This window comes from Megascapheus bottae, unplaced genomic scaffold (genome assembly GCF_031878675.1).
Source record: "Megascapheus bottae isolate mThoBot1 unplaced genomic scaffold, mThoBot2.hap1 HAP1_SCAFFOLD_79, whole genome shotgun sequence".
NCBI lineage: Eukaryota > Metazoa > Chordata > Mammalia > Rodentia > Geomyidae > Megascapheus > Megascapheus bottae.
The window spans coordinates 536879-599344 of NW_028327439.1; the positions used below are offsets into that span (position 1 = coordinate 536879).

General features: G+C 44.0%; 3 pseudogenes across 1 annotated transcript; 1 reads left to right on the forward strand and 2 right to left on the reverse strand.

Moving 5' to 3' along the window:
* LOC150039849 (stromal interaction molecule 2 pseudogene) overlaps window positions 1–967 on the forward strand; it is a 2054-nt pseudogene extending 1087 nt beyond the window's left edge.
* Window positions 968–12929: 11962 nt separating this feature from the next.
* Window positions 12930–36520, reverse strand: LOC150039850 (uncharacterized; annotated as a pseudogene). Its single transcript, XR_016534204.1, has 8 exons — window positions 36244–36520; window positions 33281–33354; window positions 32807–32921; window positions 29495–29688; window positions 27435–27663; window positions 14838–14964; window positions 14583–14640; window positions 12930–14293 (listed from the first exon to the last, which is right to left on the reverse strand). The product of XR_016534204.1 is annotated as an uncharacterized LOC150039850 (transcript).
* LOC150039851 (mitochondrial carrier homolog 2 pseudogene) lies at window positions 27778–28894 on the reverse strand (annotated as a pseudogene).
* Window positions 36521–62466: the final 25946 nt, after the last annotated feature.

A 62466-nucleotide genomic window follows, 5' to 3' on the forward strand; every position in this document is an offset into this window, starting at 1 on the left:
TTGTTTACGAGAACGACTTTTTTGCTGGCAACAGATTGAGAAGATCTGTGGCTTTCAGATAGCCCATAACTCGGGACTCCCCAGCCTGACCTCTTCCCTTTATTCAGATCACAGCTGGGTAGTGCTGCCCCGAGTTTCCATTCCACCCTACCCAATTGCTGGAGGGGTTGATGACTTAGATGAAGACACACCCCCAATCCTGTCTCCATTTCCTGGGACTGTGGCTAAACCTGCTGGATCTTTAGCCCGAAGCAGCAGCTTGTGTCGCTCTCGCCCTAGCATTGTGCCCTCTTCATCACAGTCCCAGCGAGCCCAGCTTCCTCCACATGCTCCTCATCCAGCCCATCCTCGTCATCCTCACCGGCCTCAGCATCCCCAGCACTCATTGCCTTCCCCGGATCCAGACATCCTCTCAGTGTCAAGTTGCCCTGCACTCTATCGGAATGAAGAAGAGGAGGAGGCCATTTATTTCACTGCCGAAAAGCAATGGGAAGTGCCAGACACAGCTTCAGAATGTGACTCCTTGAACTCTTCCATTGGAAGGAAGCAGTCTCCTCCCCCCAGCCTCGAGATATACCAACCAGTGTCTCCTCGGAAGATATCCAGAGATGAGCTCTCCCTAGAGGATTCTTCCAGAGGAGATTCACCCGTGACGGCAGATCTCTCCCTGGGCTCTCCTGATTGTGTAGGTCTGACAGAAACAAAGAGTATGATCTTCAGTCCTGCAAGCAAAGTGTACAACGGCATCTTGGAGAAGTCCTGTAGCATGAACCAGCTCTCTAGTGGCATCCCGGTGCCTAAACCTCATCACACATCATGTTCCTCCACTGGCAACGAAAGCAAACCAGTTCAGGAAGCCCCAAGTGTTAGCAGGATAAGCAGCATCCCCCATGACCTTTGTCATAATGGAGAGAAAAGCAAAAAGCCATCAAAAATCAAAAGCCTTTTTAAGAAGAAGTCTAAGTGACCTACCTAGCTGTTTTGTTGGGATTCCATTTCAGTAGCACCTGTACACGTTTTTTTCCATCCATCTTCTACTCCATATTTTTGTTTTAATTTTAGGACTGCAATTAACTCCATTGGGGCTTTCGAAACTGGATGCCATAGTGGAATGTCCTGCAAGGCAACTGCCTACTGTCTGCTTATTTAAGTGACTACATAGCCAATTCATCAAGCCAATTACTGAAAAATCATTAAGAGATGAGACAGTTTAGAGTCATTTCCTGCCTATTTATTTCTGCATTTTTGATGGTGATGTATATACAATATTTTGTTGAAAGCCACTATGGACTTACAAGCTTTAAAGGACTAGTAAGGCAGCATGGGCTTGCAAAAATTTCTTGTTTACCAGAGCATCTTCTTATCTTTCCACAGAGCTATTTACATGATGGACTATATAACTGAAAAGAAGTAAAACTAATTGCACTACTGTTTTCCAGACTGGAAAAAAAAATCTCTGCAAGTTAAACTGTATAGTTTGTAAAATGACTGTGGATAGGGGACTGTTTTCACTTTCAGATCAAAATGGGTTTTTAAGTAGAAAATAAGGTTTGTAATTGACTTGATTTCTGGAAACGAAAACCCATGCTTTTATTATGGGACGCTTCTTCAAAATGCATTTAATATAAAGGTTCGAGTCCTGCTGTAAAGATCATGTTTTGTTTTCCCCAGGGCTTTCACTGGGATTTACTGCATTTCAGACTGTATGATAAAAATATAAATAATTTAAGGAGAGAAACCTCTTGATTCCTTATGTGAATGGAAGAGCTAAAGCTTGATTGAAGGACTTAAAACATTCACAAGCTGAAACTGAGGTGGGGAGTGTGGGGATTCAGACCCTTGTTTACAGACTTTGAATAACTGCAAAGGACTTATGGTTTGTGAAAAATTTGTACTGTGGAAAAGATAATAAATTGGAGACAATATTGAAAAAAAAAGAAGCAAGGTACACTGGGGAGAGAGGGGGAGCGGGGACTCACGCCTATAATTCTAGCTACTCAGGAGGCTGAGATCTGAGGATCAAGGTCCAAAGCCAGTGCGGGCACAAAAGGACCTAAGACTCTTGTTTCCAATTAACTTCTAGAAAACGTGAAGTGGGCCTTAGCTCAAGGGTAGGGAGGTAGCCTTGAACTGAAGAGCTCAGGGCCAGTGCCCAGGCCGAGCTCAAAACCCATGACCCCCCCCCACACACACACACAAAAAGAAGCAATGTACCCACTACCTGATGAATGTCACTGTAAGCCCTCTGTACATCACTCCAACAATAAAAAAAATAATAAATGTTATAACAGAGGTGTCCTCAGGGTCCTGTGGGAACACAGTGCAAATGAGGGCATGGGTCACCACCACCCTGAAAATAATCATCAGTGAATAACACATTAGATGGTTACACACACACACACACAGACACACACACACACACACACACACACACACACACACACAATCAGACTTCCAGATGGAGGCCAGTGGTTCACATATGTACTGTTAGCTACTCAAGATGCTGAGATCTGAGGACCTCGGCTCAAATCCAGCCAGGGCAAGAAAGGCCATGAGACTTGTATCTCCACCAAACTACTAAGAAAATCTGGAAGTCGAGCTGTGGTTCAAGTGGTTGAGAGCCTTGAGCAAAACAACAAGCTCAAGGACAGAGCCTTGGCCCTGAGCTCAAGCCTCAGGACCAACACACAAAAACAAAAGTGTACTTTAGGAGAGGAGCGCTACAGTTCAGGGGCTCATTTACAGGAAGCAGCTCATCTTGTCTTCTCTCTTCCCGATGACATCCAGTGGTTGGCAGGATCTAGTTCACCCATCCTATGCTGTTCCCTCAGTGAGGAAGCCCCTAGACCTTAGCAGACTGGCCAGAGGCCCTGGCACTGGGGCTGTGCTGTCCCTGCCCCCTTCCTCTGGGCTTGCCCCCACGCTCTCGGGCATGCCCACTCTGCACAGGGAACAGTGGGAGACAAGGCCTTGGGTTCCTAGACTGGTAACCTCCATGCTGGCAGCTAAATGGATGCTCTTGGTAGCTTTAGGAGGACACTTCTCTCATTGCAAGGTAGGATCAGGCTGATTCCAGTTCCTCCGGGGCTGTTCATGGCTTCCGTGATTGTTTTCTTGCTTTCCTTCCCTCCTCTTCTTTCTTTCTTTTTCTTCTTTTTCTTTTCTTCTTCTTCTTCTTCTTCTTCTTCTTCTTCTTCTTCTTCTTCTTCTTCTTCTTCTTCTTCTCCCTCTCTCTCTCTCTCTCTCTCTCTCTCTCTCTCTCTCTCTCTCTCTCTCTCTCTCTCTGTCTCCCTCTCTCTCTCTCTTCATCCCTCCCACCCTCCCTCCCTCTCTTTCTGGCTGGCTTGCTTTCTTCCTCTTGCTTTCTTTCTCCCTCCCTCCCTTCTTTCCTTCCTTCCTTTCCTTCTATCTTTCTCCACTTTTTCTCTTCCTCCCCCCCTCCTTGTTCTCTTCTGTTTCTCTTCTCTCTCCCCCCTCCATGGCTCAAAGCCACGAAAGTTCATGACACTCTTATTTCCAGTTAACCACCAAAATGGCCAGAAATGAAGCTGTCAGTTACCTCATAGAAAGCTAGTCTTGAGAAAAAAAAGCTTATGGACAGCATCCATTCTCTTGAGTTCAAGGTCTGTGGCTGACCAAGAAAAATAAGGAAGAATGAGTTTTTTTATACCAAGAGCACAGTTACGCTGATGACTACCTTATTGGCACAAATGATGTGAAACATGCATTAGGTCCAAGAGACAGAAAATGACCAGACTCTGTGTTCTGATTTTAATGATTACAGCCCAATCTAGAACACCAAGATGAAAAAAATTAATCCAGTTTTTATTTCTAAATGTTGGTCTTTTGCTTAGATGAGCTGGTTAAGACTAGATTTGAGCCAGGCACTGGCGGCTTACTCCTGTATTTGCAGCTCCTCAGAAGGCTGAGATCTGAGGATCACAGTGTGAGGCATGCCTGGGTAGAAATGTAACCAGCAGGAAAACAAAAGTAATGCTGTGGCTAAAATTTTAAGAGTGCCAGCCTTGAGCATAGAGAGGCTCAGGATCAGTGCCCAGTCCCTGAAATCAAGCCCCAGAACTTCCTTTGCTGAAATCATCTATTTGCCTAGTGGAGCTCCACGGTGGCTTTCATCTTTTACCTTTAGTGAGGTGGAAAAGTTTGTTCATTCACTTGGACACACAAGATTGGAGCAGGAGAAAGCAATAGTCTCCTTACCTGTAGAGAATATAGTCTTTCTATTCCACAGCTTTTTGAAAGAGGAATAATAGCCTATTCCAGTGTATAGGAAGAGAATGGAGAAAGGGAACAATGAGAGACAGGTGAGAAAGACATTTGATACTGCTCTAGGAAGAAAGAGAGTAAAGAAGGAGCTGCTTGAAAGCAAAGAAGAGAGGAAAGGCCATGTCCTTTGATGTGGTTCATTATACTAACCTTAAAGTTTTCCACCACCTCTTACTGGAGAGACTTGAAGCCCTTCAGCCATACCTGTTTGGCCTCAGGTGAATGAATTACAAAGCATCTTCAATACCAAGCGGAACAAATTTAACTGTTTTTAAAATCAAATTCTTATGTGAATGTTAAAAGTTCCCTTGCGTTTTAGGAATTGGAGAATGATACAGGTTTGCAGCAAGGAGTGAGAACTAGTCATAAAAGAAGACCTCCCAGAATTAAGATTTTTTTAAAAATTAGGATAAAAACCACAGCATACGATGTGCCAGCATATCTGTTTTTGTACAGCTGGGTAGTGTTAGGTGCATTGCCTATGCTGTGAGGCAACTTTGGGTCATTTTGTTTAATCTGAACCTCCATGCTCAGAAGCCACCCTGTCTTCCTCCTTTTCTGTAAGCTTGCAACTCACTATTCAACTTTCTCATCCTGTGAGTTTGGTGAGCTCTGTGCTTCACATAATTGGACCATGAAGGTTTGTATTATTTTCTTCCCTTTTTTCCCTCATCTTGTTCATTGTACTCTTTAGTACCATTTTTACAGTCTCATATGATTTGCATTTTTTGATTGCAACTCGAGTGTCAAGTCCTTAAACTCACAGCCAAAACTACTTCCGTGAACTTGTGTGTTTGCACACATGTGTGTGCCCATGCACTAGTAGTATGTCATTGTGCTTCTTCCCTTGGGCTGCTGGCTGATGCTTTAACCCTTGAACTGTATTGGGCGGGTGAATTGGAAATGGCCTTTCAAAGCCACTCCTACTGTGAGTGCCTTCCAATTACTATCATCTGGCCTCAACCCTCCCAGTAAATACTATCTAGTTGAGCCAGCGGCTCATCAATCCAATCCTGGCCATGCTGAGGGCACACAAGGGGTTCATGTGATGAGGCAGCATTGCCAAAAGCTAGACTCATTCCTATGCAGCTTCATCTAGCACAGGTTTCTGAAATCAAACCTCAGTATTGAAGAAAGGCCTGGCAGGGACAGAAGAGGTGGAGGTATAGCTGAAATAGTAGATCGTGTGCCTAGCATGCAGACAATCATGGTTTCAATACTCAGCATTGTAGATGGAAAATATGATTTTCTTCTACACTGTACAGACTTTTCTTTGGAGGGGGGGTGGTCGTGGGGCTTGAATTCTGGGCCTGGGCATTGTCCCTAAGCTCTTCAGCTCAATGCTAGGGCTCTACCACTTGAGCCATAGTGCCACTTCTGGTTTTCTGTCTGTTAATTGGAATAAGAGTCTTACAGACTTTTTGTGCCCAGGCTGGCTTTGAACCACAATGTTCAGATCTCAGCCTCCTAGTAGCTAGGATTACATGTGTGAGACACCAGCACTTACTAGCTGCAGACTGAATTCTTGTGTATGTGTTTAATTTCTTCATAGTGAAGACACAAGCACCCAAAGGACGATGACTTTTGATCTTGTCTGGAACCAAACACCTGGTGAGTCCATATGCTGCTCATTTTAGTGTGGAACAATTGAGAGTATTGTAACCATACAGTATACAGGACAGGCTATGGGTATCAGTACATCCTTGTCTTCAGTTTTGAAAGTAAATATGCAACAACAGATCAGGTCAAAAGATAATTGCTCCTGTTCTCTTTGGAAGTCAAGTCCTAGGAACTACAAGACTAAATGAAGATGGTCACAGGATTTATATGCAATAAACACTTATTGGAGGGAATGGAAACAGATTTTATGTACAACGTAGCTTAATGGAGTCTGAATCCGTTCTTTGCACCACACAACTCAAGTTACTTTGAAAGACCCACCATCACACTGGATGGGAGTACTGCAGATCCTTTTATCAATCAGAGAGGCAGGGGCTGGGAATGTGGCTTAGTGGTAGAATGCTTGCCTGTCATGCATGAAAGCCCTAGGTTGGAGTCCTCAGCACCAAATAAACAGAAGCAGAGGTGACACTTTGCCTCAAGTGGTAGAGGGCTAGCCTTGAGCAAAAGAAGCTCAGGGACAGTGCACGGGCCCTGCGTTCAAGCCCCAGGTCTGGGGGAAAAAAAATCAGAGGCAGCCAAGAGTCGCACCAGCAAGAAGGGAGCAGAGGAGTCCTGGAAGCAGAAATACATGTGGTATGTCAGCTTGAGTTCCTACATAGCTAATGAAATGGAAAATAAGGAAAGCAGCAAAAGCACAGTAAACATTATATAGGTTCATAAGGAAAGAACTCTTGGTTGATCATGCATAAAAAACTTTGTTTTGCAGAGGTCATCATTTAATTTAGTAAGAGGCCTCATTTCATGGAAAAAGCAGGAAATATTCCCATGCATGTACAGTATATTAAGTTGTTAGTGAATTATAGCTAATTTGGATGAAAAAGTAAGTGTATGAATTCACATGGTATTTTTCTATGAATCATTTAATCCTTCCGTGTTCTCAAGAGAACCAGAACACAGTGATGATGGGAGAGGTTTGCTTAAAAAGGTCAGATATCCAAATATAGATAGGGATGTATATAAAAGATGTACAGAGACAAGGCAACAAGTTTATGGGAACTATTTTGAATGTCACAGCAGTGCAGCTTTTGTCTGTGCCATTCTGTCCTTTTGCAAGTTCAGTAAATGACCAAGACACTAGTGTGGAGATGGAGTTCTTGCTGTTCTAGTTACCAGTGAAGAGAAATCTTAGAAAACACTGATAGGATCCCTTGTGTATGAGACCCTATTCCAATGGGTTCACATTTTCTAGGACTGCAGTTACAAAGGATCAGAGAAAGTAGCTTCTGTACTACCAACTTACATCACGACACTGGGGAACACAGGTTTCATATTGAAGTGCCTGCTACCATTTGGTTTTTGCTCGGGGTGGTAGAAAAGAATCTATCCATGAAGTCCCCTTTTTCCTATTTTCTGGGTGTTGACAATTGCCAGTGGGCTTACTCTCAGGATTTCTGCCTTATTTTGCACATGATATTCTTTCCTTCCTTTTTTTGGGGGGTGGGTGAGGTGGGGTAGGGGTGGACCTAGGCCTTAAATTCAGGGCTGGGGCACGGTCCTGGGACACGTTTTGCTCAAGGGTAGCACTCTACCACTTAAGCCACAGCTCCACTTCTGGCCTTTCCTATGTATGTGGTAGTAACGAATAGAACCCAGGGCTTCATCCCTGCTAGGTGAGCATTCTACCACTAGGCTATGCTCCTGGCCAAGACTTTTTGTTTTTGGTTGGTCATGGGGCCTGAACTCTGAGCCGTCTGTCTTTTGGTGGTGGTAGTCATAGGGCTTGAACTCTGGGCCTGGGCGCTGTCCTGAGCTCTTCAGCTCAAGGTTAGTGCTCTCCAACATTGAGCCACAGTGCCACTTCTGGTTTTCTGGTGGTTAATTAGAAGAAAAAAGTCTCATGGACTTTCATACCTTGGCTGGCTTTGAACCTCAATCCTTAGATCTCAGCCTTCTGAGTAGCTACGGTTACAGTCATGAGCCACTAAGGCCCAGCTACTTGATTGCCTTTCTATACACTTAATGATAACTTTTTTTTTTGGTCAGTCACATCGATTGCAGGGCTTGAACTCTGGGGCCTAGGCGCTCCTCAGTAGCTAGGATTAAAGGTGTGAGCCACCACATCTAGCATGGAAACTTTTTTTTATCACCTAAATCCAAGGTTTCTGACTGAATTAATTGTGTATAGACATCATTTACTGAGGGTAAAGTGTTAAAATCTTGGCATCAGGCATGATTATAACTGCTAAATGAGCAGTGATGGTTTTCTAATGAAATTACATCCTCAGTCAAAATTTAGGGAGTTGAGACAGGAGTTTGCTCTAGTGGTAGAGTGCTTGCCTAGCATGCACAAGGGACCTGGGTTTGATTCCTTGGTACCACATACATAGAAAAAGCTGGGAATGGTGCTATGGCTCAAGTGATAGAGCTCTGGCCTTGAGAAAGCCCAAGGACAATGCTCAGGCTCTGATTTCAGGTCCCAGGACTGTGTATGTGTGTGTGCATCCTCCCGGTAATATTATCATCCAGTTGAGCCAGTGGGTCACCAGTCCACTCCTGGCCATGATGAGGGCACAATAGAGATTCACATGATGAAGCAGCATTGCCAAAAGCTTTTTCAGGCTTCCTCTAGCACAAGCTTCTAAAGTTAAACCTCAGTACTGCAGAGAGGCCTGGCACAGATAGCAGAGGTAGAGGTGTGGCTCAAATAGCAGATCTGTGTGCCTAGCATGCACGTGCCATGGTTTCAATACTCAGCCCTGTAGATAGAATGATGTTTCTACACTACTCATACTAAATTTCTGTGTATTGTTTAATTTCTTCACAGGTACCATCTAAATGAGTGATGTTGTTCACTTATGTGCTGATGTAAAGATCTGCAGTCCATGTACTTGTCATCTGAGTGTTAAATAATTTAGAGTAGTGTAACAATAAAGAATACACTTGACAGGCTGCCGGTATCAGTATGTCCTTGTTTTCAGTTCTGAAACTAAATAGGCAACAAGATACAGGTCAAAAGATAATTGTTCCTTGTTGGGAGCAGAGTGCAGGGTCAGGCTGACCCATGAATCTGCATCACTGAGTCAGATAACCACCCAAAGAAATGAGCTGTCATGTATGAACACCATGCCTAACTTTGAGCTATACCGTCGGTATTGTGAATCACTCTCTGCTGAGACCTAGAGTGAGAGTAAACATGGGGACCTCCTCCACGCTGCCCACCTTTGTGTTGATAGGCCCCTGCAACCTATATTAGCTGAATGTACTTCCTCATTAAACGAGTTCCTGCCTTGACGGGTCTCCCTGACGTGTCTGATTGTCTTCCGGTGAGGGAGGGCTGGGTGCGGGCAGTCAGTCGGCCCACTCCTTTCTCGGCTCGTCCTAGTCAGGACGTGTTCTCCCTATCCCTCCTGCGGGTCAGGAGGGACCGAGGACTAAAAACCCTGACAATTCCTCTTCTCTTTGGAAGTTAAGTAGTAGAAATACAAGGTTAAATGATGGTCAAGTCGCTGCAGCCAGGTGCACATGCAGCCTGAAGTGCTTTCTAGGAAAACAATCTATGCAGGATGTGGACTATGTCAAATTCCATGCCTTTGCCTCTCAGTTTTTGCTTTCAGAAGAGCCTGCTTATAAGAAGTCCTCTCTTCACACATCTGTTTTCCATGACTGTTTAAGCCAGGAATTAAATCAGTTTTAGAATGACAGATGAGTTTCATTTTCAAACTTGGAAGAGAACCAGTGAAGGCTGGAACGTGTTTTGGAAAGAAATGGATATGTCTTTCCCAATCCAATGTAAGCTTCTTTGTTCAGCACCCCAAATCAAATTGTTCAAATGCAAAGAGATATTTTACAAAGATATTTGATGACAAGAAACAGTGCTTTGGGAGGAGGACATAGCTGTGTGGTAAAGATGGCTACTATATAGAGTCTGGTTACATCTCCCACTCAGACCAAAAACTTGATCTCTGAAAACCCAAAAACAAACAAAAAGGAAGTGCCCTATGGAATTAGGTGCATACTAATTTCAATACTAGCATTTCTCCCTCCCTTTCCCATGTCTCATTATTCTAATCAGCAGTGTGCTTGTATGATCCATCGTGCCACCACTGGAATTTTGCTGCTTAACTAAGGGTAAGAGTATTAGAGTTTTCTGACTGAGATGGCTTCAAACTGAATCCCCACATCCCAGCCTCCTGAATACTAGGTTTACAGGTGTGAGCTACTGGCACATAGCAAATCTCATTAATCTGAAATACGTTCACATCCAAAACAGGGAGATAGACCAATCAGTAGATCACTGGATAGATAGATGGATGGGCACACAGACAGATTTTCCAACAACCCTCCATTGAAACACTCAGCCAAGTTCTCATCTATGTGTATGGGGTGGGGAGGGGAAATGATCAATGGAGTTTGAACTCAGGGCCTCAAGTTTTCTTCTACCAGTTCAACTGATAAGTCATACAGGAAGCTCCTTTTCCACATGGATATTTTGAGGTATTTTGATTTTTGCCTCTAGTGTGGCTCCACAGTGATCCTATTTTCCACTTCCTCTGTTAGCTGTGCCTGTGCTAACCAAGAATTACAATAGTCTCAACCTCAGCTTCCCATATAGCTTCTAGAAGTCTGAGGAAATACATTTCTGCTGTTTGGATTTCCTTATGGTAGCATTTAATGGCAGAGTTGGAAAACTAATATCCCAGGGATGTGGAAGGATGGCATGAAGAAAGGCTTGGCCAGGGTAAGAGGACTACAGTCCAGGTGAGGGAGAACGAGAGTGGGGCAAGAAGGGAGAAGGCCTCAAGGCATCATGCAGGGAAGGTCAGGAAGTAGACAACAAGCAAGTGTCATGCCCCTTGTCACTGTGAGAGTTCTAACATCTGACCACCTTTCCATCTCAGGGGAATCCCAAGATGAGTGAGAGTGAGATTGAGAGGAGCTGATGCTCCCTCTTCTGTGATTATTTCCAAGTAGTTGTGCAAAGAAGTTTTTATTCAACCAAATCAGTTAATGAGTACACTGCACCTTGATAAATGTCTCCTTTCCCATCTCTCCCAACGCTACTTACCTCATTTTACCAGGTTCCAGTTTCATACAAGTCCTTTGAATAGTATGGCTATATTAATCAAATGCATATGCACTTTACTTACTCATTAAATACTTGAGCTTAATTCACTCAAAATACACTTATGATTTTAATTTTGTGTTCACTTATCTTCATTCTGATCCTATTCTAGATGTTTGGGATGAGATGTCCCTGTCACTGGAGGAGAAACCAGGCACGTGGGCATTAAATGTTACATCAGAGATGTCCACAGGGTCCTGTGGGAACACAGTGCAAACGAGGGCGTGGGTCACGACCACCCAGATAATGATCATCCATGACCAGGAACAATTTTCAGTGATTACATACATCCATGTGTGTGCACATACACAACAGACCCTAAAAATGGGCAATGGTGGCCCATGCCTCTAATCAGAGCTACTCGGGAGACTAATCTAAGGACAGTGGTTCAAATCCAGCCAGGGCAGGAAAGGCCATGAGACTAATATCTAGCAAACTATTTAGAAAATGCTGCAAGTAGTGCTGTGGCTCACGTGGTAAAGTGAGAGCATTGAACAAAACAACAAACTCAAGGACAGAGCCCTGGCTCTGAGTTCAAGCCCGAAGACCACCAAAGAAAAAGATAAAACTGGAGTTTGGCAGATTGAGTTCTGCAGCTTTGGGAGTAATTTATAGGAAGCAGCTCAACTTGTCTCCTCTCTTCCCAATGGCATCCAGTGATTGGCAGGATCTAGCTCACCTGTCCTATGCCCGGTCCTCAGTGAGGACGCCCCTATACCCTAGCAGACTAGCTGGAGGCCCTGGCATTGGGGCTGTGCTGTCCCCACTCCCTTCCTCTGGGCTCCGCCCCCACGCTCTCAGGCACACCCACTCTGCATAGGGGACAGTGGGAGAGGAGGCCTGGGTTCCTAGACTGGAAACCGCCTTGCTCTGCTCTCTGGGTAGTGGATGTACTTGGGAACTTCAGGAGGATGCAGCAACTTTCTGCCATGCTGCTCCCTTCAGCACCTGGCAGGATCAGGCCGAGTCCAGTTCCTCAGGGCCCCTCAAGGCCCACAGCCTTCCGTGTAGCACAGGAGGCACAGAACCCAGCATGGGTCCCCTTGGGCCTGCCACCGGGGTGGGTACTGCTCTACCACTCAAGCCTTAGCTCATCTTATGGCACTTGCTTTTTTTCTATGTTTCTTTTGTCTGTTCTTCTTCCTCCTTTTTTCCTCTCTCTCCTCCCTCTTCATTTTGGTCAATTAGAGTCTCAATGAAAGTTCTTTCCAGGGCAGGCTTCCAACCACCATCCTCAGATCTTGAGTCCTCCTGAATAACTAGGATTACAGATATGAGGCACCAGCTCCCAGCCTGTTTTGATGCAAACAGTGCTGTTCCTATTACAGTTTTGGGTATAGTATATCCAAACAAAGTAAACCTGGGTGCTAGAGGCTCACTCATGGAATTCCAGCTACTCAGGAGATTGAGATCAGATTAAGTATCAAAGCAGGGAGGGGCTAGGGGCGCACAGGAAAGTCTGTGAGTCATCACCATTTAATCAGCAAAAAAGCCAGAACTGGAGATGTGGCTCAAGTGGTAGAACTATAGTCTTGAGTTCAAAAGCTAAAGGACAATGCCCAGTCCTGAGTTCAAGCCTCAGTACTACTGGTGCCACACATATCTGTGTGTGTGTGCACAGAAAAGTTACATGTTCAGTATTACAAAATGCATGCAATATTTTTATGCTGTTGTCTCATATCAGCCCGGGACAGTGAGATCTACAGTGAGTGAAAAGATTGAGGCATGCCTCCTCACCCACCCATCCTTCACTCAGCTACTGGTATCTTCCAGGCAGGCTGCTGGTATCTGCCCACTTCCTTCTGGAAATCTCAGGGATCCCATCCCCAGCTGGGGACCTTGGGAGATGCCTGTATCTAAATAAACAGCTACTTACACTCTCCCACAGCTCAGGGTACAGAGGATCACGGGGCTCTGTTCCTAGATTGGTTTATTATTGCAGAAAAAGAGCAGTCTATGCCAAGAACTCTCTTCATCCCAGGATACCAAATAGCAATGATAACTGTAAGGATACAGAGGAAACAGCTTCTCCTCTTGAAGGAAAATCACTAGCCCTAAGCTACCCAGGGTTACACTCATAGTGAGATCCTGTTTCAAAAGAGCAAAAACAGCCAGGAGCCAGGGGCTCATCCTATAACTCTAGGTAATCAGAGCTATAATAAGAACAAATATTTTCCCATACTGCTTAATCTGTAAGGTTTCTCTTTAGGGTATTCTTTCATGTCTGTGAAGATGGTAGGGAAGAACAAATGCTTTCCCACATTGCTTACATTTATAGGGTTTCTCTCCAGTGTGAATTCTTTCATGTCTTCGAAGGGAACAGGGAAACACAAATGTTTTCCCACACTGCTTACATCCATAGGGTTTCTCTCCAGTGTGAATTCTTTCATGTCTTTGAAGGAAATGGAGAAGAATGAATGATTTCCCACATTGCTTACATGTGTAGGGTTTGTGGCCAGTGTGACTTCTTTCATGTCTTCCAAGGGAACTGCAAAAAATGTATGTTTTCCCACATTGCTTACACCCATAGGGTTTCTCTCCAGTGTGACTCCTTTCATGTTCTTTAAGGTAACTAGAGAAAGGGAAGGTTTTCCCACATTGCATACATTCATAGGGGTTTTCTCCAGTGTGACTTTTTTCATGTCTTCAAAGGGCACCAGAAAAAGTGAATGTTTTAGCACATTGCTTACATCTATAGGGTTTCTTGACAGTGTCAATTCTTTCATGTGCTTTAAGAGAACTGGAAAAAGAGTTTTTCCCACATTGCTCATATGCCAAGGGTTTCTCACCAGGGTGGATTCTTTCATGCCCTTGAAGAATACCAGAATGAGGGCAAGATCTTCTACAATGCATACTTTCACAGCAGTGTTTAACTTCAGTGTCAATTTTTTCTTGTCTGTGAAAAAAACTGCTAAAGGAGTTTTCACATTGTTTAGCTGCAAATGGATTTTCCTCATTGTGCATTCCACAGCTGATTTTCCCCTGATGGAATTTCCTGTAAGCTCTCCCATCTTCTTTATGAGTGTTGTGGCTGTCCACATATACTGATATGTCCTGATACTGAAAAGATTTTTGTCCTGTGTGAGCTCTGAAAGGCATACCCATGGGTGAAGGAGCAAGGATGGTTTCTCCAAACATATAGTTTTTGAAAGATGCAAGTCTGGGTAGAGTTTTCTTATTCATGGTATGTTCTACATTCTGTTGGAAGGCTTCATTAAACTGACTCTCTTCTTCAGATCCATAGAGCCTCTCTAAAATATAGTTCTGAAAAACAAAAGGCAGACAAACTAAGAACTTTTTTTAAAGCACTAAACCATTAAAAAGTATCACCTGTGCCTGCATGGTCTTCTCCAAATGGTCTCCATAGTGTCATATTTTAGACTTCTGAATTTACAAATTTTGGAACTCCACTTGTATACATGTTAAAAGAAAAATGTCCTAAGATTAAGTCAATTTCTATCCTTATGTTTTTGCATTATCTGTTTAGTTTAAAAATTTCCTGCCACCCTACAATATTTGAAAGAACAGTATTGTTTCTGCTTAGTGCAATTACCTTTTTTCTTCCCTGGAGTTTTGGTTAACTTCACTATTTTCTTGTCCCTGCTTCTTTTCTAAAATACAAACACAGAAACCATTGATTCCTTCAACATTACAGAAACAATATTAAGACTACATTACTTTTCATGGCGTAATGAGATCATGGTATATTTACAGTCATATATTCATCTACATGTTCCATTTTTCATTCTAAATCATGCAGCATTACCAAGGGCAGGAACAGCTCACAGTTAAGTAAGGGAATATTTACCTATGGAGGCCAGGTTCTTAAATGTTTCCCCCATCACATCTTGGTAGAGCTTCCTTTGAGAAAGACTTAGTAAAGCCCATTCTTCCAAGGTAAAATTGATGGCCACATTCTCAAAGTTCACAGTCTCCTAAAATATTCCACAAATAATTCCAAAAGCAAGAGTTAAAAGCCACAGAACTGGAAATGAGATTCAACTTATTAACAACAACAACAAAAGAAACACATATATTGTGTTGCCTAGTCAACAATTTAATATTCACCAGCCATCTTTTTTTTTTTTGGCCAGTTCTGGCTGGAAATGAGCATTTCCCATCTCCTGGGGCCAGTAACTCATGCCTATAATACTTGCTTCCCCTCTGTATCGGTGAGATCTGAAAGAAGTGAAACCTGCAGGGAAAGCACCTGAGCCCCTTAGTCCTGGTCATAATAGTTCCAATAGTAATAGTCTCACTGTAATGAAAAGCCCAAGAATAAATGTGCTCACTACTGAATTCTCCCAGTCCTTTAAAGAAGAATCAAGAATGTTCCATAAAATGAAAAAGGAAAGAACTTTGCCACACATTCTGTGAAGCCAGTATTAGTCTGATAGCCAAACTGAACAAAGATACCACAAAAACAGAACAGAACTATTTATATATATAAAGAATGTCTACGTAATTCATCTTTTGGCAAGTGTGGATACAGAAAAAGATTAGAAAGACACACCAGAGTGAGCATGGACTAGTATTCACCTACACAATAAATCCACACTTGTTTATATTATGTAAATTTAGCCTGAAATAAACAACTAATTTATTTGAAGAAATCTATTTCATCCTATACTCTCAAGTCCTGAATAAGAAATTTTCCATCTTCCACTCACATCATAATAGAACCTACTGAAATGTAGATGCAAAAGAGCATTTCAGTTGAGTTCCAGTGGCTCATGCCTATAATCCTACCTGCTCAAGAGGCTGAGGTGTGAGATCTGAAACCAGTCTAGACAAGATACAAAAGTCCATTAAGGCTTATATCTCAATCATCAAAAAAAAGTTGAAGCTATGGCTGAGTGGTAGAACACTAGTCTAGAGCAAAAAAGGTAAGAGACAGTGCCCAGGTCTTGAGTTTAAGCCTCGGGACTAATATACACACATATACACTGACAAAAACAAAATACTAAAAAGACAAAGAAAAGGGGCTGGGAGAAGCTGCCTCAGTGGCTCATGGTTTGATGGAAACCAACACAGCAATGCTTCAAGGCCTTAGAGACCACTAGCACTGGGCTGGTACAACACAGGACAGGTCATTCTATGGGACACTGAGGAAAACTTTAGCAGCCAGGAAATGGAACTCTGGTTCCTCTACACCGCCTTCTATTCCACTCTTACCATCATGAAAGATTTTTCCAGAGGCCTAAAATCAACCAGTCATGAAACACTCCCTACAACCTGGGAAGGCTGTGACTTGTGTCCTACTTATCTGTTATCACTTGTGACAACTAATATGTTGTGGTTTGGGAACATGATTTAATTATCCAGCAGCTGACAATTCAGTTGTAACAGCATTCAGGCTTATCCCAATCCATCTCACTATATAGTCCCTATCCACTAAAGGGGCCAATCTATAACATGTTTTCCCTACCAGATAGCCAGTCCTGTGGGTCTTGAACTCAGCCTAGTGTTATCCCTTTTAAGCTGTTTTTGTTTTGTCATTGTAGGGCTTGGACTCTGGGCCTGAGCCCTGTTCCTGAGCTCTTCAGCATAAGGCTACCACCCTACCCCTTGAGCCATAGCACCACTTCCACTTTTCTAGTGGTTAATTGGCGATAAGAGTCTCATGGTCTTTAGTGCCAGGGCTGGCTTTCAACTGTGATCCTCAGATCTCAGCCTCCTGAGTAGCTAGGATTACGGGTGTGAGCCACCTCGGCCGGCTCCTTAAGTTGTTTTGTGCAGGCCTGGCATTCTACTACTTGAGTCATGACTCCACTTCTGCCTTTTTGATGATTAATTGGAGATATGGACTTTCATGCCAAAGAGAGCTTCAAACTGAGCTTCCTGAGTATTGAGAGTTTAAGAGGGGTGAGTCAGGGGTGCCAGGCTGCCAGTCCCCAGCCTGCCAATGCTACAGAGAGGCAGCACTCTGGCAGAGTTCATGTTCCCATGCATTCAGACAATATTTGAAAACAGCTTATGAAAAGAATCAAAGACACTCCAATTGGTTATCAGATTTCAAGATATTTTAGGATCTCTGTACCAGGAATAACTTTGTATATTCTGAACTTCTTTGGGGGCTTTGAACTCAGGGCCTAGATGCTGTCCTTTAGGTTTTTTATGGCTTTTGTTACACCACTTGTGTTTGTTCTTTGAAGGCAATAACCTGTAATATAGGAGTTTGTCATGACTTTTGATAACTATTATCTGTTGTTTACAACACCAATGAGTTGGTTATCCAACCCCAACTAGATGTCCAGTTCAGTTTTCATACCGCTCAGGCTTCGCACAATCTACAAAAATTTTGGAATCAGTCCAAATCTCAAGATCAAGTTTCAGAGCCAGTGTGGGCCACTGTTACATTTTTTTTTCTTTTCTTTTCTTCCTTTTTTTGGTCAGTTCTGGGGCTTGAATTCAGGGCCTGAACACTGTCATTGGGCTTTCTCAAGGCTAGAGCTCTACCACTTGAGCCACAGCACCACTTCCAGCTTTTTCTATGTATGTGGTACCAAGGGATTGAATCCAGGTCTTCATGCATGCTAAGCAAACACTCTACCACTAGGCCAAACTCCCATCCCCAACTGTAAGACTCTTATTTCCCAATAAAGTAGTAAAAAAAAGTTGGATATACAGGTGTAGCTCAAGTGGTAGAGTGCTGCCCTTTAATGAAAAACTAAGAGACAATGCCTAAATCCAAGTCCTGGCCTCGGTATCCAAAATACACAAAGGATTTCTAGAGTAAGAACCAATTTTGCTGTCTCTTCTCATCCCTTCTCTACAATTCTATTCTATTTTTGTCTTCTTTAAAAAGCAAAGCTCTTTTCTCCCTATCCATGTAAATGTTATGTTTCTGGGTTTCCTTCTATCAATAAACCCAGAAACCGGAAAACATCTGACCCATCATGGTCAGATGTTAATCAGCCTTTCACTTAAGAATCAACATCTGGCCAGGCCCTGGAAGCTCACACTTGTAATCATAGCTACTCACAAGGCTGACATATGAGAATCACGGTTCAAAGCCAGCCCAGGCACTAAAGTCTGTAAAACTCTTATCTCCAGTTAACCACTAGCTGTGGCTCAAGAGGTAGGGTGGTAGCCTTGAGCTGAAGAGCTCAGGGACAATGTCCAGGCCCAGAGTCCAAGCCCCATGGCTGACAAAAGAAGAAGGAGGAGGAGGAGGAAGAGAGGGAGGAGGAAGAGGAGGGAGATAGGGAGGGACAGGGAGAGGGGGAGGGGAGGAGGAAGAATAATTAACATCTGGTCACTGCTCTCGCAGTTGTGACCACTTGCAGTAGTGGCTGTCTTACTTCCACTCTGGCCCAGACCTGTCCTATCTGGTCCTTGGGGTATAGCTGCTGTCCCAGCCGTGCTCCAATGCTGCTCCTCTTCTGGCAGCTTCCCAGCCCCTCTGGAGCTCTTCAACAGGGCTGGAACTAGAGATATTTCCTCCTCTGCCACCTGCTTGTCCTAATAATGCCCAAGATGGCATCAAACTCCTGGGCACAAGAGATTCTTCTACATCGGAGTCCCAAGTGGCTGGGATGACAGACTCTTGTAAACAATTTTATATGCAGTGTCTTCAGCCTATTTAAATAAATATCAAGCAGTATGATAGCTGGCTTTTATGATCTTTTCAAAATTCTGAATCATGTCTGATAATAGAAAATTGGGAGACCAGCCTCCAGCACCACCACACCTCCTGAGGAGCAGTTATATTTGGCACTAGAGGCAAAAATCCTTCATCAGTGAATCCAAAATCCTTTATCAGTGAATCAATTTGAAACATCTGCCCCACCTCCCATTCTTTGTAAAAACCAGGAATAACTATGTTCACATTTCTCCAGCACTGAAAAAGAAAGTAAAAACCTGGGCTCGATGGCTCACACTTTAAATCCTAGCTACTCAGGAAGCTGAGATTTGAGGATCTTGGTTCAAAGCCAGCCTGGGCACTAAAGTCCATGAGACTCTTATCTCCACTTAACCACCAAAACCCCGGAAATGGTGCTGTAACTAAATGGGTAGGGGGTAGCCTTTAGCTGAAGAGCTCAGGGGCAGCAGTCATGCCCAGAGTTCAAGTCCCATGACCAAAACAAACAAAAAAAGGTAAAAAGATTTCTCCTTCATCTGATTTTGAGCACAACATTCACGTTGGCTTTGATGATGGTAATGAAGAATTTACTGGCAGGCCACAACAGTGGGCTTGGCCGATTCAGACCTCAAAATATCACAAAACTAGAGTAGTAGAAGTATCTGTAGGCTGTGCTGAATGTCTTCTAGTTCTAAAACTCTTAACACTGTGAAGCAGAAACATATATGTTTGATTCCTCCTGAGAAAAATGACTTCCTTTCCAGTACACTAAGCACTGAATTCCAAAGGATCAGAAACATCAGCAACAACAGAGAAGATGGGGATGAAGAAGCTATACCTCCTGTCATTGCAACATTAACTTACACGCAGTCAGTATTTGACCCTATTCCTGCACTAGGTGGTGATGTTAATGCTGACAGTAGTGTCAAGTTTTCAGACAAAAATAGACCAGGCTAGGAACCTGGCTGTAGTAGAGTGCTTGCCTAGCATGCACAAAGACCCGAGTTCAATTCCTCAGTACCACATACATAGAAAAAGCCAGAAATGATACCATGGCTCAAGTGGCAGAGTGCTAGGCCTTGCGGAAAAAACCCAAGGACAGTGCTCAGGCCCTGAGGGCAAGGCCCAGGACTGGCAAAAAAGGAAAAAAAAGTCCATTGTTTTTATATCTTGGAGTTCATTTCAGTACATATATTATTTTATATAAATATGAAAAGGTATTCAGGCATTGCACCTTTGTGATTCTTTCAAGAGAATTCTCTTCTGGTCTCCCTGTATGTGAGTAGCTAGAATTCCTTTATCATTTGTCATATCCCAGTGCATTTTAGATCTAACTTCAGCATAGTAAAGAGAATATGAGCCCTCTGAGTTGTTTTCATTTTTTATACCTATTCACAACTCAATCAACTTTTAGGACCAATGTGTTAGCCAGCAATTTGAAATCCTCAAGGATTTTTTTTTTAAGAGAACACCTCCATTAGCCAGAAGCAAACGTACTGCAGAAGAAGCCAGGTTGACAGGCAATTCCTGGCTCACCTCTCTGATCATGGTGAGAGATACTCGGTCACCACAAAGTCAGCCAGGCTGTCCTATCACAAACAAGATCCCTGTGATTTCAAGATCAAAGTAATATGAGTTATTGAGGGCTTTCTATCTGCCCGGCATTGTTCTAAGCACTTTTTATACTAATTAACACATTCAGTCCTCATAGCACCACGGGGTTATCCAGGGGTACTATTAATCCCTGATGTACAGTTTGGGAGCCTATCTTCCAGAAAGAAGCTATTAAGTTTGAAGAGTCTGAGACTCTTATCTCCAATTAATCTCTAGAAAACTTGAAGTGGGGCTGTGGCTCAAGGGGCAAGGCAGTAGACTTGAGCTGAAGAGCTCAGGGACAGGCCTGGAGTTCAAGCCCCATGACCTACAAAAAAAGAAAAGGAAAAAAGAAGCTCTTCAAGCTGGGCACATAGCCTTGGCTATGATTATCCTAGCTATTAGGCATAAACACTCACGAATGCAGGAACCCAAGCACGTGTGTGCCTGAGAACGCATCCATGTGCATGTGCATGCACATGCTCTCGCTCGTGTGCACACGCACACACACTTTTAATTTAAAGAGTGAGTTTTCAACTCAACACATCAACTCAGCATGTTATTTTGAAAGCATTTTGCCCGCTCCCCCCACCTTTTTTGTTTTTGTTTTTGCTTTTTGGTGCAGGTCCTGGGATTTGAACTCAGTCCTGAGCAACATCCCTGGGTTTTTCTGCTCAGGTCTGGCATTCTACCACTTAAGCCAAGGCTCTACTTCTTACTTTTAGGTAGTCAATTGGAAATAAGAATCTCATGGACTTTTCTTCCAAACAGGCTTGGAATTGTGATCCTTAAATCTCACACTCCAGTAGCATGGATTACAGATGTGAGCCACCAGTGTTGGAATACTACTGAAAATTTTAATACTTTGACTTTGTCAACTCCATCTCTTCTACTCTAAAATTCATTATATTTACAATAGTTAGAGTTTTCCTGTAGACACACACTTTGATATTGGTTTTAATGCATTGTATCTCTTAATTGAAATATTTAAATAGTGTTAAAAGTAATACAGAACTGTGATTTTTTTACTTTTAAACAGTTCACCTCTTGTTGAAAGAACAATTAAATATGACTCAAGGTTCAAAGAAGGAAAATCAACATCTACCCAGCTTCCCTTGGCCCTGAAAAGTCTCTCAGGAAAACCAGGAGAAAGGACAGATGACTGGGGACACCACATTCCCCCTGCTCCTTCTTACAAATAATAAATTCCTCCACCCCACACAGCCTGTGGTGACTTCCCCTCCTCTGGAGCAGACAGGATGGCCAGGACAGGGTGGCAGGACTCCTAGGACTCAGGTGCCCGCTGCCAGCCCCGCCCCGCCCCAGCCCTTCTCACAGGCCTTGGAGGGCTGAGGAGCCCTTCCCTACCTGGAGGAGCTCTTCACTACCCGGCCCCCTAGGGCCTACCAGACCCAGCTGAGGCCCTGCCTTCCGGATCCGCCCCCCACCCAGCCCAGGATCCTGACCGCGGACCGGCCCTCTGCACTCACCACTTCCGCTCCCCGCGCACCCCGCTGTCCTCGCGGAGATCCACAGGCACTGCACCCCACACCCCCGCGGGCGGCTCTGAAACCAGCCCGGGCGTGACATCTGTGGGAGTCTAACCCGGAGAAACGTCAGCAGCGGGGCCGAGGCCCGGGGTGGAGGGCGCTGGCGTCCAGGGAAGAGCCCGAGAGGCCGCGCTCGGGACCGCAGCTCAGCTTCCCCAACTGGGATGGCGGGAGTCATTACTGAGCGGCGACTCCGCCGCGGGGACTGAATTAAAGTTCAGGAGGAGACAGCCCCACTCACGCCAGCAGCGTGCGCCTCTTGCCATGGACGCTTCTCATTGGACGATTCATGAAGACGCTCCTACAATTAGCCAATCAGAAGCAACCTGTGGTGATTGGCTCACCGTGGCCCATCCCACCCCCAGGCCTGAGTCACCCTACTGGGTTCATTTACCTGACTGAGTGGAGTTGAAGGAAGGAATCCAGTAAAAACCATCTCCTGTTAGCTCAAGCTTTAGTCCCTGAGCCAGTTATTTGTACAGCAGACTTTGCTCTATGTATCCATTTGTAGTTTGTCTGTGTGTCTGTCTGTCTGTCTGTCTGTACCCTAAAGGCTTGACCTCAGTCGGCCTGGGTGCTGTTTCTAAGCTTTTTTTTAACTCAAGGTTAGCTCTCTACCACTTCAGCTTTTTTTATGTTTATTTGAGTTTGTAAAAGGCACAGGGCGTTGGAGAACCCTCAACAGAGGAGAGTAAGTGTTCACCGAGTTATTGGTGGGGACTCCCACCAGAGAGCCCCAAGGATGCCATAGTTGACACCAAGTTTACTCCCTCAAGAACTGGGAGAAAAATGGCCCATTTCTGTTGGCCTGGATGAGGGTTTAGGGCTTGGGTGTTTACAGTTTTGAACTAAGTGTGGGAGTACAGCGTGTACTGTGGAATTGGAAAGACCAGTTTACAGGGGGAGGAAAAGCCTGGGTCCATACATCTGGTCAAGGAGGAGCTGCACCCAAAGCAGCATCATTGGGACTGGCCAGGGACTTGACAATGCAGAGGTTGGTTTGGCACACATTGGGATTGGACAGGACATCTGAGGAATTAAAAGTTGTATAGCATGGCACAGAGGGATATAAGGGGAGATTTAAGGGCACGGTGTGATGGGTGGAAGTAGGTTTTATTTTTAGTAGAAATGTTAACTAGGAACCAAACCACAGGGGATTGTTGTAGGGGAGCCCAAAGAAAATAATCTGTTTTAATTAAAAGATTGGAGAATGGGCCAGGAGCATAGCCTAGTGGTAGAGTTCTTGCCTAGCATGCATGAAGCCCTGGGTTCAATTCCTCAGTACCACCTACATAGAAAAAGCCAGATGTAGTGCTGTGGCTCAAGTGGCAGAGTGCGAGTGTTGAGCAAAAAATGTCCAAGGACAGTGCCCAGGCCCTGAGTTCAAGTCCAAAGACTGGCAAAAAGGTTTTCATAAAACAATTTAGGAGAGGAGTATAAAGAAAAAGAAACACTAAAACCATAGAAACCGCCATCATCCAGAAAAATTAACCACTAACTTAGTCTTATAACCAGATAGTTTGCTGATGCTTTTGAATTTTAATATGTTCAGATGATTCCTTTCTGGATATAAATACACATGTGTGCAGATACTATCTCCTAGTACTGGCATTGGGGCTTAAACTCAAGGACTTGCTCTCCTGTTTTGGCTTTTTCCTAACTGAAATACTAGGCGAAATAGGCACCCAAGCTATGATTCTGTGTCTGAGGAAGTTGTATCTGCACATACATGTTTGGATTACTGGTCAGTGGCCTCTGCATCCTAAAAAAGACATACTGGCCATACAGGGCTTATCGGAGCCCCATGTATATATGACCTTTCATTTCACACACAGGCTTCTCTCATTTAATATTCCATTGCTCTAGAAAGAGGAAATTCATCTTGTCAGAATGTGATCTTCACAACTCCCCACAGCTCATTTTGTTTATATCATTATTCTACAGATTCCTTCTATGGTTCTTTTAATTTAGTTATTTTGTATTATTGTCATTATAAAGGTGATGTACAGAGGGGTTAGTTATATTCAAGTAAAAACTACATTCCTTTGTGGACAATGTCATTTCTTCCCTTGCTGTCTCTCAAGCACAATTCTTTTTTTTCCATATATTTTTATTGTAATTAATAGTAGGGTTACATTATATTCATAAGATAGAAGGTGCATTACTTCACAAATATTGATACCCTTTCTCATGTCCTGTGTCCCATTTCCCTCCCCCCTCCCCTCTCACAACTTAATTTCCCCCTTTCCCTCTCCTATTTCAAATAACCAATTAAGCATATATAAAATATATCAGATAATAAGGTGAAGTATTATAACAATATGAGATAACCAAGGGACAGTAAAACAGATGAGAGATAACATAGTACATCAAGGACAACAACCACTCATTATATGACTTTTGTTTCTACATCCTGGAGGTCCTTTCATTTAGCGTCATACTATATGGCTTTTTTTTCTGTGTTGATCTTTGGCTCAGTGGCAAGACATATGAAAAAGATTTTCTTTGAGCTAGGCACCAGGGACTCATGCCTGGAATCCTAGCTACTCAGGAAGCTGAGATCTGAGGATCAGATTGAAGCCAGTACTGGCAGCAAAGAATCAGAAGTGGAGCTATGATTCAAGTGGTAGAACGGTAGCCTTGATTGTAAAAAGGGAAAGGATAACATTTAGGCCCTATGTTTAAGCTTACTGTGTTAGAAAACAAGAGAAGGCAAGTTTGCATTTCAATGTAATCTGCTGTTTCACCTTTCTTAAGTAAGCAGATTAAAAAACATAGAAAAGTGTTATTAGTGAAGAGACTAATTCTCAGCAGTGCTATTAATTGGAACAAAAGAAAAGATCATGAGAAAGAACATGTATAGGAATTTAGGGTTATGTGCTTTCTTCAGCAATAGATATTTGAATATCATAAGTAAAGAACTGTGATTAGCTGAAGATACCTGAGGCTAGTTTTATAGACTCTGGGTCAGAAAGGTCAAGTATTTATTTTTTCTTTAATTGTTACACAGCATTTCACAGAAAAATTCTGAAGCAATGAATAGTGATGAATATAAAGATAAAAACTAGTCATAGAAACTGTCACCATACAAAAAGTTTCAAAATTATCTCCTAGACTTCCATAACAAGTTAGATTGCTGATGTCTTTGAATATTAATATGTTCAGATAATTCCTCCCTGAATACAAGTACCTATGTGCAGATATGATTATACAATCTATCATCTATAAGTCTGTCTTTTCTGTCATTTATGTACTTCCTGGTATTGGAATTGGGGCTTGAACTCATGACTTGTCCTCCTGTTTTGCTTTTATTCCCAATAAATTCCTGGTTGAACTATGCACCCTAGCTATCACTCTGTGTGTCAGGAAGTTGTGACTGGACATAGGTGTTTGGATTCCTGGTCAATGGCTCTACATCCTAAAAAGCCATACTGGCCATACAAGTCGTGTATCAGCCCCTGTATTCATGATCTTTCATGTCATATACATGTTTCTCACATTTTCCTGTCCCATTCCTGCTAAGAGAGGAAGTTCAAGCATTTTGTCAGAATGTGATCCCCACATCTCCCACTGGCTCATTGCTCATCCCATTATTCTGCAGACTCCTTGCTTAGTTCTTTTGAAGAAGTGTGCTGCTCAGTCCTCTGAGGCTGAAGAGCTAAGGATACAAACTCCAGTGAAGGCACGAGGGCAAGGTAAGTAGTCCAATTTACTTCTAAAAAGTCATTTAACGGAAATTTTCTCAACAGATTTACTGTTATGATAAATGGTCAATCAAAATGATAGCTAATAAAGGTAAGCTTAGAAGTAGATCCACAGAATAATTAAAGTAGTACACTGCATTTGCCTTTTTCATTACAGGTCAAAAGTGACCTTGTGAATTGATAATTTTTTAAGTCATCAAGCTCTCTGAATAGGATCAGTGAAGCAAGCCACAGAATGGGGCTTCGTAATGAGTTTCACTATCCACTCCTGCTCCTGGCCTACTGTTTACTTTTTTTTTTGCCAGTGCTGGGCTTGAGCTCAGGGCCTAAGCACTGTCCTTGGATTTTCTCAAGGCTAGAACTCTACCACTTGAGTCTCAGCACCATTTCTGGCTTTGATCTATGTATGTGTTACTGAGGAATCGAACCAGGGTCTTCGCGCAAGGTAGGCAAGCACTCTACCACTATGCCAAACTCCTGCCCCCCCTACTGTTTCTTTTGATCCTGTTGCTTCAATTGCACCCAATAAATTAGCCACCAAAATGGTTCCATGCACTTATCTTGGGTACGCTTCTGTATATATTCAAGTGATGAAGATCTGGGTCACTGAAGTAATTCCTGCTAGGCCCGGGAGCATGGCCTAGTGGTAGCCTCTTGCCTTGCTTGCATGAGGTCTTGGGTTCGATTCCTCAGGACCCCATACACAAAAAATGCTGGAAATGGTGCTGTGGCTCAAGTGGTATTGCTCTAGCTTTGAGAAAGCCAAAGGTCAGTGTTCAGGCCCTGAATTCAAGTCCCAGGACTGGCAAAAAAAAATTTGCTCTTGGTTACTTTGAATACTTGAGGATTTGCACTTTTGCTTCTTTAAGGATCAAATTTTCTTTTGCTCTAAATACCATGATTTATCTGATTTTAGTAGGTGAGACTGATAAAAGATAATGGTTTTCTCGGCAGGACATGACTCAGTCTAATGCAGCAGAAGGGCAAGACATGTGTGAGAGAACATAACCTTTGGTATATTCATTATTTACATTCTATCTTCTCCTATAAGGGGTCTTTGTATTTTCAATAATATAGCCAAAGGAATTTATATCCCAGGTTACTCTAAACAATCAGTGGGACAAAGCATTAAGTGCTCTATAATTCATTTCATAAGTACTAAGCATGGTCAGTGATGTGTCTAGACAGCAGTGTTCATTTTCAAACCAATTCAGATGCAGCTTCCACAGAAAGTTAAAATGCCAATTTCCATATCCTTATGGAGGCAAGTTACACAAAACATATCTTTTCTCACTATACCTTTGTGCTTATATTAGTACTCTACAAAAGAGTTAAAACACAGAATCAAAACAAGTACCTGTTCATCAAGGAGCACATGCATAATTACAATATGTGGCCAAAACAGAAAATCATTCAGCTATAAAGAATGAAATAATATCATTTGCAGGAAAATAGAAGTAGAGCTTATCATGTTAAGCCAAATATACCAGACTGAGAGAACCAAATGTCACTGGTTCTCTCTATCTTGTAAATCTAGACTTTAAAGATGAATAATAGGAATGTACAAGAGGAACTTTTGGGGGAAGGGACAGCAGTGGGGAGTGAGGACATGACAGAAGAAGGTATGGGACATGTATGAAATGCTCTTAAGTATACTATTTGATAACTATGAATGAAACCAGAACAACTGTTGAAATTATTCTGAGAGTGGAGAGCACAGGTATGGAGGATATTGGAAGCACCACTGTAAACAACAAAGACATACCAACAACAACAACAACAAAATAACTGTAGAGATTCAGCATGAGAGCTTGAAGTTTTAAAAAATGCCCAGATCTCCAATTCTATTATGAACACTGAATGGTAGCAATATTAACTGAACACAAAGCAGTCAAACAAGTCAGGATTTCAAAAACTGAAGAACAATCATTCAAATACTGCAAGCCAGTGGAACATATTGAAATGCAACTGACCCTGCTCAGGTACTGGTCCAGGCTCTCAACTGAAGTGTATGCATTTGAGGAAGAAGTCACATGGTTTTCTCAAGGAGGGAAACTTCCCTTCAATTCTGCATCACGTGGAAGGTTTTCCATAGAAGAGCCCTCGCTGCTAGGCCTTGTGACAGGAGTATGGGAAAGAGACTGAGTGTGTGCTATCACCAAGGAAATTCCTTCAGTGGCCTCCTTCATGCTGTCCACAATCCTGTGAAGTTTGCCAAGGACAAATACCAGCATTTCGTTAGTCAACAAAGAACACCTAAGGAAAAATTTCCTTTTAGCAAATCAACTTAAAAGTTTGTAGATAATATTCCCAAGAACTAGAAAACATTCAGTCTCATCATCTATCTATATACTATGAGTGGAAACAAGCATTTGTCACTGAGTTATAATTCAGTCACAACCTCTGGGACGAATAAGAGCTGAATGCAGGATCAGAAATCATTTTAAAAGCTCTTGAGCAGTTTCTTCCTTTTATCTATCTTCAATGGGGCCTGACAGGACTTGCCCCTTCTGTCTTCCACTTGCTTTCACACTGAACAAGGAAATATTTTAACCCCTTCTTCATTTCTCCTTTCAGTGCAGTAGAGAAACACCAAAGGCATTTTTTTCCATTTTCCCAAGATTAAATGATTATTTAAAAAGTATGCCACACAGTATAGAAATCAACATTCTCTCCCATAATTCTGTGCGTCTGGGACTATAGAAATGTCACTGTCCCTGCCTCACATCTTCAAATTAACATTCTCAGGTCATAATAATAAGAGTTCCCACAGGAGACCTTCCAGAAAAACAAGCTATTTCCTTGGCTCATATTTCCCTGTTTTTGCAGCATGTACCAGCAATCTATCCAGGAAGTATACAGTGGGGAGTAAGGAGGGGATCCACCAGCAAGCCTGCAGTTGTTGACAGCCATAAGATTAGATACAAGCATAAAGGGATAGGTCAACATACGGCAAAGAATGCTGTGACAGCTTGGGAATCACTTTTCATTTCATTCATGGTTGAAACCCCACTGTCCAGTGCATAGGTGTTCACGAGGTAGGCCAGGGAGTTACAGAACCACAGAGAAGCAATGTCACCTAGGCAGTGAGGAATGAGACCCGAAAAGAATCCCAGCAAGCCCTCTTCCCGAAAGATAGTTATTATGGAGTCACAAAGTCCACAGTATTTGGATTCTCTGCCAATGGACTGTATCATACATCTCAGAGTGATCACGTGGAGGGGATGTGTAATGAGGGTAGCAGCACAATGAGCCATCATCTCTCGAGTTGTCTCTTTGATAACTTGGTCAAAGGAACATGAGGCTTCTCTATGGAAACTTCCAGTTCCTGTGTCTACGGACCACAGTTCCAAGGGCTCCTGAACACAGTCTTGGAGTTAAGCCTGTGAACAAGCCATGCTTCCCGTCGATGCTTGCAATGTGCTGAGCATAACAAAAGAGACCAGGAAGCTGACGTACTTGCTGCCCAAAAATATTTTGTCCTATTGTTGGAAGAAGAGGCACATATCCCACCCAGATGAGCGACACTAAAGGCATTTTATCTCCAGCCTCCCTCAAGTGGCCACACACAAAAATGCAGCCGCTGAACTGACCAATTCCAGTCTTAGTTTAGAAGACTAACCCTAGTGTCTGACACCTTGGAGTTAATAGTATTTTTCTGCTACACCCCCATGAGAAATAATTAGGGTAGAATCTTGCAAAAAAAAAAACAGTTGTATTCAGCATTTCTATTTATATCAAATCTGCAAAGGAATTTTACAACAACATATCTTTCTTAATTACTAACATTGAATATGTAGCAGATAATTTAAGAGAATAAATTCATCATATAAGAGAGTTAAGTGGGAAAATCCATATAAGGAAAATAATAGTACCCATGTTTGAGTAACATTTTACAAGTTAATTTACTAACAATTATATTCCAAAGTCATAGTACTTATGTCTCATAGCCTACTAATCTCATCAACCATTTCTCTAGAGACACAGTCACTGACCTTGGATTATGTTCTGTCATTCTCATTTTATTAGTTACTTGCTGAGTTCATATTGTTGAGTCTCTCTATGGGTTATTCTCTCTACACAGAACTCCTTGGAATGTTGAATCTCTATTTTGTGCATCTCTTGTCCTTGTTTTAGTTGAGAAACTTGAGATTCCAACATTTTAAGCCTGCATTCAATCTGATTTTCTATTAAATTTTCTGAACCCTTTTGAACATGCCCTTGGCTCTAAATCAAATTAAAATACATATTTAAGCATTACAGCATTGGCCATGCAAAGCCCAGAACTTCATGAAAACAGCTACTGTAACAATGATTTCAATGGCTCACTTCTGTAAGCCCAGACAATCAGGAGGCTGAGTTCTGAGGAGCATGCGTGGAAAGCCATCCCAAGCAGAGGAATCGTCTGGCTTTGCTCATCACTTCCACTTACAAACAGTGGCCACACCTTTCCCTTGTGCGTCTGGCCACTCCTATTGAACTTGCAGCAATCTCTGACATTTGGTCCCACCCCTTCCGGTTTCCATAGCCTTTCAAGGCTAAACTCATTTCCCTCATGCACATTTCCAGCCCTTACCTATTTAAGGAGATCATTTATACTTCTATGGTATTTGTTCCTGCCATTGTACTTGTAGACAGACCTACAAAATCCTTTACATGCCGAGGTCCCTTCTGTAGATGGTGTCACATGTTGCTTGTTCATTCTAACTCATGTTGCTGTGAGCAGTGATTTTCTGGTCTCGTGTGTAGGAGGACAAACTTCCTGAAGATGCTGAATATCATTCTTTGTCCGGCTTTCACTCACAATCCCTGACTTTTTTATAGGACTTGCCCCTATTCTGTTTGGTGAGCAGTTTTCTAGAGACCTATTTTTGCCATGGTCTTGTTCTAAAGCTTCTTTCAGACATATATTCAACCGCATTATTTGCAGGGTTGGATATCTAGAGCCTATTCTTGATTGGTTTTTCCATGTTAACACAGTGCCTGTGAAATAAATTCACCCAGAATCCCTGGCTAATGGGCTCTGACATGAGCACCTCTGGAGGAGTTAGGGTTACAGCTGGATAGATCTCAGATTGAACTTTTGAATCTTAGAAGAGATCAAAGTGGCTAATAAACCTAGGCCACATGTCTACTTCACATCTTTGGGAATTACCAAAAACAAATCCCTTATTATTTTTGAACATGACTAGTAGAACTACACGTTTTATAACTGTCAATTCCTTAATACACTTCTCTAAGAACCTGATGTATCTGATGTAACCTGGCAGTCTCTTTCATGGAGGACACTTTTTTATCCTTTTTTCCTTTCTTCTTTCTTTTTTTTGTTGGTCACGGGACGTGAACTCTGGGCTTGGCCAGTGTCCCTGAGCTCCTCAGCTCAAGGCTATGGCACACTTCTAGCTTTCTAGTGGTTAGTTGGAGATAAGAATCTCACAGACTTTTGTGCCAGGGCTGGCTTTGAACCTTGATCGAGTAGCTAGGATTACAGGAGTGAGCCATCAGTGCCTGGTTTGGAGAACCTTTTATCAGTGTATTTTCCTGTCCTGTGTATCAAAATATGCCACTTAAATGGTACTAATTCATATGTTTTAGTGTTTCTTCAGCCTTCAGAGAGATCAGTCATCACAAATGTCTACGTGTATAATGGAACTGCATGCAAACAGCTACTATATCCAGAATCAGTTCCTGGAGACAACTACCTCACTACTCGCATCGAGTCCTCCCCATGCCATCTTGTGTTCTTGATCATTACAGGAGCAAGCATGGGTGACGGGAGACACTTTCTCCTGCTAAATTCTTATATAGCTTTCAGTTCTCTCCATACATCGGCATCTTGAATGATTCAAAAATTTCTACTGAGATGAGCTGTTTAAGAGAGACCTGGAAAGTCTGATGAACCAAGTGAAATAGATTCTTCATTTTTTAGTTTTTAATATTCAGTTTTAATTGTTATTAGAAAGGGGAAGTACAGAATGCTTGGCATTACATAAGTCAGGTAATGAGTACATTTCTTCTTGGACAATGTCACTCCTTCCCGTTCCCACCCACAAGTTGTACAACTCATTTTCAACATACAATCTACTGAGTACCACTGCTACATTTGTTCACTCTTTGTTCCCCATCTTTATGTTCTCCTTTACCCCCACAAAGACAGATAAATCAACAGACAAAAAAAAGGAAACAAAAACAACAACAAAGAATAAAACCTGGGAATACTTTTTAAGCAACAATGCTTAAACAATGCTAAGTAGCTGAGATTTTAGACATGAGATTATGAACATGATTATGAGCATGCCCAGTTTGTTTTGAGATAGGGAAATGTTAATTCCCTATGCACCCACAGCCACCTACAGAAGCTGCCCTCACTTTGGCTCCCATGGGCTGAGTTCATGTAGGTATGTAGCATCATGCTCAGCTAGGTTTTCTTTTCAGATGCCAGAGAGAAAAACATTCTAGAGGGAAAAGTGTTCCCTAGGGACATACCATGCATTCTTCATGAGGAATTCAGATTACAAATGATTCCTCTGCAAAACATCACTGAAATATTAGATTATAAAGACAAACTCAGGACTCTAGTACAAGTTTGTTTTTTACTTAAATTTCTTGTAATATCAAAAACTGTATGTTGTAAATGTACTAAACTATGGGGAGGGTCAGGAGATCTGGAGGGAACAACTTGTGAGAAAATGAAGGAGAGAGTAACACTGTTCAAAAACAAATGTATTCATCACCTGATTTATGTAACTGTAACTCATCTGTACATCATCTTTACAATAAATTTATTTTTTTAATTTAAAAATACTCTCTGATACTGATATTACACCAAGTTCTAGATGGCAAAATTTAACCACTGATAAAATTAAGTGAGCATACAAGTTTCATTTACAATGATCTAGTTTCCTTGGCATCTTATTACAAACTTCATCAACTTTTTTGAATTCAAGTGCCATCAAATCAACACAACAGCTGTAAATAGGAAGAAGCACCAATGTGAATACAAGAAATACTGACCAGTGGCTCATGCCTGTAATCCTAGCTACTCAGGAGGCTGAGATCTTAGGAACAAGGTTCAGAGCCAGCCTTGGCACAAAAGTCCTTTGAGACTCTTATCTCCAATTAACCAGTAAAAAAAACGGAATTGGCACTATGGCTCAAAGGGTAGAGCTGTAGCTTTGAGCTGGATATGGACAGTGGCCAGGCCCAGAGTTCAAGCCCCACAACCGATGAGAAAAGAAATACGGCCATCAATAACCTTTGTCAAATTGACTTAAACATTCCTTACTCTGACAGTGGAAAAAGAAGTCTTCCTCTTTAGTGTGGTAGACTTTGGGAAGAGACTCACCAAAGGAGAGCTTGCCAGTTTTGCCCTTTGTCTTTTCAGCTTTTGTTGAAGTCTTTCAATTTTCTTTGTTTTCTTTTCTATGGTAGCTTTCAATAGGAAATTTTGAAGTACAAGCCTACAAGGCAGGTTTTAAAATAATTATTTCCACGTATCCAGTTTTAAATGTTTCATATAATTTTAAACAAGGTTCTAAATAAATGATTATAGATATTCTGAAATGCCTCAAAAGATTTTAGTAATCATACTTTTGTTTCATATAAAATGTGCAAAATTAGGATTAAGTTGAGATGTTATACACATATCATGTTTCTCTTCTTGTTCTGTTGTGGATCCTATAAAAGCCCCCATTTAGCCAACCATCTTCCCAACCACTGAACTACTTCCCAAACCTCTGGATATGCATTTTAGGAACTCAGAATGCAGGTTCCTTAGCTTCACACAGATGTATGTAATTTATGCTGCTTCAATTTATACTTTTGCATTTCATCTTCCATTTCCTTTGCCTTTGGTACAGCTTCTGTGCATCCTTCCTCCTTTCCTTCTTGCAACTAAAAGAGATGAGAAACATTTTAGCAACATTCTGGTGCACTTTTGTACACCAACTGTTTTTGTGCTGGCATGTTTCAAGCATTGTGAGACCCCTTCATCCCCATGCTGTTCTGGTCCACCTTAGGGCTCATACTGTGTACTTCGCTAAGGCAGTTTCAAGGAATTCACATGGTCCACAGAGCCTACAATTATACTGGCTAGTCTTGTACAGACATAATTATGACCCTGTTCTAGAACTTTTGTAGTTTAAAAATGTTTTGAGTGTGTATTAGAACAATGGGTTTCTTTGCACGTATTTTCTGTTAATCATATCTTCTATTAGCTTCTCCTATTACTCTCTACATGATCCCAGTCCTCCTCCTTTAAGAGATTCTCCTTTTACTTCTTGCTCAAACATTATTTTTAAGGTTTGTTTTTTTATCAGACATTCTAATTGGCAAAATGGGGAAGTGTTTGTGGAAAACATTTATATTTGGAATTTAAAGCACTAACACATTGTATAGAATATGAAACTTTCACATATACAAATATGCAGAACTAGGCTACGCTTGGGATGGAATAGCATGTTATTCTGTAATAAATGGGCTCTGCATCTCAGAGTGTGAGTGGTAGCATGTTCATAGTTTGCACAGTGCCTGCCTCTGAACCACCCTCCTCAGCTAATTAGTATGTGTTATCATGCAAGGTAATGCCTGTGTCTTCAATTCTCCATTGGTGCCATGAAAATCAGAACAGTATAGAATTCACTGGCTTTGGAAATGTTAAGCTAGGAAACATCCAGAAAGGGCCAGTAGCACAGAGAACTGTCTGCATTTGCATATGATCACATTTTATATTCTGATAACATGCCATCCTTTAGGAAGTGGCATGTGGGTGGGAGAAGTCTTCAGGAGACCAATCCTTCTTCACAGCAGTAACAGTGACAGAAAGTGGAGAGCACAAGGTTTCAGAATCAATCCCCATGGCTAAAGCAAGTATCTACAGGTGCCAAAGGCAGCAGTGGTTTTAGGCACAGGAAGCAAGAGATAGATGTCTTGTTCTCAGTGCTATTCAGGGGGTCATGATCATGCAGCAGAAAGCACAATGGCACTTCTCCATTGGACGGCAAGTAATGGAGCTGACAATCAGAGGCAGGGGAAAGCCATGCACCTGAAATGCTGAACTCTACTCTAAAGTCAAGATTCCCCTCAAAGCAATTCATTCTAAGACAGGGCTCATGACGGACAACTTTAGCAAGCACTCAGATGCAAAGGTGCAAAGTAAAATGGGACCTAGCAGAAAATGGAGAGGCAGTCCTTTTTTTTTTTTGGCAGTTCTTTCTGTAGGTGAGATGATATGGTAATATCTAGTAAAGGAAACAAGCTCTCTATTTACCACTGTGAGAAAACCATGCACATTTATTTAAAAAGCTACCTTAGTACAGTTACAGTATAGGTACCCTATACTACCTTATGTGGTTTTGATATATAATTGCTTAAGAGTTATTGCTTAAAAACCTTGGTATGTCAATTTTTTGAGAATAAATAATTCCATTAGTAACAATTCCTTAATAATGACAACTGTTCAGTAAAAGTATGTTTTTTTGTCAGTTGGGGGACTTGAACTCTAGGCCTGGGTGTTGTCCCTGAGCTCTTTGGCTCAAGGCTACTCTTCTACCTCTGGACCTGGGCTCTGTCCCTGAGCTATTCAGCTCAAGACTACTGCCCTACCCCTTGAACCACAGTGCTATATCCAGTTTTCTGGTGGTTAATTGGAGATAATAGTCTCATGGTCTTTAGTTCCCAGGCTGAGTTTAAACTGCGATCCTCAGATCTCAGCCTCCTGAGTAGGATTACAGGTGTGAGCCACTGACCCCAGCTAACATAAATATTCTTTTAAAAAGAAATCCAATAGCATAATGTAGATATTTTATCAACTACTTATAGATTTTACGTATGCTTAACATTTCAGGCCTTTTATTCTAGGTGTAAAATGAGAGAAAAATTAATGTGATATATTTGCAATTCAGGGGAAATTCATAAATCATTTCTTTACAAGTTATCTTGAAATACTGAACCAAATGAATATGGAGTCGGGGATGAGAATGAGGTTTTGTGGAAGGGACTCAGCTTGAGGGTTTGTTGTGACACATCACTTCCCAAAAGCTCTCTGACTGAAATAGGAGGTTATGTGAGGTAGAGGCTGGCTCTTCTCAAAGGAAGGAAATGACTTTTACAGTAGGGTTTCATCCCAGCTCCCTGTTCTCTTATCTACAAGTGAAGGAAGAAATTAACGTCCACATCCACACATCAAAACTTAGAATACAAGTGGTTGATTTCAAGAGTTTTGATACAAAAGATAAATATTTGCTTCTTGGAAAGTATTTACAAATTTCTCTTTTCTCTTTGGATTTTTTTTTTGAGCTTTGAACTTGGGGCCTGAGCACTGTCTCTGAGCTCTTTTGCTCTCTACACTTTGAGCCACAACTCCATTTCTAGTTTTGAGTCATTAATTGGAGATGAGTCTAATGGGGACTTTTCTGTCAGGCTGACGTTAAACTACGATCCTCAACGATCCTCAAATCTCAGTCTTCTGAGTAGCTAAGATTTCAGCCATGAGCCACTTGTGCCTGGCTGTCTTTGGATTTTGGCAATAGCGGTATTTTGAACATAGCCTGTGACTTGCTGGGCAAGGGAACCCTGGATGGCTCTCCCCCTCCCCCTTCCCCCCCAAAAACCTCGTTTGGCTGAGGCCACTGGGAATGTCATCCTGTCATTGTTGCACTATACCTCATGTGATGAGACCAACAATTGCATACACACATGCAATTCCATAACACACAAAGCTGGTTCTTAAAATGTGTCCATCTGCACAATCATACAATATTTGGAAATGACTAAAGGGAATACCTCAGAATTCAGTTTTTGTTGCTCCATTTGTATCTCCTTGGGCAGGCAAAGACAATTTGATGAGATTTCAGTTTCTAGTCTTCTGTCTTTTGCTAGTTTGGAAAGTTCCCTCTTGATTTCTTTTTGTTCTTCTGAAAGCTAGAAATACATTTTCTTAATTTTTTGGTGTCATACTATAACTGGGAGGAGCAGATCTTAAATTTGAAACAGTGCTTATTTTAATTCACCATTTTGTTGCTTGTAATGTGGCTCAAATTCAAAGCCTCTTGATTGCTAGGTAATTGCTCAACCATTTGAGCCACATGTCTACTTTTAAGCTATTTTGTTTTTTTTTGGGGGGGGGCACGGCTCGGGCCATGATATTCCTACTGATATTTCCTGTGTTGCTTACATTAAAGGAAAGCTTCACCAGGCCCCAGTTATTTCCTGGGATTGGGGCTTCCTGATTTTTACCAGGCTGTGATTTATTCATCTCTGCTTTCTGACTAACAGAAATTACAAGTATTAACCTGCGCATCTGACAATTTAAGGTCCTTTATCCAATATACTTTACATAGACTTTAATTTCTCCTATGACAAAATGTTGACATCTCTATACAGGGTCATTGAGCATTGTTTAGGTCCTTCCACTCCTCACAACTGAAGTCCACAGCCACATCACCAAATGTCACCACCTCCTGCAATGACACATTTCCTTCAAGAAATTAGATTTGAATCATGAGCACATCAGTTCTAGAATTTTATCCTTCTGCATGTATGCTTTTGTCTTACATAAAATATTTCCAGCTTCCTGTGTTATCCATAGAGTGGGAGAAAGAAAACTCAAAATACACATTTTCCCAAATATTATGGAGATAATTACAAATACAAAGTTTCCCTAATACATCAGAATACATTTCTGCTGCTAGCAATAGAGACAAACAAAACATTAAGGAGCTAATAAATTGACATGACAACATGAGTTATAAGTAGGTGTCTGATAGAGTAGTTTTAGCTCATTTTGATAAAATTCACTAACAAGGAAGTAAACAAATAATAATTCCTGCATGTTCATATTCTGCCTCACTGAAAAATCCATTTAGAGCTACTATTAAAAGGTGCCCTCATGGCTGGGAGTTTAGTCTAGTGGTAGAGTTCTTGCATAGCATGCACGAAGACCCAGGTTCGATTCCTTGGTACCACATACATAGAAAAAAGCCAGAAGTGTTGCTGAGGCTCAAGTGGTAGAACTCTAGCCTGGAGAAAGTCCAAGGACAGTGCTCAGACCCTGAGCTCAAGCCCAGGACAAGGAAAAAAGAAAAGTGCCCTCATATGCAATCAAAACCTGCAGGACCTCATAGGGAATACAAACCACATCAGTAGATCTTTGAAAAGCATAGCTTCCAGGTGATTGTTAAAGGGAGCAGCAGTACTTGAGAAGGTAGGTAATGATTGATTTGGTCCTTACAAGATTTCACTTAGGTCCCCAAATAAAAATATGCTAAAAAATAAAAGTAAGTAGTAGCACAAAAACATGCTATTGTAATCAATTTTGTTATCAAATTTCCAAAGATTAAGGCTGATCATTGATAGCCTGATATTTCCTTCCTAAGCAAAAGAAAGGCTAGCATGAAGTTTTGTGAACATTGCCTACCTTCTACAATACAGAATGTAGTTGGAAAGTGCATCAAATATTTCTTGATAAAATTTTCATTTATGCTCAGCCATGTTATCCTAGCTGATAATCAGGCTGAGAGTTGAGGATCATGGTTCAAAGCCAGCCTAGGAACTAAAGAAACTGAGACTCATCTCCAGTTAATCAGTAGATAGTGGGATTCCTTATCTCCAATTAATCACTCGATCTTATCTCTGATGAGTCCCTAGAGAATGGAAAGAGAGATTTCTAAAAGCACCATAAACTAAATCAAAGGAAGCTTAACTTTCAAGTAAACAAAGACCACAAAGCACTTCAAGAAGCCTATATGGAGAGTAATTTAAGGACAAATAGCTAACTCATTCTTCCAGAATATCTGAAGGTGAGTTTGACCACACTATTTCATTAACTGCAGTAGAACTTAACACAGTATAATGTTAGGCATGAGAATGAGATTTCTGATAAGTTGATAGTGAAAATTTACCTTCCATGGGAAGTTACTTCCTAGGTGTCCTTGAATCACATTAGAAAAACTACAAACAAACTGAAGCAAATCTGCATTAACTTAGACAGAATGTAAGATGTTATAATCTGCTAAATCCACAAGCCATTTTTATCTGACTTATGAACCTGTTCCCAAAGCTGAATCTGTTTTTCTGTTTTTAAATTCTTGGACACCCTTAGATTCATAAAACACAATGTAAGAAATAAAAAGCAACTCACCAGAGACTTTTTAATTCTTTCCTGCTCTTGACAATGAACAAAAGATTCTGAAAGCATGGCTGGGTGAGAAGGCAAATGAAGAGGTCAGGAAAGAACCTGTGTGATTTTGCCCAACAGTTTGTGGAGGAAATTTAGGCACAGTGACTCACTCCTCTAATCCTAGCTACTGAGGATGCCGAGGCCTGAGGTTTGCGGTTCAAAGCTTGCCCTGGCACTAAAAAGTCCATGAGACTCTTACCTTCAATTAACCATCAGAAAAACACAAGTAGGGCTGTGGCTCAACGGGTGGGGCAGTAGCCTTGAGCTGAAGAGCTCAGGGACAATGCCCAGAGGTTAAGTCACACACACACACACACACACACACACACACACACACACACACACACACACACAAATTATACATGGGCTGTAAAAGCAGAAATTCTTCTTATGGGAGAAGAATCCTTACTATCTCAAGTAGAATGTTATACTCTCCACTAAAGATGAATCCCCAGTTCATTAGATATAGATTTTATACAAGCAATTCCATTCTAAATATACATACAGAATTTGTAAACTAATGTTCCCATAGAAATAATTCAGTAACTGAAATCAATTAATACGAATTACACCTTCACTAAAACTAGTTATTACTGAAAATACTCCTTGGGACTTCTGAAAGCCTCTGGAAGAAAGCCTCAACATTAGAGCCTGTCCTCTGCCTCCTTCTCCAGCACCTACATCCCTGCTCCTCATCCTACCATCCCTGGAAATCTTCAAGAACACGAGCCCCTCCATGATCCAAGTGAGTTTCACCTGAGCCAGCCATGCCTACTTTCAGAGCCATGTGCCCTGAGTGACACAACATTTCCATTGGCTATTGATTTTGCCGGTTCTGGGACTTGAACTCAGGGCCTGGGGTCTGTCCTTGAGCTTCTTTTGCCCAAGGCTAGTACTCTGCCTCTTGAGCCACAGTGCCACTTCCAACTTTTTCTGTGATTGTGATGCTGAGGAAATGAACCCAGGCTTCCTGCTTGCTAGATGAACCCTCCACCAACTAGCCACTCCCCTGCCTCCATGTAATTGTGATCACTTTGTCCCCAGCCACTCCAATTCACTGCGAGTTTGATAAAGCAGGCACAATGCCTACTTACCACTGGCATGAAACAAACAGGATGCCTGCCATACATTTAGTAATAAATATCCTATAATATCACATTATACTATATTAACTATTATATTCACATACTTGGAGGAAAGAAATGTTAGTACAATGGAAAATTAAAATGCTATCAGTAAAGATCTTTTTTTTGGCCAGTGCTGGGCTCTGTGCTTGAGCTCAGGGCCTGAGCACTGTCTTTGGGCTTTCTCAAGGCTAGAGTTCTACCACTTGAGCCACAGCACCACTTCTGGCTTTTTGTATGTATGTGAATCAAACCTGGGTCTTCACGCATGCTAGGCAAGCACTCTACCACTAGGCCAAACTCCCACCCCTCATGCCGGTAATCCTAGCTACTCAGGAGACTGAGATTGAGGATTGCAGTTCAAAGCCAGCCCAGGCAGGAAAGACCCCATGAGACTAATAAACTACTCAAAAAAACTAGAACTGGTGCTGTGGTTCAAGTGGTAGAGTAATAACCTGAGCCCAAAGAGGCTCAAGAGAGTGAACAGTTCCTGAGGTCAAGCCCCAGGCCCATCAAAAAAAAATTAGGCCGGGTGTGGTGGCTCATGCCTGTAATCCTAGCTACTCAGGAGGCAAAGACCTGAAGTTCAAGGTTCAAAGCCAGCCCAGGTGCTAAAGTCCATGAGACTCTTATCTCCAATTAATCAGGAGAAACTGATAAGTGAAGCTGTGGCTCAAGGTGTAGTGCTTTAGCCTTGAGATGAAGAGCTCAACCACCACCAGCAACAACCAAAATTTTAAAGAAGTCCGAAAGTGTGGCCTAGTGGTAGAATGCTTCTCTAGCATGCATGAAGCCCTGGGTTCAATTCCTCAGTACCACATTCTCAGAAAAGCTGGAAGGGGTGCTGTGGCTCAAGTGGTAGAGTGCTAGCCTTGAGAAAGCTCAATAACAGTGCCCCAGTCCTGAGTTCAAGCCCTAGAACCATTCCCCCCCAAAAAAATTAAAAGAAAAGTCACAGGGGTGCTGCAAATATGAGAGGGACTTAACAAATGGGATTACATCAAACTAAAAGTTTCTGCACAGCAAAGGACATAGTTACTAAACTAGAAAGACAAATATCATACTGGGAGAAGATCTTTGCCATTCATATATCCAATAAGGTCCTACTATCCAAAATAGACAAGGAGCTCAAGAAATGAATCCCATCCAAACTATTAACCTGATCCATACATGGGCAAAGGAGCTGAACAGAGATTTACCTGAAGAAGTAAAAATGGTCAAAAGACACATGAGGAAATGTTCAACATCCCGAGCCATAAATAAAATACAAATAAAAACAACACTGAGCTCCCATCTCACCCCAGTAAGCCTGGCCAGGACAGAGAATTCAAACAGTAACAGATGCTGGCTGGTATAGGGGGAGAAGACCCCCATTCCACTGTTGGTGGGAATGCAAATGAATACAAACCACTGGAAGTCAGTCTGGAGGTTTCTCACAAAACTAAACGCAGACTTTCCCTACAATCCAGCCATACCACTCCTGGGCACCTACCCAGAGCATCACAAGCCAGGAAATGGTAAAGACACTTGCACATGTACAAGTGGCATGTACTGCCACACTATTCACAACAGCCAAGTTATGGAAACACCCAATACCTATAATAGAGGAAGTGAATCAACAAAATGTGGTATATATATGCATCATGGAATTTTACTCATCCATTAGAATGAATAATACTGTGTTGCTTGCAGAAGATGGATGGACCTAGAATAACCATGTTAAGTAGGCCAGTCTCAGAGAGAAAAATGGTGTATGTAAATGGAAGATGTAAAATACCACTGGACATGATAAACCACACAGGGCTCAAGGCATTTACACACAAACAAGCTGTCTAAAGGAGGGTTTACTTAGGGGAGGAATCGAAAGTGTAACTCCTCTGAACAACTAATATAGCTTATCAAGATAAGTGCTAGGAAGTGGAAATGTTTTTTGGGGGTGGGAAAAGAGGGGGCACAGGAAAGGAGGGAGGGAGGGAAGGAGGGTAACCTAGCATGGTGGTCAGGGAGAGAGATGATGCAAGGATGAAGGAAGGGATGGCACTGATTATGGAGCACTGTGTTCCTAGCCTGACTTATGGAAGTGCAGTCCCTTTGCAAAACTCTTCAATGGCAATTCAAACAGAGAGTTTGCTCTTCAGGTATTCAGCTGATTGATCAGACCATCCATAGGTGGAAAGTAACCTCTCTTCTTACAAAATGTCCTTGCAGCACTGTGTAGAGTGGTATTTACCAAAATCACAGACGACATCCACTCTCACAGCTCAGCCATCTCCAAAGCTGGAGAGGAGCCAGGTGGTGCCATGCCAGTGCTCCTCTTCACAGGAGATCACAGGGCTTTCCCTGCTCCCTGGGGCATCCAGTCAGCCAGCCTTGGTCTATCCCTCACTGTGAGGTCCAGGTGGACCTCTCAACTCACACAGACCCCAGCCCTGACTGAGCTCCTCCTCCTCCCGGGCCTCTGCTCCTTCTGGGCTGCCCGCTGACTTAAACCTGGAATTCACCCTCTGTTTCCGGTCCTGTGAAAGGTTCGGGAGCCACTGCCAGCATCAGGGTAAGGCCTCCCGGCTGGCCAGTGGGTAGAGGCCCCTGTAGAAAGCTCTGAGAGGAGGGAGGGAGCGCCATGTGGATGGGAGGAGGGAGCAAGTGAGCCAGTGCCCTGAGTCTTGAGTTCCTGGAACTGGAAGGGAAAGGCTGGGGAGCAGGGTTCCAGGGGCAGAGGAGTCGCCGCTGGGGATGGGGGATGAATCACCAAGCACAGAAGGCCCAGGCTGTTGTGGGGACTCCCAGGACCCACAGCCAAAGAAGGAGCCAAGGTGCCCGGGGTCAGAAGATGTTGGGTGTCCAGAGTGGAGCCCTCTCAGGAGAAGGCTGGCAGGGCAGGTTGGGGCAAACTCAAGAGGGCAAGGGAAAGGACACCCAACCTGGAAGGCAGCAGTGCATTGTCCATGGCTACCTACCTACACCAAGCCAGGCCCTTGCGGGGTGCTGGGCTTTCTCGGAACAGGCCCAGCCCCCACCTTCACTGCAATGCCAGGGAAAGCATGAAGAAGCTCACTGGACAGAACAGGATAAGTGCTGCAACATGGGGCACAGCTGTAGGAGAGAAGAAGGCCTTTTAGAGGGGCACTTGGGGGTGAGGCTGGCCGGACAGAGAGGCTGGACATTCCAGGCAAGTCAGGGCCTGCACAAAGGCCTGTACTCACAGAGCTAAGCCTGTCATGCAGGGGCAAGGATGTGGGCACAGCCTCTGAACTCATAATACCCAGGCCTACTGGGCCAGCCTTGCAGACTGCTGGGTCCTCTTCCAGTCCGGGAAAGGCACAGGGCTCTGGGCAGCCTCCAGATGCAATGCCCTCCCCACTACCCTGGGGTATGTCTTTACCCATCAATTACAAGGGACTTCGGCATCAGATAGAGAAGCTGGTGTGGGAAAATGAGCTGAAGAAGCTGTTGTGGCTTATCTGGGAGAATCAGAAGCTCAAATCCATCATAAAGACTCAGGCTAGCAGCGTCCATGGTGGGCTGGCGAGGCCGGGGCCAGCCCTTCCCAGGACCCAGGTAACCAACCAGAAGAGACCATGCTCAAGGACAGTGGGGGGTGACCCCTGGGCCAGGAGTCAGGTAAGCTTTAGACAATACCAAACTTTGGACACAGGACCCAAGTAGGATAAAAGGTAAATCTTGGCCTAATTCTACTCACCTGATAAGGAGCACCTGCCTCCCTCTGCTCCTCTCAACCAAAGCAACACCAAGAATTCAAACCAGCCCTGCTGGTCCAGCCTGGAACTAACCCTCCAGCCTTCTGCCGCCTCGCCCTCAGCCTCTCCCAGCCTTGCCTTGTGGGTGACCATCTTCCTCCCCAGGAACTCTCCACTCAGAGATGAAAACTCAGGCTTAAGGCCTGAGACAGGACCCAAGCTAGAGGTCTGGGGATTGGTGGTAATGAGAGAAGGCTGGAGATGGAGCTGCTCAGGACAGGGTGAGACAGGAGGGCAGACAGCTGTTGGCAGTGTTTAGGGGATCCACAAGTTCCACCAAGAAGAGGGGCTTGAGGGGGCTGAGGGATAAGCTGGAAGAGAGGAGAGCTACGCTTGGCACCAATGGTATCACAGAAGAGGTTGTGAGAGGCTCTGGGAGTTTGTGTGCTGATGGTTATAGAGGGTGAGAGCAGAGTCATGAAACCCTGGTGGTTGTTACTTCCTCCTGTGCTGGAGAAAGATGTGTTCCTTCTAACAGTGGTGGCCTGAATTCAGCCCCACCGTGATCCCTCTCTGCTCATCATCAGGCCTAACACCCCGCTTCTTGCTGAGAGGAAGACTTCTCTCTTGCTCTCTGGCTAGTTAGGCCTCTCCAGCCTGGTAACACTCCAACACTGACATTCCAGACAGTCTTGGGTGGCTTTCTAACCTGTCACGTCACACCAACAGCCCTTCCCTGTAGCCCTTAGTGCCCAAGCATGTGCCACTGGGCCTCAGCCTCCTGACCCAGGCTCACCCTCAGCCAAGCTGTCACTCCACTACCTTGACTGTCCACTAGACGCAGCTCCAGAGCCATGTGGACTGGCCTACTCTACACCAGACATGAGTCTGAGAACTTGGGTCTTAGCATTCAGAAGCTAACACCTCTTGGGCCTCTGCTCACTCCTCTGCCATCTCCCTCTACCCAAGATTGCTAGCACCAGCCTGGTGTCCCGGTTTCCCCAGGCCTGATCGCTAGCACATTTTAGAATCTGACCCCTCCGCAGCACACACCTTATATGTGAACAGGATCCCACGCAAGGAGAGCACCACTGGGACAGAGAGTTAGAGAGAGGTAGAGGGAGGGGGAGGAGAAAAGCGAGACTGACTTACTACTCTTGTGATAACCAAACAAGCTTCAGTTCATTTTGTTTCTTAGACTCACCTGGTCAGAATCCCACTTCAGCCTCTGAGAGCTAGGCCTCTGGATGCAGCCCTTGCTGGCTGTTGTATCAGTTCTTTTCAAGGCAAGTGCTCTACCACTTGAGCCACAGCACCAGTTCTGGCTTTCTGGTAGTTAACTGGAGATGATAATCTAACAGACTGTGCTGCCTGTGTGGGCTTAGAACTATGATCCTCAGATCTCAGTCTCCTGAAATTACAGGTGCCAGCCACCAGCTCATACTTTCTGCAGGAGGGGAGCCCAGAGTATTCCAGAAAGAAATGCAATTGGGAGTGGCAAGAATGGAATCTTTATGAGTGGGTTTCAGCTCACCCTGTGGTGGGTGTGGAATCTGTTGCCTGGGTACGCATCTGTATGTGGAAAATTAATATGTGAATATACGAGAATTGTGTGTGTGTATGTGTGTTCGCACACATGCACATGTACAAGCTAAGGTGTGTGATGTACACATGCATGTGTGTGTCAGGTATCAGTGCATGAGTGTGTTGGTAGTGTATCTCAGGTGATGTAACTGTGTGTTGTTATCATTACCGAGTCAGAAAATAGAGCATAATTTAGCCATTGGCATGAGTGATAATTGGTGTGTGTGTGAGTGTGTGCGCGTGCGTGTGTAGGCCTGTTGGTGATAAAACCAAAAGCCTGGACTTTAACCTGACAGCCACCCAGAGATGCATGATTTATGGCAGGAAGCAATTACATTTATGTTCAGCAGGATTATCCCAGCTGCCAAGGGAAAGTTGACTTGAGGGGCCAGGCCGTTAGAGCAGGCTGCTCTCATCACTGGGATGGGAAACAACAGCATGCCCTGCAGGTGCAGAGAAATACATTCACTGAGTAAAAACACAGAAACCCTGACTTCCTTTAAGAAAGGAAGGTGTCTGTGTCTGTTGTCCTGGCTGAGGTGACCAATGCCACCCTGCCTGAGAATTCATAATTCACCCCCCAAGCCCTGCTATGCTGGGTTTTTAGTGTTGCCTCATAGGATTTTTTTTTGTCAGTACTGGAGCTTGAACTGAGGGCCTGGGCTTTGTCCTTGGAAACTCTTTGCGCAAGGCTAGTGCTAAGCCACTTGAGCCACAGCACCACTTCTGGCCTTTTCTGTGAATGTGGTTCAGAGGAATCGAACCCAGGCCTTCGTGCATGCTAGTTTAGGCTATTTTCCTGGTCCCTCACAGAATATTTCTGTAGTCACTTCTTTTCTTTTTGTGGGTCATAGGCTTGAACTTGGCCTGAGCACTGTCCCTGAGTTCTTCAGCTCAAGGCTACCACCCCACCCTTCAGCCAAACCCCACTTCCTGTTTTCAAGAGGTTTATTGGAGATAAGAGTCTCAGGTACTTTTGTGCCTGGGCTGGCTTTGAACCTTGATCCTCAGATCTCAGCCTCTTGAATAGATAGGATGTCAGGTGGGAGTAACCACGCCTGACTCTGTGGCCATTTCTTCACCTAGCTTGCACCCCCCAGCTCATTTCTGTGGATGCCTTGCTCTTGAAGCCAGCCTCTTATTCTGAATTGACCTTACAAACTCCTCTTTCTAGTGTCAACCTTCCACCTTGTGCTGGGGTCCAGGGCTCTGACCTAGGCCCATTCAGAAGGACAAAGGAAGTGGATACAGCTTTGGAAATATAAGAGAACCACACCACAGTGGAAAAGGCTGACCAGAGGGTAGCTCACATGGTACAATGCGCTGGGTTCAATTCCTAGTACCACAAAAAAAGGTTAAAAAAAAAAGGTAATGAGTAGGTGATGGTGACACTTTGGATCAATATCTACAGCTTTGGGTGACAGAACTGTGGAGAGAAAAGGCCATCATAGCTGCAGAGGACATGGAGGCCACAGCTTCAAGATGCCAGAGATTTTAATCTGTTTGTATGTGGAAGGAAGAAACTAGAGGAGAAATTCACAGGTGAGAAAGGCCACTGGGGGGGGGGGTTGCACCTGACAGAAGGAATAGCCTCTCTCTCCCCTTCCTGGAGGATCCAAGCCAGGTGGGTGTCAGTTGATGGGAACACATTCCGTGGAATCCAGACCCCTAGATTCCATTTTCTCTATAAAAAGGACCTTCAAAGATGGCGGAGGGGGGAGGGTCACAACAGTGCCCTGGAGGAGGAAAGAGGAGGGGAGCCCGGTGTCTGCTGGATGATATTGTGGGCTGAGTGGCCATGGCAGAGGCAAGAGCCAAGCTGTGGCTTCTCTTGTGGTGTTAGATGGCTTGGGGTAGTCAGCACAGCAGGCATTGGGGCCTTGAGGGGCTTCCTTTCTCTGCTGGCTGAGACATGGAAGCCAGGAAGGCTTTCAGATAGGAAGACAACAGACAGTGTTCTAGTGACTTGGAAACGCTCCAAGACCAGGGGGCTGGCAAAGATGTTCCAAGCAAAGCAGAGGTACCACTGGGACTCAGAACCAGCAATCTGAGTGGCGGAATTAACTGAAGTAAGAAGTGCCAGGATGCAGACCTTGGTGCTTATGGAGCAGATGGAGGTCAAGCAAAGACAGGATCCAAACTGCAGGACCCCCTGCTCCTCCCTGCCTAGAATCCAACCAGAACCCTACACCAGGCTGTCCCTGCCAGACAGAGGGCTGGGCTGCCACAGACACCACACAGCCACTGCCCAGAACACAGGCTCCTTCCCCTGACCAGCCAGGCCTGGCTTCTCCACTCACCCTTCAAGACTGGGGGCAGAGGGGCAGGGAGCTGGCAGCGCAGCACAGGCAACCAGGACAGGTGGCAGGGAGACAAGCTGTGCTGGCAGCAGGGACAGTGCCGCCGCCAGACTCCACCTCTCAGAACTATGTCCTGCTGTCCATCCTCTCCTCCAATACTCTCCTCCTCTTCCCTCCTGCTGTCCTCCCCTCCAATCCTCTCCTCCTCTCCTGTTCTCCTCCTCTCCCCTCCCCTCCTTCCTATGCTTCTTTTCTCTCTTCTGCTCGCCTCTCTTCCTCTCCCCTCCTCTCTCTTCCTTTCTCCTCCCCTATTCTCCCCTCCTCTCCTCTTCTGCTCTCCTCCCCTCTTCTCCTCTCCTCTCCTCATCTGCTCTCCTGCTCTCCTCTCCTTTCCCCAACCCTCCTGCCCTCCTACCCCTCCCTTTGAAAGGGGTGGAGAGCCCAGAGGGTGTACATGGATTCCAGCAGGGACTGCATCCCCTGTATTTGTTCCTCAACCCAGACTTCCAGTGCCCTGGGTGGCTTGTCAGCCCTTCCCACGCAGGAGCAGCACTCCAGCAGTGGCTCCAGGCACCACACTAACGCTGTGAGGGTCATCGTCCTTAGGATTCCCATTAAACACACGGAGGACCCTTCACCACAGCCAGGAGATTCCTCCTCCTGTCCTCCTCCCTCAGGATCTCCTCCTACTCCTCCTCAGGACTTTCTATTCCTCCTCAGGACATTTTGCTCTTCCTCAAGACTTCTTCGTACTCAGAACATCCTCCTCCTTCTCCTTAGGACTTCCTCCTCCTCCTCCTCCTCAGAACCTCCTTCTCAACTTCTCCTCCTCCTCCTCCTCCTCCTCCTCAGAACCTTCTTCTCCTCAACTCCTCCTCCTCCTCCTCCTCTTCCTCAGAACCTCTTCCTTCTCCTTAGGACTTCCTCCTCATCATCATCATTGTTGTCGTCGTCCTCCTCCTCCTCCTCCTTAGGAGTTCTGCTTCCTCCTCAAGGCCTCCTCCTCTTCCTCCTCAAGACCTCCTCCTCCTCCTCAGTACTTCTACTTCCTCCTCAAGGCCTCCTCCTCCTCCTCAAGACCTCCTCCTCCTCCTCCTCAGTACTTCTGCTTCCTCCTCAAGACCTCCTCCTCCTCCTTAAGACCTCCTGCTCCTCCTCAGAACCTCCTCCTCCTCCTTCACCTCCTCTAGACCACCACCACCTCCTCCTCTTCCTCCTCAGGATTTCCTCCTCCTCCTCCTCCACCTCATGATCTCCTTCTTCTCCTCCTTAGGGTCTCCTTCTACTCCTCAGGACTTCCTCCCCCTCCTCCTCAGGACCTCCTCCTCCTCCTCAGGATCTCCTCCTCCTCCTCCTCAGGACCTCCTCCTCCTCCTCAAGACCTCCCCCTCCTCCTCAGGACCTTCAGGACCTCCTCCCCCTTCTCCTCAGTACCTCCTCCTCCTCTTCAAGACCTCCTCCTCCTCCTCAGGACCTCCTCCTCTTCCTAAGACCATCTCCTTCTCCTCAGGACCCCTTACTCTACCTCTAGATCTCCTCCTCCTCCTCCTTAAGACCTACTCCAACTCCTCCTCCTCAGGACTTCCGCCTCCTCCTAAAGACCTCTTCCTCCTTCTTAAGACCTCCTGCTCCTCCTTAGAACCTCCTCATCCTCCTGAAGACATCCTCCTCCACCTCCTCAAGACCACCTCCTCCTCCTCTTCCTCCTCAGGACCTCCTCCTCCCCCACCTCAGGATTCCTGCCCTAAATCTTCACTGGCCCAATCAGAGCCGCCCTCACTCACTGTTTCCACTCATCTTTGGTCCTCTGCCACCTAGGTCAGGCCTGCAGAACTCGCCCTGGAGTTCCTGGCACCAGCTCAGCCCCGGAACCCTGCCCCCACAGACTCAGCAAGGGCTCAGCCCCTCCTCGGAGCTCCGCCCCACCCCAGAACCCTGCTCTGGAGACTCAGCAAGGGCTCCGCCCTGCCATGCTGCTTCAGCAAGGGCTCTGCCACCCACCTTGAACCTGGCCCACACCCGGAGCCCCGCCCTGCGGCCTCAGCAAGGGCTCTGCCCCACCACTGGAGTCCCGCCCCTCAGCTTCACCAAGCCACGCCCCCAGCCCATCTGCTCCCTCCTCCATCAGTGGAGCTACAGCTTGGTGGCTGGCTCAGTTGCAGGCTTTGGTTGGCCATGATTGCCTCCTGCAGTCCAGGGCCAGATCAGGCCCACACGCAATGTCCTGTGTCCAAGCCACAGACAGACAGACACACACAAGGCCGTGTGTCCAAGCCACAGACAGACAGACACACACACACACACAAGGCCCTGTGTCCAAGCCCCACACAGACAGACACATACACACAAAGCCCTATGTCCAAGCCCTACACAGACAGACACACATACACAATGTCCTGCGTTCAAGCCCCACACAGAGACAGACAGACAGACACACAATGTCCTATGTCCAAGCCCCACACAGACAGACAGACAGACACACAATATCCTGTGTCCAAGCCCCGCACAGACAATGGCCTGTGTCCAAGTCCCACACAGACAAACAGACAATGGCCTGTGTCCAAGCCCCACACAGACAGACAGACACACACAATGTCCTGTGTCCAAGCCCAAGACAGACAGACAGACACACACACACACACACACACACATACACACACACACACACAGTGTCCTTTGTCTAAGCCACACACAGAAAGGCCTGAAATCCCTGAAAGGCTGGGAGGTTCCTGCTCCCAGGTGACAGGGTGGCCTTTCACTAGAGTCCCAACCCTGAGAGAAGCATCCCCACCTCCTTGCCACTCATTAGAGCCCCTGTGGGGGGAGGAGCCCTGGGGACTCTGACAGGGGCTTTGGGCCTCCAGAGGCTTCAGGAGCCACAGTGCCCCAGGACGGAGGCATCCCAGACTCACAAAGTGCTACCCTAATGCCTGTAAACTCAATTCATGTTTCCTAATATTAACTTTACAGAAAAATAGTTCACTGCACATCAGATCTCCCACTTAAAAGATACGCTCTAATGACCTTGAGTATACGTGGATGTGTACAAACATCATTAAAAATACCAATCACTTCTGTCACTCCAGAAACAAGCCTCGTGTTTAGCCCTAACTGCTACCCTCCCGGAATCGACTGTTTTTGTGAATCTACCTATCATAGGTATTTAAGAATGAAGTATTTTATAACTGAGGTATTTTATGGATGGATTCTTTCCCCTCCTTGTTGTGGGGCTTGAACTCTGGTCCTGGACCTGGGTGTTGTCCCTGAGATCTTCAGCTCAATGCTAACACTCAATGCTAACACTTGAGCCTCAGAACCACTACTGGTTTTCTGATGATTCACTGGAGATGAGTCTCACAGGCTCTCATGCCCAGGCTGGCCTTGAACTTTGATCCTCAGATCTCAGCCTCCTGAGTAGGTAGGATTCCAGGCATGAGCCACCGCACCTGGCAGGATTCTTTCACTTAGCATCATGTTTTTAAGTATTATGCTAGACCTTGACTCAGTATTCTTGGCCAGAGATCTGGGGGCCTTATATCTGCATAATGTTCCATTCTCAAAGTAGTTTTAAAGTTCTGTTGTGATTATTTTCTTTCTGGTTTAGAAGCCATGGTTTGAACTCAGGGACTTGTGCTGGTTAAACAAGCACTGCCAATCCTCTTTTGCCCATGATTTCAGATACAAAGTCTCCTACTTTGCCTAGGGAAAGTTTTGGATTACCACCCATTCCCTACACATGCAGCCCCAACTCTGTCCCCCATACAGCTGGGACTCCAGGCACATGCCTCCTCGCTCTGCTTGTTCTCTGACATAAGAATTCATAAAAGTTTGGCCTAGGCTGGTCTTGAACTGTGATCCTACTACTTCTGCTTTCCAAGTGCTGGAATTCCAGGCATAAGCCACTGTTTCTGGTTCCTGTTGTGATTTTTTATTTGCTATTTTTTTTTGAGTTCCAGGACCAAAAAGAAAAAAATAGATTTTAGAGCTAGAGCTGGTGGTTCACACCTGTAATCCTAGCAAGTCAGGAGGCTGAGATGAGGATTGTGGTTCAAGCCAGACAGGACAGGAAAGTCTGTTAGTCTCTCCAAGTAACCAGTAGAAAGCAGAAAGTGGAGCTCAAAGTGATACAGCAAAAGAGCTCAGGGATAGCCAAGAGTTCAAGCCCCAGACCCACAAAGAAGAAGAAAGGATTTCAGCCTCTCCTGAGTATCTGGGGTTACAGGCATGAGCCACCAGTGCAGCCCTAAGGCAGCTCTGATGAACAACTGCCCCTCCTTGCTGTGCTGAACACTCACTCATCTGTAATGTCCTCTGCCCTGTAGCAATCTTCAATTAACTCTATCTTGTATCTTGGTATGGTTATCCCGCATTCTTTTGGTTCCAATTACATAGAATGTATTTTTGTTCTTTTTTACATCAATCCATGTGTGAATTTGGGTCTAAAACATGTGTCCCCATTCCCTGGGTCATGAGAGATTTTTGTGGGGGATGGTTCTTTAGTTGGTTTTATTTTTTCATTGTGCCTTTTGATTGGAAACTTTCATCCACATAAAGGAAAAGAGGACAGAAAAAAAAAGAAGAAACTCATGTCTATCCTTTGGTTTTGTTTTTTGGTGGTGATGCTGTGCCCAGCCCCCAGTCTTGCCAGGCAGATACTTTGCCACTTGAACCATGCCCAACCTTGTATGTTTTATGTCTTATTTATTTCTCAATTTCTCCTTTGCCATATGAGCCACACCCTGATTTTGTATGTTTTATGACTTATTTATTTCTCATTTTCTCCTTTATTGTCACCTCTGTTTGGCAGATTTAATTCTGCCTTTTTCTGTAGACTTCTACAGAGACTTCTACTTTTCTTGTTGCGGTTGTTGTTTTTGGCCAGTCCTGGGGCTTGAACTCAGGGCTGGGGCACTCTCTTTGGACAGGTTTTGTTCAAGGCTAGCACTCTGACACTTAGCTGCAGCCTAGAGCAAATGACTCAGTGATGTCAGGCATGGGGTGGGGGGTCATGGGGGGGATCACACCTGTAATCCTAGCTATTCAGGAGGTTGGGATCAGAGTATTTTAGTTCAAACTAGACTGGGCACAAAATTCCATGGCTCTTAGCTCCAATTAAACACCAGAAAACCAGATGTGGTGCTGTGGCTCAAAGTGGTAGGGCACTTAGGGACAGTACCAGACCCTGAGTTCAAGCCCCATGACCAAAACAAAACAAAACCAAAAAAGCTGGAAAAGAAGATATGATTCAAGTGATAAATGCCAGCCTTGAGAATAGTACCTGTGTTTAAGTCCCAGAACTGGCCCTCCAAAAAGAAAAAAATGTGTAATAAAAAGTATAAGCCAGGGCTGGGAGTTTGGCCTAGTGGTTAAAGTGCTTGCCTAGCATGCATGAAGACCCGGGTTCGATTCCTCGGTACCACATACATAGAAAAAAGCCGGAAGTGGTGCTGAGGCTCAAGTGGTAGAGCTCTAACCTTGAGAAAGTCCAAGGACAGTGCTCAGGCCCTGAGCTCAAGCCCTGGACTGGCAAAAAAAGTATAAGCCAAGTTTTTCATATGCATGTATAAAAATAGAGTTATAGGGCCAGGAGTTTGGCCTGAGGACTGTGGTTCAAAGCTAGCCCGCGCACTAAAGAACATGAAACTCTTATCTCCAATTAACCACTAGAAAACAGGAAGTGGGAATGTGGTTCAAGAGGAAGGTAGGGCAGTAGCCTTGAGAAGAATAGCTCAGGGATGGGGCCCATGACAAACAAAACCAAAAAAGGAAGGAAAAAGAAAGAAAGAAGGGAGGGAGGGAGAGAAGGAAGGGAGGGAGGGAGGGAGGGAGGGAGGGAGGGAGGGAAGAGGACGGAAGGGGAGGGAAGGGGAAGGAAAGGAAATGAAAGGAAAGGAAAGGAAAGGAAAGGAAAGGAAAGGAAAGGAAAGGAAAGGACGGGGAAAGTATGATTTGTATTTAAAAGAGATTACTGTAGCGGTGAGTTTGGCCTAGTGCTAGAGTGCTTGCCTAGCATGCATGAACACCTAGGTTTGTTTCCTTGATACCACATACATAGAAAAAGGCAGAAGTGGTTCCATGGCCCAAGTGGTAGAGCTCCAGTCTTGAGAAAGTTGAAGGACAGTGCTCAGGCCCTGAGTTCAAGCCCCAGAACTGGCAAAAATAAGAAGAGTGAAAAGTTTCTCATAGGTTTTTTGCTTTTGTTTATTTGTTTTTCGTTTTTAGCATACTACATCACCTTCATGGCTCTTCAAAACAAGTAGTGGCTGGGGGAGGAGAAGGAGAATATCAGTGTGAACTGAGTGTAGGTAGAGGAGTGAACTGAAGGGGAGGTTTTTGTAGATGTGAAGCTTGATTTTTTCTTCAAAACCAGGCTTTTTCTGTTTGCCAGTTTTGTAGGCCCTAATTTGATTTTAATTCCTACCTCTTGTCTCATCCTTAAAGTTCCTCTCAAGAACTCTATCAGGGGACCTCAGACTTGTCTTCCCAGACCTTATCCATTACACTGTGGAATAAGTCTCTTGTCTCCCAGACCATTACTGTGGGAGCAGACAAGTGCCATTTCTAGAAGTTAGGCTTGTGCCTGCCTTCTGGCATTTGCCTCACAATCAGGAAAATTCAGCCACCATTTGGGATAACAGAGTTCCTTTATTGATAATGCAACTTCTACAGAGAATTCCCAAATTCCCAGTAAAAGCTTCCTAGAAAGCTTATAGTAAATGTGTTTCTTCCATGTAAGCTTAATCTCCAGAAACACAGTGGTACAACTGTAGGTCTCACAACTTGGAAGGTTGAGCAGGGAGGATCATTCAAGCACCAGAACATGAAGGCTAACCTGGGTAACAAAGGAAGACCAAAACTCAAACACAAGTGCAGCGCTTCCTCACCAGAGCTTCTGTGTTTGATCTCAAGTACTTCAAACACAAAGCTACTCTATGCATGACATTTTTTTTACTAATAGTACATCTCTTTTAATTCTGATTACCTAAGTTCCATTTTTTATTTCTAAATCACAAGATAGTAATCTATAAGATGAAATAACTGCTAGATTATTGTAGAGGAGAATCACTCAGTTTCCAAGTTCTGTGAAGAAACCTAGGAGTTGCTGGTAGTTTTAGGCCATTTCTTATCTCAGTCCAGTGATAAAGATCTGTGTCCAACAAGCATTGATTTTGCCTAGCATGATATCTATCTTTGTTGTTTTGTTGTTGTTGTTTTTGGTGGGTCCTGGGGCTATAACTTGGCCTGGGTCCTGTTCCTAAACTTTTCAGCTCAAGGGTACCACTCTCCCTTGAACCATTCCCCACTTCTTGAGTAGCTAAGATTACAGGCAAGAGACAAATTACCCAGCTTGAAATTACAGTTTTTTCCTTAATGCAAGCAGTTTAAGCACCAGCCAGGCTAAGTGGGCATGGTGGCTCCCGCCTGTAATCCTAGCTGCTCAGGTGACTGAGATCTGTGGATGGAGAGCCAAAGGTAGCCCGGGCACAAAAGCACCTGAGACTCTTCTCTCCAATTAACCTCTAGAAAGTAGGGCTTGGCTTAAGGGAAGGGCAGGGCAGTAGTCTTGAGCTGTAGAGCACAGGGACAGCGTCCAGGGCAAGTTCAAGTCCCAAGACCCACACACAAAAAATTTTTAAGCACCAGTACCTTACCAAAAATTCCAGGCTTAGCATGTTCCTGTTTTTAAAAACTATCATCAGTTACAAAGTAGCATTTAAGCCAAATAATATGACTGAGACAAATCTTTTATAACCCTCTTTTAAAGTTTCCCAAGGAGCAATTTTCAGAAATACCAATCACATCATCTACATCAGCTTTCCATTGTCAGTCTGCAAGGAAAAGAGACAGGATGAAGTTGGTTCACTCCTCCTATCTCACTATGTTTAGGTGAAGCATCTTCATGCCAGCTTACTTATTCTCTTCCACCATGCATGGACTGCTCCTAGGTTTTCCCTGTCCCTTTCTCTTGATACTTAAGTACCCAAGGGGTTTTAGACAGAACAAACCTTCTGAAATTAATGGACTTTTACAGTTAAATTTCTAATACTTGTCCCCAAATTTTAGCCAAGGCAAAGATAAACCAAATGCCCCAATGCCCTTTTTCTGAGCCAATAACCACAGCTTTGTGCCTTAAAATACCAGATCTCAATTTGCAAATTAAAAAGATTCTTAAAACTGGGCAGGGTGGATCCTGCCAGTAATCCTAGCTACAAAGAGGCTGAGATCTGAGTATCTTCAGTACCATCCTGGGTACTGAAGACCAAGAGACTCTTTTCTCCAGTTTCCCACTAGAAAACCAGAAGTAGTACTGTGGCTCCAGGTGTAGGGTGGTAGCATAGAACTGAAGAGCTCAGTGACAAAAATCCAGGACCAGGAAAAGGGCAATAGCCTTGAGCTGAAGAATTCAAGGACAGCACCCAAGCCACAGTTCCAGCCCACCATATATATCCTTAAAAAGCCTATTAGGGCCAGGCCCGGTAGCTCATGCCAGTAATACAGGCTTCTCAGGAGATTGAAAACTGAGGATCAAGATTCAAAGCCAGCATGGGTACACAAAACCAAAGACTCTCATCTACATTTATCCACAAAAGAACTGAAGACTCTTATCTCCAATTATCCTCTAGAAAATGGGATGGGGCTGTGGGTCAAGGTTAGGGTGGTAACTGGAGCTGAAGAGCTCAGGGACAGGGCCCAGGCTGAGTTCAAGCCCTATGACCCACAAAAAAGAAAAAGCCAGTAAAAGGCCGGAGTTTGGCTAGCAGTAGGACTCAGTACCACATAGATAGAAAAAAGTGGCAGTTGTGCTGTGGCTCAAGTGGTAGAGCTCTAGTCTTCAGATAGCCCAAGGATAGTACTCAGGCCCTGAGTTCAAGGTCCAAGACTGGCAGGGAAAAAAGCCTGTTAAATGCCCAAACCTGAGGATCTTTTAGAACTTAAACTTACCCATTCACGTTTTTGTGGTTCCATTGCGTTTTCAGATTGATTTACTAACATGAACCATAAATATTAGCCCATTGTCAGGTTTCATTATCAGTGGGAGACAAAACTTTGAAACTATCACCTGCAGAAAGAGCCTTTTTTTGTTTTGTTTTTGGTCAGTGGTGGGACTTGAACACTGAGCCTGGGCATTATTCCTCAGATTTTCAGCTCAAGGCTCGCGCTCTTCTTTGTCCCACAGTGCCGAGGTGCTGGATTCTCATCCTGACCCTTACCCAGAGAAGAAAATCCCTGTCCTGGGGCAGGGGATTTACTTATCCCCTCTATCAAAACAACAACAAGAAAAACAAAAACAATGTGGGGTGAAGAAATACTGACTCAGAGCTGCCACCAAGGGGTGGGCGGTTAGGAGGAGGAGTAGGAGGAAGAGAAGGAAGAGGATAAGAATGATGATAAAGAAGGCACTGAAGATTTGGAGCAAAACCAGGCAGGGTGGGGATGAGGACCTGTAGGAAGGGAGGGCAAAGTCCAGCCCCCCAGCACTGGAGGCACTCACCTGTCAGGCAGCTGGAACCAGCAGCATGTCTCAGGACTGGCCCTCTCCCTAAGGGAACACACAGCCCTGCATGGGGCAAGGAACACAGGACCCTCAGTTCCACAGCCACTGCCTGCATAGCTGCTTCTCCTTTCCCTGCTTGGAGACTGTGCGCCCCTCCTTACCCTGCTCAGGGCTCCAGGCTCATTCATGCTCAGGGTGTAGTGGCAGCACCAGCTCCATGTTCAGCATTGTTGCCAGAGCAGGTCCACCTTCAACTTTCCCTTCCTTGAGCCCCTGGAGCACCTGGAGGCTGGATGCTACCACTAAGTTTAGGCCTGGGGGGGTGGTGGGAGTCATCTCCAGGAATCGCAGTTGCTGGAGGGGTTGTGGAGAAAAAGGAACCCTACTACACTGCTGGTGGGAATGTAAACTAGTTCAGCCACTCTGCAAAGTAGTGAGGAGGTTTCTTAAAGAATTGAAAATTGACCTTCCCTACGATTCCGCCATACAACTTCTGGGCATCTATCCTGAACATCATGACCCAAGATACGTTAAGGACACCTGCTCAGCTATGTTCATCTCTGCACTATTCACAATAGCCAGGCAATGGAAACAATCCAGATGCCCTACTGCAGATGAATGGATACAGGAAATGTGGTATATATACACAATGGAATTCTACATAGCCAATAGACAAGATAAAATAATGGCATTCAAAAGGAAGTGGATGAATCTAGAGCGAATCATGTTGAGTGAGACAAGTCAAGACCTAAGGAGCAAAAGGCGCATGGTGTCCTTAATATGTGGCTATTAAATCCAAAGAGTACAAGAGTGAGGATTCAATATCTGCACACCCAATGCTATGGACATGGTAATGGAAATATAAACGTAACTATATAGATATAAAAACCTATGACTCTATAGATAATAATGTTTTATTTCAGAAATTAATACGTTTCAATAACATACAAACCCTTAGCCTAATTTTGATTAAGTTCTAAATATGAAGTCCCAATGATTGTAAATAGAGATTCCCTTCTTGAACACTTTTTTGTTAAACCTGTCATTTAAAATATGATGTAAAAAATCAAAAAAAGTTTAAGAGTGATGAATAGAGGGGTTATAGTTACATTTGTAAGTAATGATATTTTACTTCTTAGATATTGTTATCCCTTCTCATGTATTTCTCTCACTTTGCCTCCCCTACCCCCTCCCAAGTTGTAAGGTTCATTTCCAACATATTGTCTTGTGAATATTGCTGTTACATTGGTTCATCCTTTGTCCTTTGTCTCGTTATCTTGTTTTTCTCCTTTCCTTTCCTAATTTGAATAAATAAATATTAAAAATATTTTGTCAGTCCCGTTAGCATAGAGAGGAGCCCTTTTTTATTTTTCTCTTGTGGGAAAGGTATCATTCTTACTGAGTTTGCTGAGTGAAAAATACAATATACAATTCAATGGCTAGGTTTTGGTTTCTCAAGTATTTATTGCATCTCTTTTGAGGTTCAATGTCTTGAGATTTTTTTTTTGGTTTGGTGCTGCCCCTGAGCTCTTCATCTCAAGGATACTGCCCTACCTTGGGCCTGGGCATGGATCAGAGCACACCTGTTGGTGACTACCAACCCAACACTGGCACTTTCTCACTTTTGGGTGATTGTGGGGGGAGGGACCAGCAGAGGAGGAGGAAGCACCATTGAGGCTGGAGGGGGCATCTGATGTTGGAACCACCACCTTACACCCACATAGACTGGAAATCTCAGAAACAGAATCCAGGACTCTTGGTGGCACATCCAGAACTGATGCTTCCAATATCCATCTTTTACAGTCTTCCTTACACTCCTGCCCCTTGACCTTTTCCAGCATTCTTATTCTGGAGAGTACCCTGTCTACATGTCTGTATCCCAGGGTGTGAGGCCTTGGGTAGGACTGGTTCCCTCTTCAACTCTGGTGACCTCCCACCCCCTACCTGCTGATCCTGGTGTTTCTACTCAGGTCCGTCTCTTTTCTATTTTACCCTTTGCCTTCCAGCTCCTCTTTCCCTATTCAGCTTTCCCCATTCATTTTCTTTGTCGAGTCCTGTGGATTTCTTGGGGAGTGAGTGCTGTGATTTTCTTGGAGCTTCAGGTTGCTTGGATGGGGTGAAAGGTAAATTACTGGTTCTTGAAGAACTTGCCACTTTTGACTCTCTAGGAGTATAGAGTTGTCCTGGTGGAGTGATCCCCCAGAATGTTCCAGAGCTCAGTTCCCTGAGGGTAGGTTTCCCATGCCTTCTCCCTCCAAACTGATGGGACATGGTGTTTCTTGAAGTCATAATTGTTTCTGCCTCTTTGAAATTCATTCGTATACCAGCATATGTGTACAAACATTTGGACTAAATTATTTTTTCATTGGTATGTGTCTGTGTGGTGGTAGCTGGGGGATGGGGGTTTAGATCCTGGGTCTTGAATTCAATGTCTGTGCCTTGTCCTTTAGTTTTTTTTTTCCAATCAAGGCTGTCCCACTACTACCAGATCCATAGCGCCACTTTGGACTTTCTGGTGGTTTATTGGAGATAAGACTTATAGACTTAATGGCCTGAGCTGGCTTAGAACCAGGTCTTTTCAGATCTCAGCTCCCTTGTGAATCACTGGTAGCTGGCTTGGAAGAGCATTTTGCTGCTGGATCACAGCACTCCAACTCTCTCATCTCCTGGCAAGTCTATACATGCTTAAATTGCTTCATATAGTGACAATGTCAGATGTGCTTATGAGGTATTTCTGGGTCCTATAGGAAGTAATTTGTATATCAGGGTCAAACTTGACTGACTGTTGCCTGGCCTCAAGGGAAGAAGCTGACTTTTTGAGGTTGATGGATTTCCTTTTCCTCAGTATCAGACTGCTGACAGTCTGTTCTGGTATTTTGAGCACAGAGGGTTTTTTGCCACAGGGCTAATCAATTGGAGAGTAGCAAGTCCTCTAGTTAGTTGTTGTAAACTGCCACCAGGAGTAGTCAGCTTGATCTTTGTGGTAGATCTTCACTGTTCAGAAACTGAAGAACATTAGCAAGCTTCTTTGCTAAACAACAGGTTCAAACCCTGATAGCCAGCCTAGCCTTTTCCCCCTTTAGTTCTGTATCTTGTATGTGTTTTTTCTTTCTTGAATTCTCTTTCTTCAGTTCCTACCCTGTTTTAATGTCAGGGTTAGGATTTCAGGATTGTATCCTCAGCTCTGCCTGTTACTTGCTGCCTGTGTTCATCATCCACCATCTTTGTCTCTGGACTTTTAATTTCTCCATCTTTAGAATGTTATTTGTTCTGTTGGGAGCTTTCTGTGATGTGGTCAGTGAGTAAATAGGAGGCTACTTCCATTTCTGTGGCATTGTTCTTTGCAGCCTTTCTAGGTTTAGGGGTTCTGTGTTGGCAGAGCCCCAGGCAAAGGGGTTATGTCCTGCCCAAGTGCAGCTTTTCTGCGGAATAATTGTGGGGAGGCCTATAAGAGCTCTTGATAGTCTCCTGTCTAAAGAAAGCCAACATATTTCAGTTGTGGTACCCCAGAAGTCCCACTTTTCCCTTATAGACCCAGATATGTAGAGAGAAGGTCAAGGTTAACTGCCAGTTTGGTCTGAGCTTTCAAGAAATTTATTCAAATGAACAAGAAAATATTGATTGAGCAAAGCAGCCTTTTGGTCAGAAAGAAATAAGAGCAACAGCTGGATGCTCCTGGGAAGTCCTACCTGCCATGTGTGGATAGGCTCATGGGGCAGGTTCAAGTTTTATTTTCTCTGCAACTGCACAAAAAGGAGCAGGAAGTGGTGGATGGGGTTGGTTCTTCAAGGACTGTCAACTAGCTAGCTGTACTTCCTTTAAAGAAAATTCCTCCTTCCTCAGTGCAGCAGAAAGTAGCTCTTTTCAAATGATAGGCTTTTCTAGGTGCTACAACATTCAGCCTTCAGCTGCTGCCTTTCAGGAAGATCCTGCCAAATTTTCATACAGCCTTTTGTGTCCTACCCTCCTGGAGATACAGAGCCCTGAACCTGGCCTTCCCGGTCAGTTCCTTGTTTGAATTGCAGCTGATCCTGAAGGAAGAGGCTGACTTCTTTCTTCCAGTCTTAATTCCATACTATCCCTGAGCATGCATGCCACACATCAGGATGCTGTCTGGGAAATCTGCTCTCTGGAGCAGATTTGAAATGCTGACCAAGTCAAAGCTCAGTCTGGCACTTATGTCATTGTTGAAAACCTTCCCAGAACACTTTGTTGATCTTCCTGGCAGATGTAACCACAGAAGCTCTAGAGGGAAGTCTTTTTTTTGCCAGTCCAGGGATTTGAACTCAGAGCCTAAGCACTCTTCTTGGAATTTATCAAATTTGGCACTCTATCACTTGAGCTCCCCTTCCATCTTTCTCTATGTATGTGGTGCCGAGTAATTGAGCCCAGGGCTTCATGATACTAGGCAAGCACTCTACCAGTAGGCCAAACTCCTCCTGGGGAGAAGTCTTGACAGGACTTTTGTCCAAAAGAAAATGAGATTCATTGTACATCTGAGAGAAGTCTATCTGAGGGCAGCATACCCACTATTTGAACAGTCTCCTTAACTCCTTGATTTCTCCACTGGAGATTAGAAAGAGCACTTATCTATCATCTACTAGAATGGAAGTGACAGAACAACCACCCAGTCCATCCTGCGCATGCCTCTGGAGATTGGCAGGACATCTGCTTTATAAAGAACACATAATGCTTCAAGGGTTTCTGCATTCATCTGGTCAGACAGCTGGCTTCTCAGAAAGCTGCAGATAACTTTATGTGCAGATAACTCTCTTTTTATTTGAGCTATTATAGGTGTGAAATTCGGGAACTGTGTGTGGTCCCTGAGCTTTTCCACCCAAGGCTAGAGCTCTAGAACTTGAGCTAGAGCTCCTCTTCTGGCCGTTTGATGGGTAAATGGCAATAAGACTCTCATGTATTTCCCTGCCCAGGCTGGCTTCCACTCACAGTCCTCAGAAAGCAACCTCCCGAGTAGCTACGATGACAGGAAGCAACCACTGGCTCCCAAAAGCTAACATTATCTTTGATTTAGAAACTCACAAGAATTCACTACAAATTATTAGAGTCAATAACATTTCAGTGGAAGTAACAGGATATAGTAATTGAGTAAAAGTTAAGTGGACATACATATGACAGAAATTTATATTACAGAAATAATGTAAGGAGAGTCAATTCTGTTTACACTAGTATAAACAATAAAACACTCAGGAATAAATATAGCCCAAATGTAACCTTGAACAATGAAAATTACACTGCACAGCTTTTAAGGAAGGAAATGATTAGTTTTTCTTTGCATAATTATGTTGCTCCTCTCCGGGGCAGCAACACGGGAATGGGGAGGGACACACAGGGCCAGCCTGTAGTCCCCCGGGAGCCGAGCGAGATGGTAAGTGTCGAAGACCCAGCCCTCCCCCAATCACCGGGGAAGAAAAAACCACGCTGAGTCAGAAGCAGTGTTAACCATGAAAGCGCATCAGATCTCTCTGCTGATCTCTGCTGATCTCTCGTTCTCTCTGATGCTCTCCTCACTTTATTGCATCAGACAATTAGTTATATACTGTTAGGGTAGGAGAAGGTGGGCACTGGGAAGCTAGCCAATAGGAAGAGGGCCTCTGTGCTACCACTA